The sequence below is a fragment of the Haemorhous mexicanus genome, chromosome 14 (genome assembly GCF_027477595.1).
Source record: "Haemorhous mexicanus isolate bHaeMex1 chromosome 14, bHaeMex1.pri, whole genome shotgun sequence".
NCBI classification, from domain to species: domain Eukaryota; kingdom Metazoa; phylum Chordata; class Aves; order Passeriformes; family Fringillidae; genus Haemorhous; species Haemorhous mexicanus.
In genome coordinates this window covers 4780406-4850139 of record NC_082354.1, presented here as the reverse complement: position 1 = coordinate 4850139, position 69734 = coordinate 4780406, and the positions used below count along the sequence as shown (strand labels likewise).

At 50.9% G+C, this 69734-nt stretch overlaps 2 protein-coding genes across 2 annotated transcripts; one reads left to right on the top strand and one right to left on the bottom strand.

The window, feature by feature from the left end:
- The first annotated feature begins 892 nt into the window (after nucleotides 1–892).
- On the top strand, nucleotides 893–3806 carry LOC132334011 (zona pellucida sperm-binding protein 3-like). Its single transcript, XM_059859679.1, has 9 exons — nucleotides 893–1270; nucleotides 1618–1736; nucleotides 1820–1923; nucleotides 2093–2270; nucleotides 2349–2469; nucleotides 2616–2707; nucleotides 2779–2924; nucleotides 3347–3466; nucleotides 3673–3806. Exons 1-9 carry the CDS (start codon nucleotides 893–895, stop codon nucleotides 3804–3806), a joined length of 1392 nt encoding a protein of 463 aa, XP_059715662.1.
- Nucleotides 3807–29964: 26158 nt separating this feature from the next.
- On the bottom strand, nucleotides 29965–69291 carry LOC132333925 (gamma-aminobutyric acid receptor subunit gamma-4). Its single transcript, XM_059859502.1, has 9 exons — nucleotides 69211–69291; nucleotides 63367–63515; nucleotides 63097–63164; nucleotides 43406–43626; nucleotides 42938–43020; nucleotides 41171–41308; nucleotides 39576–39728; nucleotides 36298–36500; nucleotides 29965–35216 (listed from the first exon to the last, which is right to left on the bottom strand). The coding sequence occupies exons 1-9, from the start codon at nucleotides 69264–69266 to the stop codon at nucleotides 34923–34925; spliced, it is 1365 nt and encodes a 454-aa protein (XP_059715485.1). The 5' UTR covers nucleotides 69267–69291; the 3' UTR covers nucleotides 29965–34922.
- Nucleotides 69292–69734: the final 443 nt, after the last annotated feature.

Genomic DNA, 69734 nt, shown 5'->3' with positions numbered 1-69734 from the left:
TGCAGGGGACAGCAGAAGAATTTCCACCAGGAATTCGGGCTGGGTTGGGCTGCTCATCCCCTGCAAGTGACCCGAGTGGGTCCCCTCATCCCAAACCCATCCCACAGATCCTGGAGGAGGCAGGTAAATGCTCCAGCCCCGTTTCCCGGTAAACAGCCCCACCAGGAATAAATCCCGAGGGCAAAATCCCTCCCAGCTCTCCCATCCCCGTGGATGGGGAATGGGAATTCTCCGTGAATGCCCACAGGGCACGGGGACGACTTGGCCGGGACACTCCTCAGTGTCCCCAGCTCCTCCTGCAGCTGCTCAGGGCCATTGTCACCCTCCTGTGCCCACCAGTGGCGGTGCCAATCAGCGCAATTAACACCCGCAGGCTAATTAATCTCTGGATGCCGCCTGCCGGTCCCTGACCGGCTCTGCCCCTCTGCTTTCCATGCAAATGAATTCGGTATGGTGCCCTCATTAGCCAGGCGCAATTCCAGGGAAATCGGGCACGGGCCGATCCCAAAGCGCCGGGGTGGGGTTGGCCCATCCCCAGTTGTGAATGCACCGCCTGCATTTTGGGGAATTCCTGGGATTGTCCGAGAGAGCCTCGCTGGCCAAAATCGGCTTAGGGCGCGAGGGGGACGCGGGTGACATTGGTGCCACCGCAGCCGAGCAGAACATGGGACAAACGGGACAATGCCCGGCTGCAGGGGGAGGGAACCACCCTCGGGAGGGATGGACCCAGCTGGATCCCGTTATCCCGAGTGGAATCCCCAGCTGGATCGCGTTATCCCGAGTGGAATGCCCAGCTGGATCCCGTTATCCCGGCGGGGAAAGCCCCCGGGCTGCTCCCATAAAAAGCTCCCGAGCAGCCCCTTTGCCATGCGCTGCTTTTCCTGGGGCCAAGATGGGGTTTGGGAGCCGCTTTGGGGTCGCTCTGCTCTGCTGGGTGTTGGCTTTGGCCGCATCCTCCGATCCCTGGGGTTTTCCCTCGCGGAATTCCGGGATGTGGCGGCTGCGGGGTGACTCCCCCAGGTCGCAGCCCTGGGCGCGGGTGGATCTGTCGCAGCTGCGGGCGCTGTCCCCGCGCCCCGCGGTGGCCGTGCGCTGCCAGGAGGGGCAGCTGGCGGTCACCGTGCGCAGGGACCTCTTTGGCACCGGGCGCCCGGTGCGGGCAGCGGAGCTGAGCCTGGGCACGGCCTCCTGCCCGCCCCTGTCCCCAAACCCTGCCCAGGCCTTTGTTACCTTCGTGGCCGCGCTGCACGAGTGTGGCAGCACCCTGCAGGTGAGTGGCACCGGGGTCAGCCCTGGAGGTGCCCTGGTGCAGGTGCTGGCCGGTTTGGGGTGAGGAGTGCCCGGAGCTGGGGTGGATTTTGGGGTGTGGATATCTTGGATGAGGCCCACACTTAGGAATTGATGGGATAATAATGGGTCCTGAGGTGCTGTGCCCAAATCTGGAGGCTCTGTGACCTCCTTCAAGCTGGAGCCCTATTGGGATGGCAGCACAAGGCTCCGTGGTGTCCTGCAGGATTGGGAATGTGGCTTCTGTGTCATAGCACAGTTCCTGCTGGTGCTGAGTTCATTTTCCTGATTTTTTTTTTTTCCTCCCTCTCTCCCAAATCCTCCTTCCAGGTGACCCCGGACTCCCTGATCTACAGAACCACCCTGTTCTACAAACCCACCCGTTCTGGCAACCCCCTTATCGTGAGGGCCACCCCTGCCGAGGTCCCCATTGAGTGTCACTACCCCAGGTGAGTGGTGGCGGCTGTCCCTGCGCTGCCAGGGCCCTGAGGTGCCGGTGCCACCCCAGGCAATTCCCGTCGCTTCCCTTTAGGAGGAGCAACGTGAGCAGCGGTGCCGTGCATCCCACGTGGGCCCCGTTCCGCTCCACGGTGGCGGCAGAGGAGCGGCTCCGGTTCTCCCTGCGCCTCATGGACGGTGGGTGCAGCCCTGGTGGCCTCGTGTCCCTCAGCTCCTCCTTCCCAGTCGCTCCCGGGGACACCCTGGGAGCCCCAATGGAGCCAGATCCACCGCACGGGGGTTGCCGCGCGTTTAAGAGGTCCCACACTGCCCAAAGTGACCCCTTTCCCTGGGATCTGCATTCCAGACGGCTGGAACAGGGAGAGGCTCTCCAACGGCTTCCAGCTTGGGGACAGCCTCCGGTTCCAGGCCGATGTCACCTCGGAGGGCCACGTTCCCCTGCGGCTCTTCGTGGACCAGTGCGTGGCCACCGCCAGCCCCGACCGGAGCTCGTCCCCCCGCTACGCCTTCATCGACCTGGGCGGGTAAGGCCGGGCTCGGGGCTGCCTGGGGATCCCCACTCCTCGGGAGGATCCCGCTGATTCCCCCCTGCCCTTCTCCAGGTGCCTGGTGGACAGCAGGGCAGAGGACACCGCCTCAGCCTTCATGGCCCCGCGGCCCCGGCCGGAGTCGCTGCGGTTCCTGGTGGATGCCTTTAAATTCGCCGGAGATGCTGGGAATTTGGTGAGGGGTTGTTGCCATCCCTCCTCCTTTCTCGGTTTATCCATGGAAAAAAAAAAAAAAAGCCGTAAAGTCTCCAAGATTAATTTGACTTGTAGGGGATGAGCCAAGCTTGTTTAACTTGAATTTTCCTTGCCTTCCCCTGCCAGCTCTACATCAGCTGCCACCTGCGGGTGTCCCCGGCGGGTGAAGCCCCGAATTCCCGGAATAAAGCCTGTTCCTTCAGCAGAGCCAGCGGGCTGTGAGTGTCCCTGCCGCGGGGAGGGGACCGTCCCCAGCCCGCAGCAGGGCTCACAGGTGACTCTGTTCCAGGTGGGCACCTCTGGAGGGCACCGCGGCTATCTGCAGCTGTTGTGACACCGGCAGCTGTCCCTCTCCCGGAGGAGATTCCCGGGAATTCCATGCTCCGGCCGTACGGACGGGCAGGCGCCTGAGGAGGGACAGCCCCGGCCAGAGAGGTGTGTCCCCAAGGTGTCCCCAGGGCCCCTCGGGCTGGGGCAGAGGGGTTTTGGTACGGTTTAAGGGCAATCCTGGCTCCTCTCTGGTGTGCCCTTAGGGGAAGGGGTTTAAATGGCAAGAAGGGGTTATTGGGAAAAAATTCAGTGTAGGTGGGAAGGTCCTGGCACCGTCGTTCATCCCTGGCGGTGTCCCAGGCCAGGCTCGAGCCACCTGGGATAGTGGGAGGTGTCCCTGCCCATGGCACTGGATGGGCTTTGAGGCCCCTTCCATCCCAAACCATTCCATGATTCTATACCGACTGTGTCCTTGAATTTAAAACACCTGGGATTCTGCTCTTCTGGTGTCTTTCTTCCTGCTTTGGGCTGGAATTTGGGAATTACAGGAATTCCCTCTCCTGGGTACTCATTCCTAATTTTTCTAGGTGGGCCCTCAGGGCCAACTGAGGCTGATGTCTCCGTGGGACCCCTCCTAATCCTGGAGCCTGCTCAGGGATTCATGAGCCCCTCTGGAAGTCCAGGATCAGCTGGGAACACTCCCCAAGGTAGGGTGGGGATCACTGTGGGGTCTTTGTGGAGCTGTGTCTCCAGGCCTCACCCAGGGGTTGCTCCCACTGTGAGTTCCCAGGGATTTCACAAAGGGTTTTTCTGGAACAATCCCCCAGAGCTGCCCTGTGGGATCCTTCCCGAAGATTGGCTGGAGGCTGGGAAGCCAATGACTGAGTGCTGAGAGGGTTTTGTCCCTTCCCAGGTGCTGCTGGTGGAATTCCTGTGGTGATCCAGGGGCTCCTGCTGACAGCAGCCACGCTGCTGAGCCTGACATCCCTGGGAATGCTCCTGTGGATGTGCCAGAAAAGGCTCTGTCCTCTGGGAATGTCTCAATGATCCCAATAAAGAGAAGAAGCATTTGTCACCTCCTGGTGTTCTCTGTGGGGTGGGAGGTGCCCCAGGTGGCTTTGGGTGGGAATCCATCCTCTGGGAAAGAGGTGTGGGATTTGGGATGTGGAGCTGCTGCCACCTGGAAGGGATTCCCAAACTTCCAAGCACTTGGGTTTGGGAGTACAGGTGGATTTTCCAAAGGTTGTGTCCATGGAAAGGAATCCCAAGAAAGGTCTGACTCCTGTTTTAGGGGTTTATTGGTGTCCTGAGGTTTTAAATTATTTCCTGATTTTGGAATTCCTGTTTTCCCTTCCTTATCCAGTTGGATGCAGGAATGATCCACAATCCCTTGAAGGATGTAAGGGCAGCTGGAATTCTGGGATTTTGGTTGGTTTTAGTGCCGAGTTTGGCTTCTCTACAGGGGAGAACTTGGAGGAACCTCAGGGATGGGAAAGGGCTGGAGGTGCTTCTGTTTTGCAGGGTCTGGATGGGAATGAATCCCATTGTTTTTATGGAATATGAGAGCTCTGGGAGGAGCACAGCAATGGGATTTGCATTCCTTGGGCCATGGTTGGAGCTGGGAAGGTCCCAAACCTGGAGATCCCATTCTGGGGCAGCTGTGGGTTCTGGGGATGTGTGTGGGCAGGAAAGGACAGCTTTACTTGGGATGGATGCCCTCTGCACTCCTCTCCCCCTGGTTTTTGTCTCCAGAGAGCTTCTGGGGACATCCTGGACTGTTGCTGCCAGTGCGATGACAAGCCTGGTTGGGTAAGCACAAAATCCTTTGGTGGTGTGGTCATGGTCCAGCCTCTGAGGCTGTCTCTGCTGCATGCAGGTGGAAGGCAGGACTGAGATTTGCACACCAAAATCTGCTGATTAGAACTCCATAAGCTAACCACCAGCTCAGATCCACCTGAGTGACCTCTGGCTCTTCTCCTGTGGCAAAATTGCCACAGTCAGTAGAGTGGCAGATTAAATTACTGGCATGGAATAAGATCTTCTTCAAGATTTTTTGAGGATTGAGTGTCCAAAAATTGGCATAATTGGAGTAAAGACAGAGGAACGGTTAAACTGCATGAGAGAGAAACTGAAAAATGGTGAAGAAAAGGGAATAATATGCACAATGTTGTAAATGTGTTTGGAAGCCGCGTGTCATTGTAAGGAATACAAAGAAAAGGAAATGAGAATGTTACAAGAGGAGTTTGAACAAAGAAAGTGACAAAAAGAGCTGTTATCTCTGTGAATAGAACAATTGCAGAAACAACTGGGGTGGGAGGGAGGAAAAAGAGTAGAGGACAAATTAGAATTTATGATCTGATCCTTTAGGTCCCATAAAGATCCATTAGTTAACTGCATCCCCAGAAGATTGGGATGGAGATATATGGAGGGGACCCTGTCTGGGAAGTTAGGGGTGAGAGTAGTGAAGAAGGTGAATTGTAGTTTAAGGTGGCCCCTCTCATTAAAATTCAAGTGTCACTTTGGCCCCGAGGGGGTAACCAAAGAAATACCACCCGAACCATTCAGTGGGACCTTCTTCAAGTGGATAATTTGCAAGGAAAATGTGTCCAGAAGGCTGGCAAGAGTGGAATTGGGTGTTTTTGGTGTGCCTCTGACTAGGGGAGGTGATATGAAACACAAGGTGAAGCAGAGGTGGCTTTTGGGGACATGGGGTGTTTTTTAACAAGGGAAGCAGATTCTAACAATCACATTCCATCACACACTGAGCAGCTCACTGTGCAAGGGAAAAAGTTTTTTACAGAAAGGGTGATAAAGTTCTGGAATGGCTGCCTGGGGAGGTGGTGGAGTTTAAACACACCCATCCCTGGGGGTGTTTAACACAGCCTGGATGTGGCACTGGGTGCCAGGTTTTAGGTGGGGTGTTGGGGCTGGGACTTGATGATCTCTGAGGTCTCTTCCAACCTGGTCATTCTGTGAATAGATCCTTGGGAGCAGACAAACAACTGTTCTCCCTGAATATTCACTGAGCAACTTTTAACCCTGTGTCAGCTCCCACAGATCCCCAGGCCTGGAAGGTGGAACCCCTGCTCTTTTAAAACTCTGTCCCATTATGAAAAGAGCCCAACCAAAAGACAACAGTGGAACTAAACACCACATTAAGGTTGGGTGGATACACCTGAGCCACTCACTAGAAGGGGTAACCAGTTTGGAGTCTCCCTGCTGAGACTTGTCCTGTTTCCCTTTCCAGGACCCACACTGGGTTATACCAAAATCCCAAACCCAGCCCTTTGACCCAGCTCTGGCTTATCCATCAAGAATCCTGGTGCATGGAGTGAAAGCCCCCAGGTCTTTTATTTGTATAAATCAATGTGGTAATGGTTGTAATCATGGCTAAGCCTGAGTGCACTGCAATGACAATCACTAAAAAGCAAGCTGTAATTGTACAAATTTAGAAATCCCACCCATTAACATGAATTTGGCAGAGGGAATGTAAGCACAGTATGTGAAGGACAACCCCACAAAAATGAAGTGGAAATTTACTTGCTTAGTTTTCAATGTGGCTCCTTTGAAAAGGGGAATAGATCTAAGCAGGCTGGTAGCTGTTCAATGAGTGTTACATAAGAGGAACACCCAGCAAGAGAAATAGTATCAGGCATAGTTTATCTTGGAGATATGATTTAATTTAAACTAGGATTGTTTATATCAAAAATCACCTTAACCCCCACAATGTATCCTACTACCTCTTGGACCTGTTGCAATCTTCACTCCAAAGATTTCTGAAATGGAGCCCAATGGTATTAAAAAGACAGGCCAGTAACAAGTGATCCTTAATCCATGATGAAGCCCCAGGCCTGTGGAACTGTCACTGCAGGTTAACATCTCTGCACTTAAACCTACCTGCTTATCATTCCTAAATACATCTGCCCAGGTGAGCCCTCACCTCCAAAATGAGCCAGGAGAGCTGTGACTGGCATCCCAGGAACAGGATTAGGAGGATTAAATAAACAGCATGGATGCTGGAGTTCTGGCAAATAAATTAAGCCTGGCAACAAGTGATTTGTGTGAGCAAGAACACCAGTTAAAATCTTCTTTGTTGGCATTAGGAACTGGTCAATGTCTTCTGGCTGGTGTGTTGTCTAAATAGCAAAGAATTATTGAAAAGGACCCCCACCTAACTGTGAATATTCTGGGTGATGCCAAGTGCAATGTTTCCATAGCTCCCAGCTGTATCCAAGCTCAGTTGCAGGTGCAATCCCCTACAGCAAAAAGGGAAGGTGATGAGGGCACCTTACCCACTGCATTTCAAAAGGTAATTTGGGTAAATACTTTCAACTCACAGAACTACTTAAAAATATTTATTTTAATTCAAAAAGCATTTCCTATCTTGGTGGTATCTACTAAATTTCACTTATGACTACACCAGAAGTAGAGCCACAGCTTATCTTAACTCTATGCAATGTTTAATGGTTGGACTTGGTGATTTTAAGGGTGTTTTCCAGCCTAAATGATTCTATAAACCCAATCATTGCATTGGGATTGAATCAGCATGGAATTGTACTCTGTTAGAGCCTGGAGTATGGGCCCAGCAAATGGGAACAAATGGCAAACTGTCACTGCTGCCACGTGTGTTGTGCAGAAACAACAAGGATTTATTTGTGAGTGTAATACTGTTAAGACCCAAGACATTTGTCTTGACACTGAACAAAATGTTTGTCATGTTGAAATACATCCCAGAGAGACCTCTGAGGCTGTACTTGGATGTGTTGGGAAATGGATGTGTTTGCATGAGAGCTCTTTGTGATTCTCTATAAATAGAGAGTATTCACAGTCCCTCAAATACCTGTATCTGTAATTTTGTTAAAGTTATGGGATGCAGCTTGAACTATTCAGCCACAGCTCACCATGTCACAGCAAGAGTGAAGAAAGGTGGAAAACATCACTGGGGAGAAAATCTCTTCAGGTGGTCACCAACAACCACCAGAGCTATGAATTAGATGTTGCACCTAATTTCAGTCTTGCTAATCATTGTAGTTTTGTGTTCATTGTTATACTTTTGTTTATATGTCCAATTACAGCTTATATCCAAGTATAATAGCTGTGAGTGGATGTGTGGGTATTAAGGGATCAGCAAATCTGACATATTATCTCATTTACCAGCCTATTACCCACTCAGCAAATTAGCTTCCAGCTCAGATCTGCCTCAGTGATCCCTGCCTCTTCTGCTGCAACACAGGGGGTGACATTCATTGAGTGGAAGTTGCACTGTGGGGTTTTAACTCATCTTTTCTCCTGTTCTGCTCCATTTCCCCCCCTTGCTGAGACTCTCCATCCTCTGCTGGTTCATCTCACTTTCCAGCCTGCCATGAGTGGGGTGGGGTGGGTTTGTGTTCAGTGGCTTTGGGGTCAGTGTTAGCTCACATCTAGCTGAGAGGGGACACTGAGACATGCCCAGCACTGAACCAGAGCAGGAATTGGCATTGCACTCGTTCTACCTGGCACCTTCTAGGTCTGGAGTGGGGGGAACAGGAGGGATGGGCTGTGAGGTGGGGAGCCCCCTCCAGATGTGCTGGAGGTAGGGATGCTGTGGTTGTTGCTGTTTGCATCTGGGTTAGGGCATGAGCTGGCAGGGCAGAGCACCAAAGAGAACTCAGACCCACTTGACTGTCCAGACTGGGTGTGCTTAATGTATTTGCATCCAAATTTCTACAAACTCTTTACAGAAGAACAACCCTGATCCCATAAAAGTAATGAACTTTAAGTCCCTCAGTCCTTCTGGTGCCATTGAAGACTTCTACCTGTGTTGCAGGTTCAAAGAAAAGCTGCCATTCTGGGGCTTAAAAGTGGCATCTAAGGGACAGTCATGAAACATTTAGGGACAAACCCAAGGTTTAAACAGCTGCAAAGACAGCCAAGGGCTGGGAGCTGAGTGCTGCTGCCTGTGTGTGCAGAGCAGCATTGGATTAGACAGTGGCCTGGCTTTTTGCTCTCTGATGATATCAGATGCCTTCTTGGCCCACTGCATCACCTGGAGAAAACCAGCTGAACAAATGGAGATGTGCAGGTGATCTGCAGTTCAGGGACTTGTTTTCTCTTTCATGGGCTTTGGCATTTATATTGTTTTGTTTTTCACTGCTGAGCTCTGAGGGGATTTGGATATTTGACTCTCCCCAGCCTGCTGGCCTTGGCAGGAAGGTTTTAACTTCTCAGCACTGAATAAGGTAACTGTGAGAGGGTGAATGCTTCAGCCAGCTCGGACAGGAGCTGATTTATTCCTCAATAGAGCCATTGAGGAGCTGGAAATGGGATGTGATTTGTACTCAGGGCCGGTGCTGGCTTGCTGGGATGAATTCTGTTCAAACCATCACCTGTGAGTGCAGCCTTTGCATCCACTGGGATCGCACTGCTGCTCCCCCATTTTCTTCTCCCTGCCCACACAGGATTAGCCAGCCCAGATATAATCTCTTCATCCCTCCTGAACCGCTGAGAAATCTTGTGCCAGCTGTTTTTGAGAGGGGAAAAAAAGAAAAGAAAGGAAAAAAAAAGGAAAAAGCAGCTCTTTTCCGATTTACAAAACTTAGAGAGGAGGAGGGAGGAAGCAGGGAGAATAATTGGGCAATTCCCAGCATCCTCGATGGCAGCTCTTAGGCAATTCCGGGGGCTCAGCAGCACCCTTATCGCAGCAGGTCTGGGAGATTAGCAGTCTGCTCAGCTGGCAATTAGAGCTGGGAATGGGAAGCTGCCACTTAGCCCTGACTTTGGAGCGGCTCTTTGCACTTCTGCAAGCCCGGCCCTGGAGGCAGGATTATTGTGAGCTGCCTTTGCCGCGCTGGGAGAGAGCCTTGAGGGCAGGGTGCCTGCCAGGGAATGAAGGCTCTGCTCTGCTTTCTTTCCGAGTTTTTCTGTCACACTGGAAAGCATAAGCTGCTCCCTGGTCCCCTGTTTCATCCTGCTCTAACTTTCCCTCCATCTTTCTTTGCAACATTGGGAAACTTTGCTTGCTGGTGCCATCTGTGAATGAATGCACCAGTGCTGTATGTTTATGTGCCAGCTTCATTTGCACAGGAAAAATGCAGAAATGAGAGAGAGATTTGTCTCTACCTGGGCCATGGACCTCCTGAGATTCTGCTCAGGTCAGCAGGGTGCATTTTTGGGCGTCTGTGCTGCTGCAGAGGTTAGTGGACCTTCCTACATCTTGTGCTGTGGTGCATGCCTGGTTTTTCCACACCCCACAGTACCTGAAAGATGAAATATCCTTTAGCCTCAGCTGCTTTGGTGACTGCTGCTGCTTTGTGCAGACACCTGGGAGGGCGGCAAGCCCTCATCTCTGGCCCCCACAGAGCTCTGTGGGCTCTGGTGCTGCCCCAAGGCAGTACAGGGACACTTGTCCAGCTCCTCTGGTGGTGTTCAGAGTCTCAGATAATGACAAGGTAAGGAAGGACTGGAACAGGGAGGCAAAGACAGGTCCCTGCTGGTGCCTTCAGCCCTGCTTGCATCCCCCAGGCACCAGAGGCTTGGCCAGACCAGGTTGCTAAGTCTGTGCTGAGGGTTGAGTAGGTCCCCTGCTCCTGGGGACAGCCAGCTGCTTCTCCATGGCTTTAGCCCTGCTGCTGGGAAGGGCTTGTTGGTTTTCCCAGCTTTTCAGAGATGGGGGCAACTGAGAGGTGTTTTAAAAGATTTTATTCCATTATCAGTCTTGATGAAGGGTGAGACATAAGAGATGTAAAACTCAATGCCATTCCATCAGAAGCCAACCTATTTCCTGGTTACAATACCTTAGAAATGTTTTTTAGCTGATTAGATTTGCCACACAATGCTGCTAATATTTCTAACACCAGTCACCTGTATTTTTACCCCATGTGGTCCTGCTACAATGCATCTTTCACAGTTCTAATCCTCTAAAATATCTGGTCTTTTGGCAAGGCCATATTTTGAAACTTGTTGCAACTTGTTTCTGGTTCAATTTCTCTCTCAACAACGTCATCTTTACTCCATGGCCTTCCTAAGCCAGCACCCCTTATCTCAGTGTTTACTTACATGAGTTCATAACGATGTAAACTTTCTATCAGATTTGAAAATTCCCTTCCAAATCCATTTCTCAGAGGCTGGGGCAGTGCCCACTGTGGCTGTGCTGGCCACAGGAGTGCTTGGCACCAGGGATGAAGTGGGTGCCACCAGGTGCCTCTCTCCTGCGGGCTCAGCAGGAACCTCTCGCTTTGGAATTAATTTCAGGATTTATTTTTTTTTCCCCCTTGCTGATTTATCTCTCGAGTTTTCTAGGCCAGCTGTCCTCCTTTATTATGCTCACGCTACCTATTTATCTCGCCTGTCCCCTCTCCTCCCCGCTTCCCTCCCCTTGCTGTGCTGGCCGTGGCTGAGCTCCTGCCCGCCAGCAAAAACAAGGCAGGCTGGCGGAGCAGCGTGACAGCTCCCGCTGGAGCCACATCATCCCGACAGCCGGGGCCGAGTCAGCAGAGTCCCCTCTGCTGTCCCCGCTGTCCCCCGGTGTGGCACAAAGGTGCCCCAGCCCCCTGGACAGCGCTCGCTGCGCTGCGCGGCCGGGGCGGGAGGGAGGCGGTGACATCCCCCCAGCTGTGTGCTGGGCTCAGGACAGCCCTGTCCCCACCCCCTGCTGCCACCCACCCTCCTCTGACACCCCCCGGGCAGAGCCAGGGCAGGGCTGGCCCCAGCAGCCACTGCAGAGCATCCTCTCTGGATGCCCCTGGTTGTGGTCACTGCGCCTCTGCACACGGCTGGGGTGGGGACAGAGCAACCTGTTTGCTCCAAACATTGATAATAATGATAATACAAACAGTAATAATAACATTCTGCAGTTCTGTGTTCTGTTCTGGGCCTTGTCTGTTCAGAGAGATGGGTGGGAGAGGGGGATGGAGGAGATGGAAGTCCTGGCCAAGAGTGGCTGTGGATACAAGGCAGGGCCCAGGGGCTGCTATATGGACAACCAACAGCAACAGTAAAAAACTCCAAAACAAACAAAAAAACCCTCCCCAAAAACCAATAAACCCCACCTAAAACAAAGCAAGAAAACAAACAAAAAAACCCCCAAAAGCCAAGCCAAAAAGCCCAACAACAAAAAAACCCCAAATCCAGCCAAAAAAAAAAAAAATGGAAAAACCAACCAAAAAAAAAAAACCAAAACCCTAAATCACTAAAATGTCAGTGTCTTGTAGCTGCAGGTATTGCAAACCCAGCCTTTGCAGCACCCTGCTTTAACTTAGCCCTTGCTTCCCTTCTGCTGCCCCCCACCTCTGTGCCCAGCCATGAACAAACCAGATGGAGCCTTCAGTCAGAGGAGGACAATGGAGGTAGGTGTAGGAAACCCTGCACCAAAATACCCTGTGTATAATTTTATTCCCTCTTATCCCACATGCCAGCTCTATCCCACAGCAGAGCTCTCATCTGAAATCAGGCATGCTGAGCAGAAATAGCCTGATGCTTCAGAGATGTGCCTTCAGAGCCTGCAGAGAAGCTAACCCTTCATTGCCCACAGCTGTAGGACACAGATGTGCCTCAGCCTGGCCTTTTCCAGATCCATGGTGTGCCTGTTTCGGAGCTTCTGGGGAGCTCCAGGCTGGCATGTGTACTCTGTGCCAAGACAGCAGCACACACAGGGGCCAGGGAAGGGCCAGAGGGCTGCTGGAGGTGAGATGTTGTAGCTCAGCTGAGCTACAAGCTCCAGGCCTCTAGGGCAGGGCTGTGCAAAGCCACAGCTCAGCCTCCAGATGTGCAGAACACCACCCAGCCCTCTGGCAAGGGGAGCAGGGAGGAAATTGAGATTGAGCTGTATTTTCCCAGTCACACTGACTCCTTCTCCATCATTCTGGCACTGTCAAACCATGTCACGATCCTCCTGACAGGATTATGGGGTAAAGGCAAGGAAAAGCAAGGAGTCAAATTTCTTTGAACCTCTGGAAGCAACAGGAGGGTGGCAGAGCCTTTGATGCCCTGCTCAGCTTAGCATGCAGAGATGTTCCAATGGCTCTGACTCAGCACAGCTGGAGAGCTTTGTGAGCCACATGTGGAGCATTCAGGGTGCCCCCATGGACAGCACAAAGGGCTCTGGGCAGTGTCTCACCTGCCTTGAGACTTAGAGAGGGACGGGAGGCTTAATCAGCATCAATCCCACTGGGGGGAAAAAAAAATCAACAAAAGCTGTTTGGCAAAGGCCCTGCTTGGTGGTTTGAAAGTGTGGATGCCTGCCTTGGATGGGTAGGGAGGGCATGGGAACTCCTGCAGCATTTGGAGATATGAGCTGTCCACCAGGAAAAGGACAGTCCAAGCCAAACTGATCTGGAGGGGAAGCCAACCTTGTTCTGCTGAGCTTAAATCTGCTGGGCTGGTAGAAGGAGAGAACAGGGTAGCTGTGCTCCTGCCTCCAAAATAAAAGTAAATTTGGGGTCTGGAGGAAGAGAGAAAGAGAGCTGGAGAGGCATTTCTGACAAGGAGTAACCTTAAGCTGAAGGAAGGTAGATTTAGATCAGATATTGGGAAGAAATTCTTCCCTGTGAGGGTGAGAAGGCCCTGGCAGAGGTTACCCAAAAAAACTGTGGCTGCCCCCGGATCCCTGGAAGTGCCCAAGGCCAGGTTGGATGGAGCTTGGAGCAACCTGGGATAGTGGAAAATGTCCCTGTCCATGGCAGGGAAGTTGGACCAAATGGTCTTTAAAGTTCCTTCCAACCCAAACCATTCTGTGATTCTCTAATCCATAGGTTAGGCTGGGCAATTGCAGTGATCCATTCCAGTGGGCAAATTATTCACTGTTCTTGTGGGACCTGATCTTATCTGGGATGCTACACAGGAGACATAAAAGCTCAGGAGAGAAAAGTCAATGGAAAGTGTCTCATGCAATGCAGAAAGCAGGACCTGCATCTTTTTGTTGATGGAAGAAGGTGCCTCCATCCCTGTCCTCAGGCTCTGATTCCATCTCCAGAAAATAGGCTGAGTGCACCAATGAAGACATCCTTTTTCAGGCCCCTTGCACATGATGACCTGGCAAAATTGCTATTTTTAAGTCAGCCAAATTTTGGAAAGAGAGATAGCAAATTTTATATTAGCAAGGGACTGCAGAGGCTGTGGGTGCCTGCACTGTTTGATGCTATTGTGCTGGGCTCAGGGCTGAAAGGGGCTGGTAACCTCCAGAAGGATTAGAGGCAACTTGGAAAGGAAAACCCTGAATTTGGATTAAAGATGTTTAAAAGTCTCTTGTATCAGCAAGCTCTTTTCTCAGGGAGAGATTAGGAGTGCAGCTTCTCTCGACAGCTCTGTTAATCTGGTCTCCATGGAAACAGGATGATGTTAGTGGTGACACACTCCCCTAAATGGCTTCTCAGCACCACTGCTAAGGGGGGAGACTGGCTTTGGTTTGTCACCCAGATCTGGTTAGTTTGTCCCCTGTCACTCCCTGACAGCTGCTGCTGGGGGGTTTTTTGCTGCTGGTTTTGTGCTGGTGGGACCTGCAGCAGTGCCCCCACGCTGCAGAGATTTTACTGGAGAATTCCCAGGCTCAAGCCTCCACACTGAGCCCAACCAGCCCAGAAAAAGCCCCAGACTCTCACACAATCCTGTTTTTGCTGGTGCTCCTGAACAGGGCAGGCTGGGGCTCTTTTGCAGATGTCTCCCACCCTCCCACACTGCGGGGTGACCGAGTGACCTCCTTATGGTGAGGGGAGGCCTCTGGGCACTGCTGCAGTGACCACTCCTGGACCCATACGTGGACAAGGCATTGAGCAAGAAGTTGGGAACTTGCCCATGTTTCAAAGCAAGCCCAGCCTTGCAATGCCCAGCCAGCAGTAACCACTGAGGCAGAGCTGTGCAGCTTTGCTCTGTGCCTGACTGTGCAGGGGACAGAAGAAAAGCCTGTCCCAGGGATTTGGCTCCAAATTGGACCTGCTAATGTGGCCATCCAGGCTGGGGGTGAAAGGGTGGGTGGCTTGTAAACGTTGCCTGCATCTTTCTAAATCCCTTTTCATCCTGAGTCACACGCAGAAGAGCGTGGGTGAGCGTGAGTAGGCAGAGGGAGAGGGGTGGTGGGGCTGCATGAATTTGGATATGCACATCAGCTATCAAACACAGTGCAAAATTGCTGTGAAAGCAATGAAAAAAGATAAATTTCGTGTCACAGTATTCAGATGATGAGCTACTGCTGCTACTGCTTTCTGTGTTAGTGGAGTTAAAGTGGGACTTGTTTGTTGAGATTAGCAAGGAGTCTTCTCTCTTCTCTTCTCTTCTCTTCTCTTCTCTTCTCTTCTCTTCTCTTCTCTTCTCTTCTCTTCTCTTCTCTTCTCTTCTCTTCTCTTCTCTTCTCTTCTCTTCTCTTCTCTTCTTTCTCTTCTCTTCTCTTCTCTTTCCTCTTTTCCTCTTTTCCTCTTTTCCTCTTTTCCTCTTCCCTCTTCCCTCTTCCCCTCCCCACTGCTCCACAGTTGCATTTCCCAGTGTATCTCAGCCAGGTGTGTGGGACTGCTGCTGCCTCAAGTCCTTTCAGATCAGTCATGGGTTTGGCTAAAGAAAGTTGAAACAAAGAAAACAAGACCTAGATGACCTTTATGTCTGTCTGACTCCAGCTCATGCTTCAAAAACATTTTATGCCATCAGCTAATTCCACCTAGAGCTGGAACTGTGTACTTAAAAACATCAGGAAGCTGGTGAATCGAAGCAGAGACTTTATCAGTGGTCCTGTTGGCCTCACTGTGAGCTCAGCCCTAAATGAGACCTCAGAGATTTTCATCCCAGAAACTCCACAGCAATCCCAGCTTCCCTGGCAGAGCAGCTCACTGGCTTTCCTGGGGCCACCTGGAATTGCACCAGAGCAAGTCCCTGGCTGTTCCCTGTAAATCCCATTGCCTTTTCAGCCTATGTGACAGTTTTCACAGAAAACAAGTCTAGTCCAAAGAGCCACTTCAGATTTAATTTATGAATGATGACTTGAATTAAAAACCCGCTCCAGCAGCCCAGCTAACACCAGGAAGCCTGTGAAAGCCCTGGTCTGGCTGTGAGAGGTGGCTCTGCACGCCTGCCCAGGGGCCCCTTTCCCAGCTAGAGAGCCCTGGGGAGGGGCCCTGCAGCCTCGTGGATCATTTGAAGAGTCACTCCATTCCATTCCAGGAAGCAGCTCCCGTGTGGGCTATACCTCAGCAGTCATAATTTGTCCCAGTTTATAAATAAGATGCTTTTGCTGGACTGCCAGGTCCCAGTGACATCTACAAGGCAAGCTGTGATCTCTGTGGCCTGTGAATCATCTCTGATAATGGAGATCCTGCTGCCTGACTCCTCCTTTTGTCAGCTGTACAGAGTTTGTGGGTGCACCCAGAGAGAGCTCCCTGGCACCACGGCAAAGGAAATGATTTCTTCCCTCTGGAGCAGAGCCCTGGTGGAGATCACCTGGGAGGGATGCTCTTATCAGAAAAAGGTGATACTGTTCACTTTGCTTTCCCTGAAGGGTATTCCTACCTCCCTGACACAGCCTGGGGAAGATTCAGCCTTTTCCTTCCTCTCACCTCACTTTCATGCCTTTTCCTAGCACCCAGGCCATGTTAAGTCTGAATTTTTCCCTCTCTTGGCCTTGGAACTGTTCAATGCCTGGCCCATGTGCAATACCCTCCAGCAATAAGGGGAAAACTCTGGGTCTCAGCAGCTACTTTGCTTCTCCCTCTGGAGCATCAGCATCCTGGCCTGTGTCCCTGGAATTGGTTCAGAGCCCAGATAAATCTGCTCTGTGCACCACTGTGCTCTTTACTGTGGTCACAGGAGTGCTGCCCTTTGTCAAAGTGAAGATGGCATCAAAAACTGTGGGAATTAGTAATTCCCACTAAAAATAGAGGGAATTAGGAATGGACATGAGCTACACCCTGGAGGGTGAGAGCCTTTGCTGGGAGCAGCCCTCAGGTGATGGTGATGGAGGCACTTGGTGGTGGGTGAAGTGTCTGGGGTGCTCTGCCTGCCTCCACCCGTCTGGCACAGCTGCCAGGGTGCTGTTTCCTCGCTCTGCATCTCCTTTGCACCAGGATAACAACACCTTCTGGGGGTGAGGGTGGATGTTCTCTGGCATTTGTCATCCCCTCGCCTGCGAGCGCCCTGGAGAGGCCTATAAATAAGTGAGGGGCTGTGATTCAGCAGCCACTGGAGGAGAAGCAGCTGCCACCATGTCCATACCATGATCAAAAGCCCCGAGCCTTTATTTGATTTGTGGTTTTGGATGACATTTGCAAGAGCCCCCTGCACAAGTGGAGCAGGGGAAGCCGACCTGCTGGGAGGATGCTGTGGAAGGAGCCCTGGGGTAACTCTGCAGCCCTGGGAGTGATTGCAGGCTCCAGCACAGCCTTGATGTGCACCTGCTCTCGTGTTTCTCTCCCCTCCTCTTTGCTCTGGTGGGTTTTTCTGATGCCTGTTATTGCTGGGCAGAGAGAGGCAGTAAAAGAAATTGTTCAGGCCAGGCTTGTGGAGAAACAAGCAGGTGTCTGGCTGTGTTATCAAGGTAACAACACTTTTGCATCTCAGTGATGGGACTAAAATGAGACTGAGTGATCAGAGCAGAAAGCACAACTGTGTTCACCTCGAGGCTCTGAGCAGCAAAATTGCAGCTTGGATTTAGGCTCAGGTTGCTGAGCTGAACTTTACTCATTTAATTCACCCAGTGCTTTGGGGGTTTATTGGCAGTCCTGGTTTCGTGGGGCTGTGTGGGGCTGCCCCTGCTGGGACATGCTGAGGTGAAGGTCCTTTCCTGTGTGTGCATGAACTTCTGGATGAAGCAGCTCTGTTTTCTGCAGGATTTCTGTGGTTGCCCTCTGCTAAAATAGCCTTGATGGAGGCTGTGGCTCTGTCTGTGTTTGGGAGGGAGGGTGTTTGTCTGTCCCTTGTGTCAGGGTGGGTTAAAATGGGCTGAGCAGGGCTGTCCATTTCCACACTGGTGTTTTGTGGCGAGGGCAATCAGTTGGCCCACGGGGTGGTGAGCAGTAACCACAGGAGCATGCCTGCCCTAGAAGATCCCACTGACTCCAGGTCAGAGCTGCACTGCTGGCTCAAAGCCACCTGAATGTCAGTTCTGTGACGTGCCTGCAGCTCAGTGAGTGACAACCCCCTCTGTGCCCTGGGTGTGAGTGTGGAAAGAGCCACAGAGGCACCACGGGCTTCTCCTGAAGCACAGCCAGGGTGGAGGGAAGATCCCTGAGCCAGCTCACCCTGCAGCTCTCCCTGTTTCTAATGAAGACTTGTCCTGATGGCCACTCAGCCCATTCTGCTTTCAAGTCAACAAATTAAAAATAAAAGAGAAAAGTAAAAAGCAAAGAGGAGGAGAAAAAGACAGAATGATATATTTTTGTTCACTCTCCCTCTCCTTCTTCATTCCTTTGAGCCATTTTTAACCCAAGCTAATTCAGCTGGAAATATTAATAACCCCATGAGGACGCCACCTCCTTGTAATGAAGTGTAAAGGTCACTTCTGCTCAAATCACACAACTCTTTCATTTTGTTCTCTGCAAGGAACAGTTCCTCTCTTTAATTATTCAGTTTGCTTTTATATTGCAGCCACTGCTCTCTCGTCTCCAATCTCTGACACTTCCCCATTACCCAAGTCCCCAGGAGGCTGGGCAGTGTCACCTGCTGGGTCACCCCCAGGGCCTGGATGTTGGGAGCAGCAGTTGGGACCTGCCTGGTGGGGGGAGAGAGGCTGGATGTGGAGAAGAAGAAGAGCTGACTCTTGGGTTTCAGTGTTGTTTCTTTGCTGGTGTGAGTTGGCTGGTGTTTCTTCAGGATGTGGGCATTGCAAAATATGTTCATTTTTGGGTGGAGCTGAACCCTCGTGCATGAGGTGCCAGTTGATGGGATGGATAGCAGAGGGGCTGGAGGGGGGTTGGGGCATTCCTGTCCTCCTGATTTACCTGGTGGGGTGGATGGAGGTGGGAGCTGTGGGATGGGAAGTGTGGTCACACCTCACAGAGGAAGGTAATTGCTTGTGAAGCCCTAAGGTGAAACAAAACCTCTCAAATCAGTGCAGTGTCCTCCATTCTCAGATGTCTCTTGGGCCATGATATCCACAGCCAGGGAGAAGAGAGGGAGAAATCAGCATCCTGCTGCAAATGTGAGCACTCCTGGGACAGCCCATGGGGGTCACCAGCACAGAAAAGGGCAATGATTTAGGGAAAGCTGTGCTCTAAGGGTGAATTTGGGGTCACATGGAGCTTCTCCCTGGACAGAGAGAGGGCTGGGGAACAGGGCAGTAGGACCACGCTGGTCAGCCTGGGGAAGGGAAGGCTCAAGGGAGACTGAAGGGGCTCCAAAGGAGCTTGAGAGGGAATTTGGACGAGGATTTTTAGTGATGGGACAAGGGGTAATGGCCTTAAACTGACAGAGGCCAGGTTTAGATTAGATTTGAGGAAGGAATTGTTCCCTGTGAGGGTGGGCAGGCCCTGGCAGAGGTTGTGCAGAGCAGCTGTGGCTGCCCCTGGATCCCTGGCAGCGTCCAAGGCCAGGTTGGATGGGGCTTGGAACAACCTGGTCTGGTGAAAAGTGTCCCTGCCCATGGCAGGGGGGTTGGACAAGATCATCTTTAAGGTCCCTCCCAACCCAAAAAATTCTGTGTTTCTAAGATTTCCGTGGCTGAGGTGATTATTGCACCAATTATTACTTCTTTATGTAACGTCATAAATAATTAATAACCATAATTAATTGCATGGACCCAAGAGAGCAGAAACAACTTTTGTGGTGGCTGTAACCCCTCCCTCCCTCCCTCCCTCGAGCACTGCTCACTGCAGGACCTCTCTGCAGTGTTTCATCTCCGTGAATGTTTAAATGACTGGAGCAATCTGGGGTTTCCTCTGTTTGCCCATGGGATCCTCCCTCCCCGCTCTGTTTCTGACACCACAGCAGCTGGGAATGCCCACAAACAAACACAGCTCCTCAGTAGCTGCAAGGAGTTAAGGTTTGTGTAACCATGGGAAGATCTGAGAGCTGAAAAGCCTTTCTCTGTGCACTGCATTAATCATTTACAAGGAGCCTGACTGATGATTTTTCCATGTGTGTGTGGCTGTTTCCTTTTTTCCCCCGTTGAGTCCAGCTGTTGCTGGCTATACATGGTGTGCTCAGCACCAACCAAACCATTGCCAAAGCCACCATGGCCTCTGAAAACTCCTGCTCATTATAAATTGTGAATATTTTACTAATAAGTTATAAAATGCCCTTTCATTTATAAGGTTTTTTTAAGGTTAAATTATTTAATTAAGAAATTATACTTAAATTATTTTAATTTTTCATTTAATAATTAATTACTCAAAGCTTGTAATGTGGAATTTTTGGTTTAATTACAAAAAATTGCTTAAACTTATGAAGAAGAAAGTGAAGAAGAAGGATTAGTTACTGCTTTAAAACTTTTATTTTAGTTTTATATACATTATTATATTCTAAAACTAAGATTTAGGTGTTTAATTTTTTTATATATAAGCTGTGAGTTTTATAGTATTTTACTAATAAGTAATAAAATGGTTTACTATTTTTAACAGGTTTTTTAAGGTTAAATTATTTAAGAAATGATACTTAAATTATCTTTATTTTTAATTTAATAATTAATTACCCAATGTTTGTAATGTAGACTTTTTTGTTTAATTACAAAAATTACTTTAACTTATGAAAAAGAAAGTGAAGAAGAAGGATTAGTTACTGCTTTAAAACTTTTGGTTTAGTTTTATATATATTACTATATTCTAAAACATTACACTTTGTGATATTACACACTTTTAATTAACTACACCCTTGTAATCGTAGTGTTATTAATTAATTTTCAAAGTTTTCTCTATGGTGTGAGGTTACATGTAGTGTTTTCTTGGGAGTTAGAGTTTGTTAGCATAGAAAGTCTAAAATTCTCAACACCCAGAACTCCATTCTCAACACCCAGAACTCCAAGATCACAGAACTGACAGGGCCATTTCCAAATTACAGCTGGCAAATGAAGCACAGAGCCCTCTAATCAGGAGCACAGCACTGATCAGCTCTTTGGCCAAGCATGGAGAAATCCTTTTTCCAAGCTGTGCCCATGCCAGGGGTTTTCCCTCTCACTGCCCCTCTTGGACATGCTTTGGTGTGAAACCCCCCTGAGATTCCCCTCATGGGGAGACCCCTCAAAAGTTCTGTGCCAGCACTGAGAGATGAACAGGACTTTTGGTTTTTTCAGTCTTCAGGTTGTTGTTTATATTTCTCTCATCAACAGTTCAGCACGCTGTCTGCACCCCAGACTTAGCACACAAAGAGAAAGGCACCAAAAGTCACAAGACACACAGGTTCAAGGTCTTTTAAAAGTCACAATTCACACAGGTTCAAGCCCAATTAACTCTTAGAACATATTATATTTCTGCCTTTCTACAATAAGGAATTATTTGTCTGTTCACACAACATCTGCACTGTGACTCTTCCTAACCAATCACCCTGTGCCACCAGCACTGCAGAAAATGGAGCAGATGAAGAACAAGAAGGAGAGAAGGAGATCAGACAACACCCAAAGTGCTCCATCTTGCTCCCATCTACCTCCAAACTAAAAACCCAAAACTCAAAGATTTTCACCCTCTGATAAACTACACCACAGTCCATGTCACACACTCGTAGATTCCAGTTGATCCCAAAGTCTTGTAAGCTTTCTCCATGGGTGAAGGTGAAAAGCAGTGTTCTCCTGGGGGTCAGGACTTCTCAGGACAGGCAGAGAAACATTCCCTGTGCCCTGGGCTCCAGCACTTTGGGAGCAATGGTGCCAGGGTAACTGCTGCCAGTTCCTGGACTTCTGGATCTCAGGCTGGGTCCTCCCTAGGGGCTCCTCTGTCTGGGGAGACCCTCCTGGAGTGGTCTTGTGTCAGCAAAGAGAGAGACTCACTGGATTTTTTCAGTCTTCAGGTTCTTGTTTATTGTTATCTTATCTAGAGTTTTGCACGCTGTCCACGCCAGGCTCAGCGTGCTGGAAAAGCACCACAAAATGCCCAACAATCTCTTGTTCCAAGGTATTTTAAGACTAAACTCTCCAATTAAGAGCTGACACCTAGATTATTTTCCCTTTTAACCCAATAACTGATCCCACAGAGCCCACAATGGGACTTTTCTGCCCAATTACAAAATGCCACCCAAACCCATGCAGAAGGAGGAAGAAGAAGGATGAAGAAGAAACCCAGGACCACACCCTGTGCCCTCCATCTTGCTTCCATCCACAACACACTAAAAATCCCAAACCCTCAATTTCTCACCCAGTGACACACCCATACTGCTCTCTGTAATCTATTTCACATTTTTGTGGGTTCCAGTCTGTCTTGAAGTCTGGGAAACTTTCTCCATGAGTGAGGGTCAGAGTCAGTGCTGCCCTAGGGGTCAGGGCACCCCAGAGCAGACACAGAAATATTCCCTGTGTGCCCTGGGTTTGCACACAATGGTATCATGGTTAAATCAAGCTACCAATTTCAGCTTTGAAGCTGTTTTCTCTGATCTTGCCTGAACAATGGGCAGCCATCCCTCCCACAACTGGCTCCAGAAGGAAACTGCTGTCCACAGTTTCTGTACCAGCATCATCCCTCCCTCCCTTCCCTCCCTTCTGTGGCCACTCATTAGCAGCAGGGGCACAGTTTGCTCTGTGTGCAGCCACAGTTGTAGCTTGGTTCCAGCTGACAGGCTTATATGACCTCATAGCTATAAAACCTGATCTTAAAACATTCATTTGAAAAGCTCACATGGACATAAAACCCAGAGTTCAGAAGCTACAACTTTTCAGACACAGGGGAGGGAAAAAATGGCTGTGAGGTTTTAGGTTAAAATGCAGAAACATTGGGCTGTGGTTTTGCAGATGTGATTTCCATGCTGCCACCATCAGTGGTGGGGACAGCTCAGCACCTCTACTGCCACCATCCTCCTTCCAAGCCCCTAAGCATGGCTCAAAGTAATGAGATTTAGGGGTGTGAGAAAATCCTGTAAGAGCTAAGGAAAGATAATCAGGGCTAGTGTGCTGACAATGAGGGAAGAGGCTGAAAGTGGCAGGGGGCTATGGACTGGGTGGTTGAAATTCCACTTTCCAGAGCCAACATTAAGGCAAATCAAGTCTTCTAGCTGAAGATGGGGCTGCTTTAATAATTAGAGAGAGGAGCTAAGACAAGGAGGAGTGCTCAGGTCTAGAGGCAGCAGTGCTGTGGGGGGTTGCTGTCCCAGACCTGTTTATTTGAGAGCATCTCTGCAGGTACCAGCAGGAACTGATCAGTGACCGTGAGTGCTGGAGCCTTCTGGCCCCAGCCAAAGGCACTGCAGTTAGGGGAAAAAAATGCCAGCTGTTTCTCCGGGCCTTCCTTAATCCCCCAGGTGCCTGGAGCAGGCTGTCCTGCCCTGTGGTGGATGGTGTGTGCTGCTCAGGGCCGGCCCTCACCTGGGAGCAGGCACTGGGCTGTCCGTAGCCCGGGGAACAGATGGCTCCCCTGACAAATGCACCCTTTCCCGCACTTCCCTGCTCCTTTCCTCTGCAAACTGAGGCCTTAAAAAGGATTGATGGTGCTAACAACAACCTCATCTAGGAGGACTTTGGAGGGATTAATGAGGAGTCGCTGGGGAAAGGTTTAATGGTGCAAAGAGATCAGCAGTCTCAAGCCAGTTTATTAATCAGCTAAGGCCATTACCACTTAAAGGCTCAGCCTGGGGGGAGGAGGAGGAGGAGGTGAGGGGTGGCAGTGATCCATCTCTGCAGAGAAACACGCCAGAGAAAGTGAGGCGATCCCTGGAATCCAGTGCACAAACTCACTGGTCTTCATTTGGTGTGGACTGGGAAGCAGTCCTTTTTAGCAAGGAAATGCAAAGAGGGAAGGGAATGATGGCCTTGCCTCATTTACTCTTGATAACTGCACCCAGCTCATGCTCTCGTGGCTGCAGCAGCTCCTGAGCAAGCCCAGGGGCTTCCAGCCAGCTGTGTCTCCAGCAGTGGCTGCCACACACCCCTAGAGCTTGTGCTGTGGCCTGGGCAGTAGAGGACCACTGTTGTGAGAGGAAATTTATTTCTAACACCTTGTCCAGAGATGATTTTTCTGCCCTGGAGCGTGAAAACTGAGGTTCTTATTATTTTTATCACAGCGAGTCAAAGTGCAGAAGCTATTCTTATTCATATAAATGTCTAATCCTACTCTGATTCCTTCTGAGCTGTTGCATTTGCCTTGATTACTTTTTCCAGTTTTAGCTAAGATAAAATTTGCAGCAGAATAATCTGCCCATGCAATAAGCCTTCCCTGAGATGAGGAGATGGGGGTCCTGCCAGGGACCCTCTCCCACTTCAGGCTGCAGGAAGAGCTTGGCTGTGTCCTGGCTGCCCTGGATTGTATGGGGGAAAAGCCAAGTGCCTCAGTCTGTTTCTTTCCTCTTCACCTGAGACCCCTTGGGGGTCGTCTGTAGCAGGATGTCTGAATGCAGCATGGCTATAATGTCATTTTCTGGGGCCCAGTGAGGGACAACTGTAGGATTGCTGGGGAAGGAGACAATTTTCACCTGTCTCCATGCAGTGGGACTGTGTAGGGCCAGGCTGGGTCTGGGAAGTGTTACAGCCAGCTGCTGTGGGTGGCTGGGGGTCAGGAGGCTTTTTAATTGCTTGAAAGTGAGGTCCTTGTGCTTTATCCTCACAGAGGCTGTTTTAGGCCACCAACAAAGAACCTGATCTTCTGAGGAGAGCTCTGGCTTTGCTCTAGAATCTGATCACAGTGAGAAGTTGTTTCTGTTCCGATACATTTTTAGGTGGCTGAAAATCCATATTATTTTTGGAATTTTTTTTCTTTCTTTTTTTTATTTATTTTCCCCTCTCTGTGCTTGTTCCATCCAAAGTCATGAACTACATGTGAGGTCAGGTGGCCTACCTGAGTAAAAACCACTTCTGCTTTTGGAGTAAAAGCTCTTCTAAAGTCACATCCTGCTTTTCTTCCTTCTTCCTGCAAACTCATGTATCAGCCAAAGGGATTTCTGCTCCCTTGGGACACTGCTACTGGAGAGCCTGGACCTCTGGCTGGCCTGAGATGGTAAAAGCCAGCATGGTCCCTAAACTCCAGAGCTCCAGCATGCCAGGTCTCTCCTCCTGGCTTGGTATTTTCAAGAGTCAGCAGAAAAACCAACGCCCCTGGAGAGGAGCTGGGACAGTCAGCAGGTGAAAGAGGTCTTGGTGTCAAAAAGTGGTTTTGTGTGTGGATGTGGCTTAGGGAACAAACAGGGTGAGCAGCCTCCTGTGTGTTTTGGATGGTTTTTGCTCATCACTTAACACAGATTTTCCAGTTTGCAAGGGCAGCAGCCTCAGTGTAGGGAGTCACAGAGCAGAAAGGAGGTGGCAGACACCAGGGATGAGCTGAGCTCATGGCGTTCCCTTCCCAGCCCTCACTTCTCTTCATCCCTCTTTTCACAGGTGGGATGGTGCATGTGGACTCAGTTTCCTGCACTTTTGGATTCCAAGAGTTCCAAGCCAGCTATTTTTCATTACATTTCACTAACTTTCATTAGTTAAAGCTTTCTGTTGCTTTAGCTAATGAAAGGTGGGGATGGCTTCAACCTGCCAATAGATACATATACACTGGTAGTGAATTTGAATTCAGGTCCTAAACACTGTAGGAATGTTGGCCACCTATAGGTTCACAAGGAATGGTGACCCTATCACCCCTAAACCCAGCAACATTTATTAATGGCTTAGCTGAAGTCTCTGGAGCAAACATTTCAGTCCCTTCAGCCAGGGAGAAGTGGGTTACTTTGGGAATATCAATGCAGATCAAACAGAAAGTATCTCAAGGACAAATGCATTTGTTCTGAAAATTTGGCCAAAGAAATCAGAAATGGTTCTTTAAAATACAGCAGCCTAGAGCAAGTTTTTATCTTTCTTTTTGAGCAGTGAAAGTTGATGATCAAGCTATAATTTGAAATGTGTGGTAGGATACAGCAAAACCAATGCCACTGAAATTGCCTTGCAGTTTGAACACACTGATCTGAGGATTTGACAAAAACATTTTCTTTGTTCTACAGACATGAGACCATTTTCCTCCCTTTTATGTGTAGCACCCCTGGATTGTTCTGCACTGATCACAACTGCTCTGGTGTTCTCTTTGATGAATCCATTTGGGGTTTTTTTGTTGGTTTGGTGTTCATTTTTTGGGAATGGTGGGTGGGTAAGATCTTATTGGGCATGGTGGGAAAGGGACAGTTAATTTATGTCATGGATTAACTGGGCATAACTGGGCCATCAGTCTCAGCAGAGCATGTACAAGGTGTCTGAAGTAGAGACACAAAGATCCAATTGCTGCTTTCTTCCTTTTCTGATGTGAAATGAAAGCCCAGAAAAAGCAGGAATGACACCTTCTGGTTCCAGGCTTCATGGAGCAATCCTGGGGCAATCAGCAATGCTGCAAAGGGAGAGGGGAAGGAGGGAAGATGATGACTCACAAGAAGTTTCCCTGTCTGTTATGATTTTGCTTCGTCGTTTTGTGTTCTCTGGATGACTTGGAGAGAGACGCTGTTCCCTCATCTCTAATTTGCTGCCAGATGAATATATTGAGAGGCAGGATATTGAGAAGTCATGGGAAACTAATGAGAAATGCCTGAATGAGCTCAGCATGTTCTTCCACTCGGCTGTTAGGCTTTAATATCCCAGTGGTGCTGGGCAGAGGGGGTACAGGGGCTGTGCAGCTCCTTTTGCTCTTTGGTCCAGGGCCAAAATGGGACAAGGAATAATGGTTTTAAACTCAAAGATGGTGAGTTCAGACTAGACACAAGGAAAAATTTTTTTTTTTTATAATGAGAGTGGTGAAAAGCTGGCATAGGCTGCTCAGGTAGAAGCCCCATCTCTGAGAACATCCATGGTCAGGTTCTAAAGCTCTGAGCAGCCTGATGTAGATGAACATTTCCCTGCTCATTGCAGGGAGGTTGGATTAGATTGAATTGAATTGAAAGACTCCTCCTAACCCAAACTACTCTTCAGTTCTGTGTTTCTACCTTTTCAGCCAATGTGTGATTTTCCTCAGACATTCAGTCACCTAGAATTGTTATTGTACCTGTTACTTTGAGGTGTGACAGTGCTGGCTGACTAAAAATACTTACTACAGCTTTTCCTTCTCACACATTGCCTTGATTTCCTTCCCTGAGCTCCTGATCTCTCTTAGCTGCTGGGGGGGGGCTGGCTGTGGCAGAAGTTGAAGGATGTTCCTCGTGGAATGTCCTCATGGCAAGGCCCACAGCAGATACTGAGCATTTTCAAGGTGCTGACTGTAAACTCTTGGGCAGAGATTCTCTGTCTTTTCAGCCTGGTGGGGTTCTGCTGCTATATCCATATTCTTTGAGGGTCCTGGGAATTTCTGTGGCTAGAATGGGAGGAGACTATAGGCCCCTTTCTGCCTTAAAATGTGTTTCAGAGCTGCCTGATCCTGGCCCAGCAGTCAATATGGCAAGGGACTTTTTCCTTTGTGATGGGCACAGCTGAGAGCGTGGCTGCCAGCAGGCCTGGACTGCATGATCTTCAAAACCAGATTGCAGGGTGAAGGACTGAATTGCTGCCATGGGTATTTTTTGACCAGACCTAGAGCTGTTTCTCCAGGAAGAGTGATCTATACCAGGAAACTGGTACTCCAGTCCCAGATGGGCAGCTCTGCCTTCAGCTCATCTCTGATTCAGGTAGTGTTTTACCCTGAGGAGGTGAAAACACCCTGAGAAGCAGAATAATGTGAGGGAGACATCTGTGTTTCACCACACATTTGGCAAGGGGAGGTGGCAGCAAAAGTTCCCGAGGAGGTTTGTCAGGGTCAGTAACACTCCAGAGATGCAAATCAGCCCAATGGCAGCCTGGCAGTGACTCAACCTTTCCCTACAGCCTGTTTTTGCCCATGTGTGTGATACAGCCTGCTGCAAAGACGGGTTTCATTTTTACAGACTTATCACCTGCCTTGGGCCTTCCATGCAGCAGAATGATGAGAGGCAGGAACCTTATGGCAGCTGAATAAAAGTCATACCCAGGAGCTGTGAAAATGTCCCTGCCTTGTTTTTCCAAGGAGTCCATGAAAGAGCATGGTGACACCTCCTGTCCACAGTGTCTGCTTTTTCTTGGGGCTCATCAGACATCCATGGCACGTGCATCATCCCAAAACCTCACCCAGGGGCACCCAGCACACACCCCCTGTGGGTTTCACACCCCCTGTGGGTTTCACACCCCCTGTGGGTTTCACTCCCCGTGTAACTTGTGTTGATGAGATGGGTCCGTGCCTCCTGAGCCCAGGAAAGGGTGGTGTGCACACAGGAGAGGGGCTGCAGAGCCATCCAGCAGCCAGGCTGGGGCCCTTCCCTCAAAGATGGCCCTGCCATCTGATTTCCAAGCTGTCTGCCTTGTATGCTGTGCCTTGTGAAGGAGGCAGTCAAGAGCCTTGAGTTCTCTTAGATAAATGGCTCAGCTCAGAGCACTGTGGCTTGATGTTCCTGAAGCTGCTAATCCTAATTAACAGGCTTTTTCTGAGTCCCTTTTATACCACTCCAGCAGCCCAAGTGGGCTTTAAAGGGAATGGAAATTACCCCATGGAGCGCTCTCCCTGGAGATGTTGCTATGCCGACCTGCTCAGAGCAGCTATTGAGGCTTCCTAGCTCTCCTCCATCCTGCATTGTTCTGACTCTCACAGAGGCTCAGATGGTGCCAGAAGTGTGGCTGGGACAGAGAGGGCCCAGACTCTATGATTTACTTTTTCTGGAAGATGGGGGTAGAAGGGGAAAAAAACAAGTAGAGACGGGTAAAATCGTGTCAAGCATCAACAACAACATAAAACCAACCTGAAAGACCTCAGAGTCCTTCTGAGAGAAAATTGAGTCAATTTTTTCATGCACAATCCTTTAAAAAAAAAAAAAAATAGGAGAAATCTTTTTTTTTTCCCTTTTTTTTTTTTTTATTGGAGGTCTGCAGGCAATGGTGCATTTCCCCTGGGTTCCTGGGTTTCCTCACTCACTCTGATGTCAACAGTGGGAGCAAGGTGTGTTCTACCCCTGCCCTTCACAGCAGGTGCCTCCTGCCCTTCATGGGCTGCCAGAGGCTGTGTTGGATGATGGGGCCATTTCTCCATGAAGGGAGGCAGCTCCCATCCCATCCCATCCCATCCCATCCCATCCCATCCCATCCCATCCCATCCCATCCCATCCCATCCCATCCCATCCCATCCCATCCCATCCCATCCCATCCCATCCCATCCCATCCCATCCCATCCCATCCCATCCCATCCCATCCCATCCCATCCCATCCCATCCCATCCCATGCAGGCAGGAGTGTTTGTGTCTCCCCATTAACCCTGAGGCACACAGTTAAGAACATTTTTGGCCACTCTCATTCTCCTTAAATTCAGTCTTCCCAAGGCCTACAGATCTGAGGCATTAAGAGGAAGACAAATTATAATGAATGTATATTAGGAATATAAAAAGTAACGACTTAATATAACTCTCTCTTCTGCCCTTCCCTCCCCCTTCATGACCTCATATTTTTAACATTTTGGGAACTGCTAAATCCTGGAGGGATGCACAGAGTGCCAGGGAGAGGTGGAGGTGCTCCATTTGTGTGCTGGTGGCCTCTGCCCCAGGGCACTCAGAAAGCAGCACCTTCCCTCCCTGTGCCTCACTGGTAAATAACAACGCCTCCCCTGGCACCCAAAAGTGGGGAAGAAAGGGGGATGAAAGGATTAAAAGGTTAAAGTGCCACAGATGTGGCTGTGTGGGCCCAGGGACAGGAGGGTGGCTGTTGAGCGAGGTCTCCTCCAGAGCTGGGGTTGTCCTTTGGGTTGTGATTGCTCCAAAAGTTACCAGCATGAATGGAAATACAGAAAGGCTGAAATAAACTCCACCAAATATTGCTGCCAAACCCCCTCCACCCCAAGACACTGGGGGGAACATCAGATATTTTATTTACAATGGCAACAGAGTGAGGGGGACAAGCAAGGCCTTCTCCTGCTTTACAAATAATGTCTTTGAATGGCTGAGACTGCTCCTGAGCAATGCTGACTTGAAGCAACTTCTGCCTTTCTTAAAGCAAAACAACAAGCCCAAAAATATCCACCACCCATCAAAAATACCAGTGACAATTTCCCCTGCTTTCCAACAAAATAGTTTTCTCTGGACATAAATAAATTAACCAGCTCCAGTAACCCCATCAGGAGGGGGCCAGGGGACAATTTTTACCCCTCTTGCAAGGTGTAGATAGACAGTGGTAAGGATGGGCAGTGTATAATGTTGTTTATTATGTATAATAAGAAGCATCCAGAAATCTCAGTTAAGGACCAAGCCCCAGAGTGCCAGCCCCTGTACAAACACACAGTAACAGAATCCCTGTCCTGAAGAGCATACAGGCTAAAAATGGTTCCTTATGTGGCACAGTTTGGAGGGGAAGAATAGGAATTGGAGGGAGAGAAATGAAAAATCAACCTTCTTCCTGATTTCCTTTTATATTCCAAACAAAGGCCACAAGACATGAATGCTGAGATCATAATTTCCAGTCCCCATCATTAGATACGAGGATAGCAGAGTGACAGAATCACAGAATCATTTAGGCTGGAAAAGACCTTTTATGATCATTGTGTCCAGATGTAAATCTAACACTGCCAAGAGCTCCATTAAACCATCTCCCCAAGTGCCACATCTCCACATCTTTTAAACATCTCTAGGGACAGTGACTCCACCACTTCCCTGGGCAGCCTGTTCCACAGCCTGACCACCCTTCCAAGGAAGAATTTTTCCCCAGTATCCAGCCTAGACCTGCCCTGGCACAACTAGAGCATGTTTTCTCTTATCCTGTTTCTTGTTATCTGGGAGAAGCGACTGACCCATCCCTCCTCACACCCTCCTGCCAGGGAGCTGTAGAGAGCAGTGAGGTCTCCCCTGAGCCTCCTTTTCTCCAGCCTGAGCCACACTCCAGCTCCCTCAGCTTCCCCTGTCCTGGGTTGCCAAGCAAATTGTATCTATTTGCCATCTGAATGGCAGCTGTCTCCTGTTCAGTGGGCAGTTTTCCTTATCTCTCCCACACCCACTCCTCCCTCCAGGAGAGACACCTGCTGATAACAGGCTATTGGATGTCCCTGCATGGCTGATAAGAGCTACAGCATCCCACTGGGAGATGGGAGCCCAGGGGGAGGAGCCAAGCATTCCTACCTGGATATAATCTGGAGATTCTGGAACACCAGCTCAGCTTCTGCACTGGATTTCCCAGAGGAACAGCAGCTGCCTCTTCCCCTGGACCTTCAGAGGCAGACTGCACCTTTCTCCAGGATCCCTGCTCCAGCAGAACCAGCCCTGGCACTGCAGGAGGGCTGAGCCACAATTCCAGTGGGACTGCTGCCAGCCCCCTGACCCACAGGGTGTCAGGCTGTGCTCTGACTCTGCCAGGGTTGGTTTAGTTCACTGCATTGTTTATTTTAGCTTTTTTATTTTCTTCCCTATCAATGAACTGTTACTCCTGCTCCCATATTTTTGCCTGAGAGCCCCTTAATTTAAAATTTATAGCAGTTTGGAGGGAGGGGGTTTACATTTTCCATTTCAGGAGGGGCTCCTGCCTTCCTTAGCAGACACCTGGCTTTCCAAACCAAGACATCCCCTCATCAGGCTTGTGCTCCAGACCTTTCCAAAACTGACCTGAGGAGCTGAGGAGTGGCCTCACCATGCCCAGCACAGAGGGACAGGTCACTGCCCTGGTCCTGCTGCCCTGGGGTGTGTCTGTCTTCACCACAGCAGGGGGATGTGCAGGGGTGGGAATGGGACTGGCTGCTCCCTGGGAAGGGGAGGGAAGGTGAGGGAAGCCCACTTGGCTGTGAGGCTGACAGCTCCTCCACCAAATTCCTGGGAAGGGGAGAATGGTGAAACCTCCCTGAGAGGAGGAGGCAGCACAGCCACTCAGGTGTTTGAAGCAACCTGAGAGCTTTACAGCAGCCCTGGTGCCTCTGTCCTCCCTGCCCAGAGCAGCACAGCTCAGCCCCATGGGTTTGGTCTGTGTCTAATGCCAGCCTAGGAGGGCACAGAGAGAGAGACTCCCAGGGCCATGCAGAGCAGGGCAACTCACAGCTACTGGATTTCTCTGTGCCCTGGGTCCCCTCCTGATAGCTGGAAAAAAACATTCCATAAGGAAACTGGAGCATTGCAAAGTAATTCCAAAAGAATGGCAGATTTTTCTTTTTGGCTTTTCTTAGCTTTTCTTTTTTTTTCCTTTTTTTTTTTTTTTTTGATACTATAGAAAATTAAAAACATGATTGAATTTGTGCATGCCTTTATTTATTGTGCTATGGATGATGGGCACAGACTTCCCTAAGCCAAAAAGCCCCCTCCCTCCTCCTTCCCCAGCCTTAGTAATCAGCTTCCTTGTGCTCCAGCCCACGCTAGACTATTTTCCTCTGTCAAATCCTCCATCATTGGTTCAATTACCTAGGTGTGTGTTGGCTTTATCTTTTTTTGGTGAAATCTTACAATCTTTCAAATCTACTTTGTCCTCTTAGGTTTTTGTACACCCCATTTCTCTCCTGTCTGATTTTGTAACAGGTCTAATTTCAACAAGTTGCTGCTCTCAGGGCTCAGGTCTGTTCTCCTGTGCCTGTGACAATCATATGTGCTCACCAAGAGCTTCGAAGCTACAGCAAATTGCAGCTGCTCGGGCTCCATGGCACAGGGCTGCTAATTTTTCCCTTCCCCACTTTGCTCCCTGTGCTCAGTGCAGCCTCCAGTGCCTGCACACCGTTCAAGCCACCATTCTGTTGAGGAGGGATCTGGCACAGACCCTGGTTTGCCACCGGGGCGTCCCCTCCCACACAGCCCCGACAGCTGCCTGCCCAAATGCGAGGACGCGCTTCACTCACAGCCTGGCGTGCCAGCCAGTTTCAATCTGGGATGCTCTTTCCTTTTGGCTCCCCAAAGAGATCACAGGACCCTCTTTAATCCAGCTCCCTGTCGGTGTAGGGCTGAGTCATAGGAGGTTTTTCTGTTGCTACATCTAATAACGCTTTGCTACTGGGAGCAGAACATCAGCCAGCTTGGCTGGGAGTCGGCACTGTCACCCAGCAGCTTCCCTTGTCTGCAAGTTGTTTTGATTCTTTTCTTAGACTTCTCCCTCTCTGTGTCTTTCTCTCTAAAACATTAATTTCCTCTAATTAGAGCCTCCTTAACAATTCTTTTTTTCCCCCCTCTCCTCAGTTAATTTCCTCTAATTAGAACCTCCTTAATAATTCTTTTGCTAAATCAATTTCCTCAGTTAGAACCGCCCGCCACAATTTCTTTCCTCCCTTTCAAAAGCTGTCGGAGTAGCTAAGCACATTATGCTTCTGAGTAACCTTTATCTCTTCCTTGGTATTTTAAAAGAACTGTAACAGGTTAGACAGGCACAATTTCCCCTTTCAGAGCTCTGCTGGTCTGACCCCATTAGGTTATACTTAGCTGAGTGTTGTACTATTGTATACTTAATAAGATGCTCTAGCTGTTCATCTGGAACCCAGGTAAGGCTGCATTTGTGAATGAATTAAACATGACACTTCATTATTCAGATCAGATTTAACAGTGTCAAAATCTGTCTTAAAACCAGACCAAATTGCTCTCCAAGAATATATAAAACCTCCTGCCCCTGTTAGCTGTCCTGGGAGCCAGTCTTTCCTAACTTTTCCTCTACAGCCATGCCGGCTTTCTTCTCCTGACAAGCCTTTTAAGTCCTAATTTTTTTCCTAAAACATGCTGTTTTTAAAAAAAGATTCTTTTTGTTTCTAATTTACACAGTAAGTAACTATTAACAGCCCACTGCTTTTCACAATCATGCTGTGGGCCACATCAGCAGCTGGTGTAGATGGGGAGGCAGCCAGTTGACACATTATGGACCTCGGGCCTGGGTTTCCTCTTCTTTATTATGCAGTTTCTCCCCAGCTGAAACTGTGTAATGCATTTCTCCGTCTCTTTAGGATGGGACCATCTCACTACGCTTGTCCTTCTTAAAATCCATCAAGGACAACTCACTCCACTTCCTGATTTTATGAGGAAACAGGCCAAGTGATGATGGCAACGGGCAGGGGTCATCCAGTTAGAGAGAAAACTCTTGTTTTATGCAATTATGAAAAAAAAAATAAAGGAGGGAACACATCTGAGCTGCAGGAATGCACTGGGAGCTGCGTGTTCCCTTTCCTGTACCCCTTCCTCAGGTTGGCACCGACCACCCAGCACAGATCTGATGGCATCAGCGAGTGTCACGGCGGGGGACAGCAGTGCCCCTCTGTGACTCACAGCCCATGTGAGACAGCCCAACGAGAACTACCTCACTACAGGCTCAGGAGGCTTCTTCTGGCCCTTCTCACAAGGACTTCCCCCCTCTTTTGGCTATGCCCAGCTGCAAAGCCTGCTCTGAGTCCTGGTCACACAGCAGAAATGTCACTGTGGGCCCTGGAGAGCCTGCTCCAGCAAGGCAGGTGGGCCCTTCCAGCTTGGAAGTGCTTTTCATCACCGTGGGGTGGGAATCAGCAGCGCCTCAGTGGGAGGGTGTCCTGGAGTGATCCGTGAGGAATGCTTCAGAGATGCTCTGCGGGGAGCTGGGGGAGGCTTGCAGCAACTCCATCCTCGTCAGTGCCACCATCAGATGTCTGGGCAGGCCCAAAACGTTTCAGCCAAGCCCAGCTACTGTGGGAGAGCTGCACTGCTGTCCTTGTCCACACTGTTTCCTTCTGACTTTTCCGAGCTTCTGGCCCCCCACAAAGTCTGTTCTGGTGGAAGTGGTGTAGAAGTCGAAAGATGTATTTGATTTCCTTTGCAGTCTTAATAACTATGCAGGAAACTCCATTTGCCATCGTTTGCCTTGAAATTCTGGAGTAGGATTGGATGGAAAAATGAAATGCATTAAGGGGTTTTTTTTGACAAAATCCCTAATGCTTGAGATGGGAATAGGATGTTTTTGGGTAATCTTACAAGGAGTACAATGCTGGTGGTGTTGGAGAGAGGGCTGTCTGGGGAAGGGTAGATTCTCTAAAAAGATATGTTAGAAGGCTAAAAAAAAAAAGCTGTTTGGTTCTTCTCAGAAGAGATGAGAGAGCAGGAAGAGGGAATCACCAGGTCGGGTTGCTCAGACTGACAGCTGACTACAACAGGAGAGATGCTGTTCTCTATGCTCCTCGAGAAGCCCCTCTTGCTGGTGCCCTGCCCATTCCAGCTGAGGACAAAGAAGGGCTAGAGATAGAGATAGGCAATCCAGTAGACGATGTTGAAGAGCAGGAAGGCGGTGGGGAAGAAGACGCGGGAGTAGGAGTCCAGGCGGGAGATGTGGATGCGGACCCGCCCCTCCCGCCACATCCCCGTCTGACAGTCCTCGATGCAGCAGAAGAACCTCTCACACTCCTTCCCCTCCAGGCACGGGGAGCCGGGCTCGTCATCCTCATCCTCCTCTATCTCCGGGGGCCAGTGCATGATGTGGTTGATGTTGATGGCGGTGTAGGTTGGCATCACCTGTGCGCCGGCAGGTGGCTGTGAGGGGGACAGGCAGGCAGGTTAAACGGGAGGAAAAGGCAGCAAAATGTGCTCTGGACACCAACCCCCGCCCAGCTGGCAATAGATCAGATCGTGCTGGGTGCAGTTCAGCGGAGGGGGATGACTGATCATCCCCAGTCTCTGCACCTGGTTGTGAATCACCTCGTTTGGGGAGCTGGCAGCTCCCTGCATGACTGTGAGTGTTCTCCCTGGCACCCCAGGGCACAGCCCTACTCAGCAAAAGCCTGATTGCACTGATTGCCCATCTGTGCCAATAACAGTCACTGCAGGAACACGACCTGTTCGATCTCTTCTGGCCTCTTCCCTCCTTTCCCTGAGCTCAGCTGTCTCTGAAGACACAGCACACAGCCCAGATGTGTCTGCTGGTTGCTGCCTGTTACTGGAGAAAAGCTGGGGAAAGGCTGTGTGTGGCTCCTCCTGGCCCACCATGAGCCTCATGGGAGAGCTCTGTCCACGCTGGGATATGAGGGTGGGGGATACCAGGGGTATGGGGGATGTGCTGGGAAATGAGCCTGGCCCAGAAGCGATATGTCTTTTTCTGTTTCAGCTCTGCCCCAGGTCAGAGGCCTCTTTCAGTTCATGTGCCAGAAGTACCTGCCATGAGCTAGGGCAGATCTCATGATAGTGGATGAGGATGAAGAAAATGATGGCCACCATGGGCTGACTATCCTCACACTCAGGAGAAGACAAAAAGAAAAGTCAGTTTCTGCATCTCTGTGACCTGAGATACCTCTGCAACCCAGAGATCAAACTGATACAGGTGTCTTAGAGTGTCATTTACAGTCTGTCATGTGAGTCATTCTAAACTGTTCTGATAAGCTCTCCAGCAATTCTGAAGAGAGCACAGGGTACCTGGCTCTGACAGGGGCTTCTTTGTTTTAAGGGAGCCTCAGCTGCTTTTCCTGGTTGTGTCTCACCTCTCAGACCCAGCACACAGAGGGGTTTGAAGACTGGGTGAACTCAGTATGGGTCAGGCACCAATGCAGGCTCAGGAAGGACATTTTTAAACAGCTTGGGGCTGTGACAGCATCCACCTCTGCTGGCCCCTCTGACCTACCAGCCTGGCTTTCCTGTGGCTGTGCTCCAGTGGTTTCTTGTTTCCCACCAGGTAGTTGAGCGTGGCATACTCCATGAGAGCGGCGAAGACGAAGATGAAGCACACGGAGACAAAGAGGTCCATGGCTGTGATGTAGGAAACACGGGGCAGGTGCTTGCGGGAGATGGTGCTCAGGGTGGTCATGGTGAGCACAGTCGTGATACCTGAGAGAGAGGACAGCTGGCTAAGTACTGACATGGAGTACATCTGTCCTCGACATGCATCCACCCCTCAGAACACCCCCACTTCCCCTCTGCTATGCTTGTCTGGTCCCATTTTGGCTCTGCTTAGCCAGAACTCTGGTCTTGAGGAACCCTCTGACAATGCTCTGTGAAAAAGAATGATGTTCAAAGCTCAGGTATCACGCAGACCATCAGTGTGGACTGGTAAATGAGCAGGAAACTCAGACTCTGCATGAGGCCGGGCTGGTCAGGCAGGGCTTGCCCTCACTTCCTGAACTCCATGTGCCTCAGCACAGCTTCTAGAAGGGTCCACAATCTTCCCAGGCACAGCGGGGAGGCTGACAGGTCTGTAGTTCCTGGGGTCTTCCTTTCTACCCTTTGGAAAAATGGGTGTGATATTTCCTTTTTCTGGTCACTACCATGACTTTTCAAGTGTCACGGAGAGTGGCTTGGAAACCACATCAGCCATGCACAGGGATGTATCTTGTCAGGTCCCATAGACTTATGGATGTTCAGGTTCTTTAGATGTCTCAAAGCTGATCTTCTCTTGCAGTGAGAGGGACTTTGCTGCCCCAATCCCTGTCTTGCAGTCCACCCACTGTGAAATGTGGGGAGAGATGCTGCCAGTGAAGACTGAGGCAAAAAAAGTACCTCAGCCTCCTTTTCATCCGTTTTTACCAGTTTGCCAGTTGTATTCAACTTGCTTTGACCTTCCTTTTCTGGCTGACAAACCTGGAGAAGCCCATGTTAGTATCCTCTGCATCCCTAACCCCATCCCTACACAGCTGGGAGTGTTCCTGTACTTCTTCCAGGATACCTGGCCCTGCTTCCACTGCCTGTGCATTTCCTTCTCACCCTTTAGTCTGACCAGAAGCTCTTGATACATCCATGCTGGTCTCTTGTCTTCCTTTCCTGATTTCTTACACCTGGGGATTGAGAGCCCTTGTGTTCTTTGGAAAATGTCCTGAAAATTCTGCCAGTGCTGTTCTGCTCCCTGCTCATCAGGCTGCCCTGCAGTGGATACCAGCCACAAGGTTCCCTTTATTGCCTTGGTCCGATTCCATAAATTTCCAATCTGCTCCTGGCTATTCTTCAGAGACAGCTCGTCACAATCTATCCATTCCTTGATGCAGAGGGCAAGTGTGTAGGAGGTGATAAGGAATTTCTTTTGACATGAGTGGGGCTTGGAATCGTTTTTGCAGGAGCAGCAGTGCTCACATTTCTGCTTCCAGAGATGAAGTGTCAGGAGCCAACAAAAGAATCAGCTACAGGAGTTGGTCCTGTGATCTCAACCACTGATTTCAGGATGTGGGGAAGAAGCAGGAAGCCCACCTGTTCCTCCTTCTCTAGCATCCACCTACATCCACCTGCCACCCTTTCCTGAGGTCACCTCAGTGGCTCTGGGGGTGAGCATGGCAAAAGATTTTCATGTTTTCCTGCCGTACTTGCATTAGCAGATGTGATGTGACTTCCCATGTTTTTGAAGTGCCAGTGGAACTGGTCCATCACACATCTCCCTAATGTAGGCTGGCAGGCTCAAAATGTGCTGGGATCATTTGTGTTAAGCACAACAGGGGCTGTGGAGAGAATACATCACTCTTCATGGGCTGTAGTCCCTTCCCATAGAGAGGGGCCCCTCTCCTGGTGAAACCTGCCTTTGATTTTGAGACAGTCACCAGAGCTGTGCACATTTTCCTCTTGCTGTTCACTCCTTTAGCAGCCACAGACTACGGCACACCCTCACCTTCATTGGAAATGACACCCTCCTCCTCCTCCTCCCTCCAGGAGCACCAAACTAATTAACTTTGAGAGGGAGGTGGGGAGACATGGCCATCATGGATGGGCTCTGAATAGCTGATGGCCCCTCCTCTCCTCTCCATCCCCACAGAGACCTGCAGGCAGGGCTGGGAATGCTGCCTCCAATTAAAGGCAAAGTCAGCGGGGCTGATAGGAAGGACAGCACTGGGAATCACAGCTTGCTGCAAAATGCAGATACAGCCAAAAAGTACTAAAGACTGCAAAGAAGTCCCCAGCACCCATCAGAGCAGCATTCAATCAACAGAAGCTTTTCTCCTGCCTCAAGGAGCCACTGCAGTTTGCTGAGAAAATCCAAACAACAGGCAGAGCTGTTGTCACTCTCTGGGCCCTGTGGGCTGACTGACAGACAAAGGTTGTACCTGCAGGGCTTCCAGCTCCTGCCAGAGCCTGGGGCCCTGTGGATGCAGCCAAGCAACTCTGCCCATTACCCTACAACCCTCCTGTCAGCAGCCCTGCACAGAAGCCTTGAGAAGTTGTGAAGAAATGTGGAAAATGTGCAAGTGACAGGAGCCCTTTGGGCAGCACTGCAGTGGCACAGCTCAGCCTCTTTCTCTCCCTTTTGGTGCATGAGAATATCCCACTGTCAGCTTGGAAAAGTGTTGCAATGTATTTGCAAGGGTTAGGCCACAGTGTGCACCAGCCAACCCACTTCTAAATTTGTTATCAAAGCCTCAAGAATTCGTCAAGACTATTAGAACATAAATTGAGCTAAATTAAGAAAGAAGAGGCTGAGAAACCGAATACCAAGACCACAAGAACTAGATAACAGAAGACTGTAAAACACCTAGACTGTAACCAATCATATACTCCAAGAAATACAAACAGAAAGCGAGTGAACAAGACAAAAGCACCAATCAAAAAGTGTGTACTTAGTCGTTTATAAAATCCATAAATATATGTATAATGTAAACAATAAACAGCTTCAACTTAATCATATTAATCAATTGTTCAAAAGTCCAAGATTTCCCACAGAAAAGGCTGTGCTTGGGTTTCAGGTGAAGCCATGAGAGTGAGGCACTCTCCTGAGGTAATCCAGCAGCCCAAGGCAGCACAGCTGGAGATTTGGTTGAGCTGTGGAGTGTTACACGCAGGAAGCTGAAGGAGTGGAATATTCTCTGGTAAGCTCAGAAATGCCAGAAAATGGCAAAGTGCTTCAGGAGGTTTTGTAGTCCAACACTGCCAGTCTGCTTGCCTGGCAGAGTTTGACAAGCATCAGACATGCATCATCCTGTCTCTTACCCAGAGATGTCCTGGCTGGTGTAGAGTCTCTCTTGATCCAGAAGGAAACCCAGGAAAGAACAACAGTCAGGATGCAGGGAATGTAGGTCTGAATGGCAAAGTAACCCATACGTCTGCTTAGGTCAAAAGAAACTGTCATCACCATGTACTCCCCTAGGAAAGAGCAACAGACATTGGCATCACAACATGAGGCTTCCTAAAGCAGAAAAATCAGCAAAGTTTCAGAATTTGGAGTTTCTGATGAGGCTTTTTGTTGCTTTAAGTGCCTGTCCACCTGGTTTTGTAGCTGCCCAAATTGTTAACTTCACGTGGCTGGCTGAGCAGGTTTGGTGACTCTCTGGTTTTGTTGCTAGTGGATTCTGTGGCTCCATGGCTGGCTCTGTAGCTGCCCTGCTTGATGTCTTTGTGACTAATTGAAGAGCTGACTTTGTGGTTGCCCAACTGGCTGTTTGCCTGGCTGTACATATGGCCACCAGGCTGCATTCATACTGGCCTGGCTAAGGACACTGGAAAGCACACAGTCTGGAAAAGTTTCAGGGAAGGAACTGCAGGCAGCATTTATCTTCAGCTGATTGCTGCAAGGGTTTCTTTTCTATAGAAGCTCTTTGGCTGTAACAGGCTGCATGGCCTGCCTTGCTAACGAACTACCTGAGCTGTGACAAAGGAGGTGTCCTTCAATCACTTCCACTGAGAGTCTGGTTCTGCCTCTGGAAAAGGCATGTGGTGCTCTACATCCTAATTGCTCATTTGGCAACTTACAGTGGTGGCTCTTCCTTTTTTCAGAGGCTCACAGTCAGTATTGGAAGAAAGCCACCTGACAACTCTGGGGTTAAGATGGAGCTCGCAAGCAATTACCAAAAAAAGAGAATTACAAACATCAGAGGGCCACTGGTGCATTCAAGACACTTTCACTTCTTGTCCCAGTTTGTGCTGCCTTTCTACCCTGGCTGCCACTGTTGAGAGCAGCAGCTTCCTGCAGAGTGGGAGAAGCACTGCTCCTGGCTGTTTCAGAGGGCTGAAAAGTATGAGCTCACCCCACCTTCAGGAATCCAGAGGCTTTCCTCAGTTGGCTGTGGGAAGGAAAGGGGATGTGAGCTATTATGAGGAGGAGGAGGAGCTGAAGGGCTTCCATTATTTAGTTTCTTCACACATGCAGCCTTGTCCCAGTCTCTTAAAGCACAGTTCAGGTGTTCATCAGCCTGACAGGAGTTTACAGAAGGAAAGATCGAGCCTGCAAGTTCTGATTTCTCCAGCCCCGTTCCAATCATAAGCATCACCCAGAGATTACACAGTGTGCACACACTGCAACAAGAGCAGATTTAAGCTCCCTCTCCTCTCCCTCCTGACCCCTCAATTAGGAGGGATAGCTTCATTCACACCAGCATTGTCACCCCACAGTTCACAGATGTTAGTGGTTCTGGCCTCTCCTCGCACCCTTCATCCCTATCACTTCTGCTCCCTCTAGCCAAGCTCCATCCCTTCATTTTTAGCTTTTTCCTCTGACCATGCTGTTGTAACCTCCCTTCCCCACTGCTCTGCCTCCCACCAAAGCACAGCACAGTGGTGCTCCTGTGGGCTGCCTCCCCTTGCCTCACCTGCCCCAGTCCTGAGGACTTCTGAGGTGTTCCTCAGCCCCGTGAAGTCAAACTGGTAGAGCCTCCAGGTGCGCTGGTCAGACACCTCGATGGAGTAGCGTCTCCAGCGATAGACGATCTCCTCCCGAGGGTATCCATCTGGGAAAATCCATCAGAGCAACAGAATGCCACCTACCCCCACCCTGGGCACCCCCATGGCTGCAGAAGCACGGGCATCTCACCAGAGCTGCTCTGCAAACAGCAGCCCTTCAGCAGGTGTTTTGGTGCCTTTTGTTTAGATTCCCTGAGGTATTCCCACATGGAATGGGAGTAGGGACAGCATCTCCCCTTGTGGGCTGCTTCTGATCCTGGGGATGGGGAAGGCACTGCCAGAAACAAGGCACTGCCAGAAACAGAGAGCCTTTCTAAGGACTGCACTGCTGGGAGTGAGATGTGGGTTGGTCCAAGAGGACTCTTCTGGTTTGAGGAAGAACTCGTTTGAGGCTGGCAGAGCAATGGAACAGTGTGCTCAGGGAGGTTGTGGAGTCTCCCTCCCATGATTGTGGAGTCAAAACTCTGGATTCAAAACCCCACCTGGCTGCATTGCTGTGTAACCTGCTCCAGGTGATGCTGCCTGCCAGTGGGACTGTCCTAGAAGATCTCCAAAGGCTCCTTCCAGCCCCAACTCTTCTGTGATTCTGTGACTCCACCAGCCTGAAATCTTTAAGGGTTTTATCTCCCTGGGGCAGCTGGCACCTCATGACTGCCATCCCAGCCATGAGTACATCAGGAATACAAAGCTGCCAGCATGGCTCTGGCTGCTCTGTGTGCCCCTTGTACCTTTGCCCTGGGAACTGATCTATGGAAAGATCTATAGAAAGCTGATCTATGGAAAAGAAGGGATGCACTCTCCATGGAGAAGAAAACCTGGCCCTGCAGGCTGCAGCACAGCTTCTCCTGCCCCTCTGGCTTTCTTGATAAAGAAACAAGCCTGCTGTAAAGCTGGGACCTGGGAGGGAGTCCCTAGGAGGAGGTTGGAGTAAGAGCTTGGCAGCTAACTAAGAGTGTGTTTCTAATTATCAAGCATGTACGGTATGCACCACTAATTAGCAAAGATGAGGGGTGGTGGGGGATGAAGGGATGAGATCTCCTCAGCATGCTGCCTCCTTCTGAAGCACCTCAGAGCTCTGAGCTGCATCTCTTCAGTGGCAGGGGAAGCAGGAGAACCCGAGCTCAGATGATTAAATCAGATTTCCCACCCACGCATGAGGACAGGGATCTCTTGGTGCAGAAAGGCTCCCTGCAAAATTACCAGAGGAGATGTGAAACATCAGAAGCTTTCTCTGCTGAAGAGTCTGGATGAGTAGTGCCTGGGAGGAGAGGTCTGAGTAACCCTCCTTTGGAGCAGAACGTTTCCAGACCTCACTCAAGAGAGTGGGAGAAGGGGGAAGATGCAAGGCAGGATGGGTGCCATTTGTCCACCAGAATATATCCATGTTCTATCTGGAGTGACCAGAAGGTCAGTGAAATAATCTCCTCCCACCATCCACCCAAATTAAGGAGAAATTCAGAGATGTTGTGAATCTGTTCTTGGTGACCTCTGCTAGCCCAGGAGTGGAAGGATGCTTCAGACCGTGAAGGGCCAGAATGGGCCAGAAAGGGTGCCATAGAAATTAGGTGAAAAAATGTAGCTAAAAGGGAGGGTGGGTTCTTTTCCCCAGAAAAGAAACTTCCACTGAGGCTTCTCTGCTCTCCTTCTAAAGCTATCTTTGAAATATGTATACTCACAACTGGAAAAAACCAAAGGGCAGGAGTGAGTGTCCATTGGGAAATTCTGCAGCTGGAGCAGACATTCAGCCTCAATTGTCAGCCTGAGACAGGGGGAGAGAGAGACAGAGATTTTGAGCTGGTGAAGATGGTTTGATTCCAACACCTAAATGTGACAGAGGCATTCTCACTTCCTTGAGAACTAATTTGCTGAAGATCAGTCTGTTTGCAGGAACATTCCAAACCAAAAATACATGTTTGGATATTTTCAAGGTGAGGAAAAACATGTAAGTTTCACCTTCAAAAAGCCCTTCTGTTTAGTCAACTTTTCAGCTCCTTTTACAAAAGTGAGAAGTTATGGGAACAAAGAACCAAATGTTTATTAACAGAACAAAACTGGAAAAGCTGGACTGATCAAGACAACATTTTAAAGGATTTTAGTTTAGGGAACCATCTCTTTGTCATCAGACCAGAGCCTGCTGGATGTACCTGAGAGTGTAGAGCACTTTTCCATCATTCCAGATGCGGAGGAGCTGATTGGGAGTGGTTATCCAGTGGGAATCAGCCCGTTTGGAGTTCCTGAAGAAGGTGTCAGGGATCCAGATGCGGCTCACCATGTTGGTGTTCAGTGTCAGAGCCTTCAGCGTGCTGTTGAACCGCAGGCGCCGGTCGTACCACGTCTGGGCAAAGAAGATGTCAATGGTGTATTCCTGGGAAGGACAGGGAAGAATGGGATGTTCTCAGAGGGATTCAGGCCAAGCAGAGCCTGCTCCTCTGGTCTGCAGGCAGGCACAGCCAGAACATTTATTTTCTCAGTCTGGGAGCAGGTGTTGGTGGCCACTGACATCTTTCCAGGCTCACCAGCAGCTCACAGCCAGGACATCCATGGTGCAGCCTCACATTTCTCTTCACAGAGAAAAGCCAGGCACAATTCTTCCCAAGAATATTTCTGGGATTCACATTCTCTGAACCTCAGAGAAAGGAAAAACAATTCTTATCTCAATTGCTGTGCCTGTATTTGTGCCAAAGTAGAATGCAATGTGGAGATTGTTTACCCAGAGTGATGGGGTTTTGTTTCCTTGGCCTGTCAGGGCCAGGTGTGTGTGTGTGTGTCAGGACTGTCAGGTGACAGTCATGAGATTCTGTGCAGTGTGTGCAGGGTTGAGTGCTTGGCAGATCCAGTTCTAGATGTATGGAATAATACAGTATAATAAAGTAATTAATTAGCCCTCACAGCATTGCTATACCATGGCACACTTAGGAAGAGCCAAAGACTCTGTGTTCACTGCTGGGCTGAGCCTGGCCCTCGCCTGGAAAACCAGGACCATACAAACAAGACCCTGGGCTTCCTCCTGGCAGACAGCTCAATACTCCTTTTCAGCACAGGCATGGAGGGGCAGTGTGGATGTTGGCTGAATCCAGCCTTAAGTTCAGCTGCCCCTTTCAATCACAGGCAGGGAAAGCTGCTCCCCAGCTGAGCAGAGAAGGCAAGCAGACAGCTCTTTCTGTTATTTACTGGGGTACAGCCCAGCCCTGTTCCACACACCTAATTTGTACACAGAGCAACAGAAGTGCTGTGCATGAATCTAGTGGCAATCCACCCCTTGCTACAGGATTTATACTGCAAAGGGTTCATCTGATAACTCAGAGCACTCTGGGTCCTTGGGTGGATGCCCCTTGCTGGAGATTGGAAAAGAAAGCTGGGCCTGCATGGTCCCAGCTCTGGGTGAAACCAGTTAAAAATCCTGAGTCTTTCACTGACAGAAAAGAGATTTTCCACTATAATAAGGACCTCCAGTTTTGGTAAGAGAGTGTGTTCTAGCTTTGGATAGCTGGCAGATCTGAGAGGCAGCTCCTGCCTGGATTGGACTGGCAGTAGCCCACACCATTAGCCCACCACTCTGCTGCTCACTGCTGCAACTGAGTTTGCTCCTTAAACTCTTTTTCAGCCTGCCTGAGAAGGTGCTAATTAATGCCATGCAGGAACAAGTCTGGCACTCGGCAGCTGTCTGAACCAGACCCCAGATCCAGCCCCACCAGTGCAGGCTACAGTCAGTCACCTGCTCCTCGGAGCTCCTGATGTGACTTTTGGTCCCTTTCACTGCCGTTGAACCCGCACGACCCCCACAGCCTCCCTCTCTTTTGTGTGCCGAGATGAAGAAAGTCTGACTTTGCCATCCCTCCCTCTCACTCTCCTCCTCCCTCTATTGATTTATCTCGGTGGAATTTTTATGACTGCAGCACATCCTCCCCTGGCTGCTGGTTCAGAGCCGGCTCCTCCAGCCGTGCTGCTGGAATAGCTGCAGCACTCCCTGGGACAGCGTGTCCTGCGGGGGGCGGCCAGGGCAGGGCACAGCACGGGCCAGGCTCCATCCTCCTCCCCCGGCAGCCAGCAGAGAGGAGTGCTGGGTCCCCGACATGTCCCTAGCACAGGAATGAGATGGTGAGGGAAGAGATTTTGCTATCAGGCAGCCGAGTCGCTCTCCGGGCTGATGCTTCACCCTGGTTAGACACAGGGATGAGCAAAGGGGACAGGGATGTCCAAGGGGGGAGAATGGGGACAGGTGCAGCACATTCAGAGGGTGGCTTTGCCTCCACAGCTCATTCAAAGCAGACCCAGAGTTAAGGAGAGCAGCAGGTGCACAGGCAGGGCCACTGCCCAGAGCCAGGGGCTGGGGCAGCCCATCCCAGCAGCTGAATGTGCTGGATCTGATAGGAAATGCAGGGCACCCCCAGCGAGGGGAGGAATGATGCATCTGACTCCATGGATAGCAGAAGGCTAATTAATTATTTTATTATACTATATTATTCTATACTATATTACACTGAATCTGCACAAGCACCCAACTCAACTCAACTGCCCAGAACCTGGTGACTGCCTGCTGACCCACAGCTGCACACACACTTGGCCCTGACAGGCCAAGGAAACAAAACCCCATCCCTCTAGGTAAACAATCTCCACATTGCATTCTACTTTGGCACAACACAGGCACAGCAAATGAGATAAAAATTGTTTTTTCTTTCTCTGAGGTTCCTCGCTGTGATTCCCAGGAAGATCCTTGGGAAGTTGTGCCTGGCTTTTCTCTGTGAAGAGAATTGTGGCCACAGGATCACACTGGGTACTGCTTGGCTATTGGGTATGTGGTGGTGGAGACATAAAAATGTGAAATAAAAGCAGCATTGGCACAGCGTTGGGGCCAAAATAGCACAATATTTGACATATTCTCCCCCATCACTGCACGCTCTGTTTGAGTTCATGTGAGTTTACATAGCTCCTCCTAAGTAATATCTCTGGTGTAGGAGAAAGCAACCAAAACTGCACTGATAAATTAATGTTTGATGTCACTATCAGTGTTTAACTCCCAACTGGAGGCACTGGTGACATCTCACTTCTGGGCTGGCTGCTTGGTTGTGTCCTGCCCTAAAGTTCAGCCCTCAAGTCTGGGATAATCAATGCTAACACTCTGGAAGAGTGGGGGGTCAGCTATCCCAAGGACTTAGCATTTGTTGTCAAGCCCAGATTTTCAGAAGGGATCAGCATTAAAGAGCTCCTCCTGTGCCATTCATAGCCAGCCTCTGCCAAAGGTGTGGTGCACAAGTCATTCAGCTCTTGTAAAGAATCTGAGCTGTTATTGTCACTGTCCTGTGGTTTGATCTCATTTCAGTGGCTATTATTAGCACAGATACTCACGAGGCAGAACTTAGGAGCTGAGCTGGCTCCCTTGCCTCCCTGTGGGGAGCCCATTGGGAGTTTTTGGCATTTACAAATGTATTTTCTTTCAGAATTATCTGAGGCAAGATTTATACAAAAGTGCTCTGGCCTTTGGGAGGACTTTTACCCTTCCAACTTCCTCCCCCGTGCTGCTGAGTGAGTGAGCACTGTGTGGCCCCACTGGGGTTAAACCACAACAGCTCCTGAAGAATTCAGCACCCATTCCCACCAGGAACCCCCAGTGATGCTGAGGAGCCTTGTTCTGCACTGGTCAGCTGTGGGATGGTGCTCAGACCCCTCTCTGGGCATTACTGAGATCCCACTTGGCTGCAGGCATCTGCCAAGGCGATGAAAACAGGAGCTGCTTGGCCATGGGTTTCCTACAGCTTTTAGAGGGGGGCAGGGACTGCTGGAGGGGGATCTCAACATGAAGCAGTCCAGGTTTTGTTCTGGAAATACCTCTGGAAATAGCTCTTACTCTTCCTGACCTTGGGAGAGTCCACTGATCAAAGCTGAGGAGCTGGAGTGTGGCAGGATGAGCTCAGCCCCTAAAACTCAGGGCACTGTCTCTCCATCTCCTGCAGCCCTGTAGTTTTTCTCTGCCCCTGACACTCAGCCATCAGAGAGAGAATTCTCAATGCCTCGATTTCCCCATGTGGAAAAGGGTTATTGTAAAATACGCCCCCACCATTACTGCACCATCTGCTGTGCAGCACATGGAGGTTGGTAGCTCCTCTGAGAAGGCACAGGCATTTTTATTGGTTTTAACAGAAGGAGCCAACGAAGGAAGGAGGAATTGCTTTAACAGTTTGGCCACACCATTTGGATCACACGTGGGGTAGCACACACATGTTGGCATGCATGCAATATTACATCAAATTTCAGTCCTGGAATAATGAATCCAACTCCCCATGAGGCAAACCCAGGGGGCTGCCTGCCCTCAATGCTGTCACATGAATTTATCCTGGGCTAAGGGATGCCCTGCAGCCTCTGCTGGCTGAGTGTGCTCCAGCCCAGCCTTCCAGCGTGTCCCTGCTGGCCCTGGGGCACTGCCATCACCTGGCACTGCTGCACCCCCCTGATCAGCCCTGGCTTTCCTCATGTGGGCAGCACAGATGCTGGTGGAAACACAATTCCAGAGAATGGCATGGCCTGAAAACATTTGATGGAAAGAATGGTGTTCGGTAAGAGAACGTTTGTGAGAAATAAAAGGAGGGGGAGCTGATGGGGGTATTTCACATTGGAAGAAAAAAATAACAACAGAAAGATTTTATTGTGCTCTTAAAGCCTTTCAGTTTTCAAAAGCTATGACTTTGCTGTGTGAAAAGTAATTTCTAAGAAAACCCCAAACATTTTCAATCCAAAACAAAAGAGATTTGTTCAGAAATCAGCCTGTCCCCAGCACAGGAGAGATGGGAGCTGGCCTCGTGTGCTACCCTGAGACCTGCTCCTTGGGTTATCTCTGCTGCTCTGCCCTCACAGATGGGGAATCAGCCCATATTCCCAGGCAGATTTGGCTTTAGGAACTCTGGCTTTAGGAACTGGACCAAGTTCCACCCTGGGTTCAGAGCAATGTAATTTAGGGCGACTGAGTTTCAGAACAACAGCTTAAACTCACAGGGTTTGCATGACAGGATTTGAAGTGAACAGTGTGTGTTTTGAGGTTACCTTACACACCAAATAAACACAGCTGGGCTCTGCCAAAGCATCCTTTCCAAATGGCTTTTATCAAGTTTGTGTCTTCAGTTCAGCTGACCCCTCTCAGGAGTGCAATTAGTGGGAATCAGAGGGGCTGGGACCCTGTGGTTCCTCTGTTCCATTTATGAGCTGCTTTTTCTGTGTTAAGAGCTCAGCTTTCTGCTAAATGCCAAAGAGAGGAGCAAGGCCATGAGACGAACATGTGGTAGAAGGCCTCCTAAATTAGGATAAAATGAAGTATTTAAATGTGGTTTTTGCAAGAAAAGCTCTGAACAGAGGGCTCAGAGACCTGGAAACACCTTCTTCAATTTTCCTCTGCTGGAGAGACAGTTTAGTCTCTTCCAACTCAGAATACTCTGTGAAAAACCCTAAATAACAGTGGGGCTGAGAGATTAATCTCCTAGACAGTCACTTTCTAGCTTTCATTGTTCTGATATTTGCTTTTACTCACAGAGCTCCCTTCCCTCTTCACCTCCAAGCAAATCCCTCTGAGCTGCAGTCCAATAAAGCAGGCTGCTTTCCTGGGAAGCAGGGACAGCATTTCAGGTGCTCTGACGTGGCTGTGATGTGGCCACGCTGCCAATCACACAGCCAAGCAAAGCAAATGTCACAGGCATCTCAGGGATGCTGCAATTCAGGGAATTCTCAGAAGCTCTTTCTTGGGGGAGACCCAGGAATGGGGTGGGTGTTTTTCAAGGGCTGGTAGGGCACTCTGGGCTCACCATGTCCAGCCCTGCCCAGGTGAGCATCTTCCTCTCCAAGACACCCCAAGCACTCTTCCAGCCTGCAAACATCTCACACAAATCCTGGATTGCACCACACATGTGTCTCCATGTCCCAGGGAGATGGGATTCAACAATTTTCAACAATATTCAACAATTTCAACAATAGTAAAAAGTCTGGAGATGCCTTCAGGACTAAATAAATAACCCAAATAAGATAACTGCATTTTAGAATAATCTTGACATCTGAATGCACCCCTTGTTGTCCCTACAGCTGTGGTGGGCAGGAATGTGCTGCTGGGCATGACATGTGTGAGCAGCCAGCAGAGGGGACAGGTACCAACAGCACCTGCTGTGCCCAGCCCTGACCACTTCAGGGACTGGCTGGGCAGTGCCAGGCCTCTCCCAGCTCTCCCATTAGTACTGTGGGACACCTCACTTGTGGCCACCTCCATGGCCCTGCTCTGGGTGAGATCTGTCTCTCCAACACAATGACCAAAAGAACGTGAATATAAGTTTAATTCCACCTCCAAGGTCCTCTACCCTTGAAATCAAACCCCAGAGAGATTTCTGGACGTGGTGCTGGAGTGACTGGGGGAGCTCTCAAGGACAGCAGGAGCAGAGCTGTGATATCTGTGCTTTCAAGGTGACACACTGAACTTCCCATCTGTTTCACTTCTGCAGCAGCACCGGCAGTGCTGTCCTTGCCTGAATGTCTTTTGCCTCTGTCCAGGGAATCTCAGTTGAAACAGAGCTCTTTTTATAATACAAACGTGCTATTAAAAACCATCTCCATGTCCTGTGCTCGTGCCAGGAGCTGTCAAACAAGTCATGCTATAAATGCTGCTCTGTTGAGTGCAAACTCCCCCAGTCACGGCTTGCTCACCCCTGAGCTGGCAGATGGGAACTGGACAGGGCTTTCAAACCTGTGCTGCCTTCTGAGAGCCCCATCTGCCTGGTCCCTGCACCTCTGCTCCTTCCTGCTGCCATAGCTGTGCAGGTGGGGACATCTGAAAGGCAGGTTTTACACTCCTGACAGCCAACCACCCCAAATCCTTCCTTCAGAGGTATTCCCTCATGCCCTGCAGTGATGCTACCTCCTCCCGGGCAGCCCCAGGGTGCCCATCCCTCTTTCCATGGGAACAAAGGCTGGCACAGGGAGCCTCTCCCTGTGAGCCCCAGGGGCACAAGACCTACAGGTGTGTGTTTTAGCATCTGTGAGCAGCCATCACCCAGAGGACTGAGGAAAGTCCTTGAGGCCAGACATGACATCAGCCAGACTCTGCTCTGCAGAAGCACAAGTCTGTCTGCACTGTCCCTGACGAGGTTATCCCTGAAAAGGCAGAGATGTGGACACGGCATGCTCTATGCAGATGGGGCAGAATTGATTAAAGGGGAAGGTACTGAACACTTAAATATTATGCAAAGCACCTCAGGGAAGGAGCCACCTCCTTTTAGCTTGATTTTTTTTCCTCCACTCTCAGGAGAGGACCTGCCCTGGGTGCAAAGTCACGTGGAAGCACCTCTGATGTAAATGAAGATGCAGCCCAGTTTCCACAATCTCTGCAAAATACCTGGGGCAGAGCAAAGCCAGCTTTGTCCAAAGTCTTGTCTTCATGTCACACCTCACTGCTAAATGCTTAACTGCTCCCTACAATGTTAAAGAAACTTTGAGCAGGAGAAGAAAGCAGGTGGGAAAAGAGAAGAGGTGAGGATGGAAGATGTGAGGGCAAAACAGCAGAGATAACATAGGATAATTGGAGGAGGATATTTTGCACTTTGGGCAGGTGCTATTGTTCATCTGTCCTTCTGGCTCATGGGGTGTTTGAGGAGACAAAAGGAAATTTCCTTGGGACGGGCTGGAAGACAAACCTTCTCACTGCATACAATTAACTCCCTGGGACTGCTCCCCCAGAACAGCTTGCCGAGATTCAGATGAGAAGCTGGAATTTCTTTAATTGCATTTCCCATTCCCGTGCCACCCATTGTGACTAAAATGAAACCCTGGGATGGGCAGTGCAGAACTGCCCAGGAGTGGGGGAGCAGCTGCTGCAGCCCTGCTCTGGGAGAACCACTCACTCCCACCAAGCACTGAGCTCTGGCAAACCATCTCTGCTGGCAGCACGTCCAGAGGGTGGAGGATGCAGCAGAGCCCAGGCCTGGGCTGGGGAAGCACAGTGCACCCAAGTCCCTGGGATGCCACCCATGCTATGGAAATGCCTGCACTGGCCAGGAGAAAAACCACCTGTACAAATCCCTGTCTGATTCTCACCCTCAGGGTAAAAAAAGGAGATTAAAAACATCTGAGAAAGTTCTGGTTTCACAAAAGGGGAGCAGTTTGTGCCCTCTGCAGAGATCCTCACTGCTGACCCTGTTCTCTCCCGGCCCCAGGTGAAGGAGGAGATGGGAAAGTGTACTCTGCTTCACCAGCTCTTTCAAGGAAATCTGCTTCATGTTGTCTCTCGTGCCCCCTTGCTGTGCTTACCATCTCTCTCTTCCTGCCCTGCCAGTTCCTTGATATTCCTTTTCTCTGCCTCATTTTGTTTTTCCTTTTGCAGTTCTTTTCAAGCCACCACACAATCACAGCCCAGCCCTAATGAGATTTCAAGGGAGCACCAGGCTGTGGAAAGCAGCTGGGAGAAACTAATCAGGTTACAAAAAAAGAACAATTTCTCTCTGCCTCCCCTGTTGGGCACTGGGAGGGCAAAGCAGCAGGAGGGCACTTGCAGAAGGGTTACCAGGCCAGCTGATTCCCCTCTCCAAGCACAAATCCACACTTCAGGCCGAGTGGGGAGGCCATCTGGCAGTCAGGTCACCAGCCCTGGGCAAGGAGGACCTGCTGAGCTCTGCTCCTGAGGGCTGCTCACTTCCCATGGCACCTGGTGGGTGCACACCACCCTCCTCAGGAAGGAGGGATTGATATTCCCAGCCTTTTTTTTCCAGCTCCCAACTGTTTTGTACAGCCTCTGCCTGCTGTAGATGCCTCCTTTGAGACTCAACCACTTGACCTTCCCCAGCTCCCCTCAATGACTTCAGAATATCTTTGGGAAGTGGTGAAAAAGACAAAGGCTCTGTTTTCTACACAGCAGTGTAAGAAATAATCTGGCAGGTCTTGTATATTCCAGAATCATACACAGAAAGAAACCAAACCATTTGGGATCTTTGGCTTAGTCCAAAGTTCTCAGGAGCTGGACAGCACATCTTTAACAGCTCCTTACCAAATTCCAGCACCTGGACTCGGCTTTGCCTTTTTGTGAGAGCAGCAATAGTGAGTTATTTTCATCTTACTGATCCAGAGAGAGGAACCAGGGTCCATTGTGCCTTCTCACAAGCTACAGACTAAGGCTGCAATCCCTGGACATGCCAGGTCATGGAAGGAAATGGTTTATCCTGAATGTTACAGGTCTCTCTGCCTTCAGCTTTCCTTTTCAAGAACCAAACGAAGATCACCCAGTTATCATCTTAACTTCATCTCATGGCTGTAGGAACAACTCCCTGAAGCTTTTCCCTCTCCTCTACCCTGCTGCTCTGCTTCCTCTCCGTGCCTTCACAACACCGCTGAGGTGGCTCTGGGTGACTGTGGAGGAGAATGACAGACTAAGGGCCACAGTCTGCTGTGGGAGGCATCACAGGTGGCAAATTTGGAGGGAGAGAGAAGCTGATTGAGGGGAACTGTCAGAAACAAAGCTTCCAGCATTTGGAGAATCCCCACTCTGACCTCCCCTGTTCCCCAGCCACATGGAGACAAGGTGTTCCCCCACCCACACTCCCAAGTGTTTTGGTTCACACCTCCCACGGGCATCTGCCTGGGGGGAGCCTTTACCACCACCTGCAATTCCCCTGTTGAACAGAGCTGATCAGATGGCTGGAGCCATTCCTGGTCAGGGAACAGACACACAAATTCCAACTGCAGGCCAGGCAACAAACACACAAATGCTCCCCACCAAGTTCTCTGGAGTGGAGATGGACACACAAGGCTCATGCCAGGGTCTCCAGCCATCATGCCCCTTTATTACCCCACTCACAGTGCCCCAAGCAGCCAGCAGGATCCCTCTGGGGCTTTGCAAAGCTGGGAACTGGGAGTTGCTGGGGCAGTGCTGGTGTGAAATGCCTGCAGTGTCCACCTGCCCACTCCCTGACCACACCTCAGCCAGCTGGAGCCACTGAGACACCGAGGCAATCTGAAAAGATGGGAGGAGCAGCAAAGCCCCAGGAGGGCTCACGCTGGCTTCCCGCTTCCAATCTGTACCACAGGCAATTAAACCCTTCCTGTGCATGGAGATGGGATGCAATAATCAGAATATTCTGCTTTTAGCACCGAGGCATGAAGAGGTCCTTGAAGCATATTGATTGTGGTCACCCACAACCACTGAATTCTGAGAAATGGTCTCCATTTTGTGACACATTTATAGCAGGCAGATTTCACAACAGCCTTTTAAGGGAAATGGTAGGATGGCTTCATCTGGGAATGCAGGAAATAAATAGAACTGATTTCTACTGGAAAAAAAAAAAAAAAAGGTGTTTTGCTCAAAATAAATGAAAATTGTCAAACCCTAAAATGAATTACCTCAACAGTTATAATTTCATTCAAAAACTTCTTTTTCTTCAGTAAGCTAACAAAATATTTCGTTTTACCCTTATCTACTTGATGCACTTCACTTTGACGTTTATTTCCAAATATTCATTTTCTTGCTTTACTTATGCAGGACAGAATTTATCACCATATGAAGAGCAAATCAAAACAATCTGATGAAACTAAATGTAAATGTTTTGATTGTCCCTGAACCCATTTCTCCTTGGAAATGCTGAAGAATTCTGGCTATTTGTCCCAAGTGGGAGGAGAGAATGAGCCTGTCTCTCATATGATGCTGCTGTTTGCCCTAGACCAGAAACCTTGGCCTCAAACCTTGGCCTCTGACCAGCTCTTGGGCTTGATTCTCACACACCTGAAATATCCCATCCTCTCCTGAAGAGGTTTCTAAGGCCTTCAGTTCAGATAAATCAACTCTGCCTAGAAATCAATCAGCCCACCGAGTGACAACTGTTGGTACAGCTCACAGTCCATATATCTTTCAGATTTGACACAGCAGCGCTCTCCCTTTGACTTGGAAGAATCAATTTAATGAGGGTCAGAGCACAGATCAGTGGCTGGATCACACACAGCCTCCTGCCCTGTCCACGAGCACAGCCTGGGGATCTGCAGGGCAGCTCCTTTGGGTGACTGAGGTGGGACCAGTGCTTTGCATCCCCTGCAGTGCAGAGGGCAAGGCTGTGTGCCCACCGTGCAGCAATGCAGCCTCTGCACCACAGCAGAGCCTCTCCAATGGCCTGCCAAGCTGAGAGCCAGCAGCCAGGGTGCCAGGGCAGGGACACTCCCTGGGGGTCACTGCAAAAGTGACCTCTAGCAAGCAGGAAGCCCCATTGCTGGCAGAAACATCTGGAAAGGGGGTCTGGGTGCAGCTGCTGTGACCCCGGACTGTAGGAAAGGTTTCCTAAGGGTGAGGAGGCTTTTCAGCCTTTGCTTTCCTTCTTCCCCTCTGAATCTGTTACATCACTATTGGAGAATGTTCAGTTTCCCCTGAATGTTAAAGAGACCGTCTTTCTGGTATTTAATCTGGTGAGCTTCCCCTATACAGTCTGCAGCTTCTCTAGAATGAGGGCTGAGATTCCTGGAGGGGCTGATGAGACCCCTGACCCAGGAGTAAGACCCAGGCGTGGAAAATCCTGAGTGGTGTGGGAAATGGGAGGATTTGGGCCAAATCCTGAAGGAATTCTCTGACCCCATGGTCATTATGCTCTCAGGTCAGCCACAGCGAGCACAGCAGCCCCTCGGGTGCCACTGGAGCATCCTTCCCAGGCTGCCTGCGAAGGTTCAGGGCCAGCAAATCCCTTCTGCATTCAGCCCGGCTGAAGAAATGCGAGTTTTCTCCAGAGGCTGGCACGGAATGAATGAGGGATTGAGTCATTCCTGCCAGCAGAAGGGCGGAAATGGGATCCGTGAAGGAATTTACAAGAGCCGATTACTTCATTATGGATGTTGATTTATCCCGTGCTGCCCCAGGGCCAGAGGCTGCCCCGGCTGTGGCTGCGGGAGGGAGGCACCTGTGTGCCAGCACTGATGCTGCGGTTTAGGAAACCTTTAAGTACAGCCACATTCCCCATTTAGCACCAGGCTGCGAGCACAGATGTTAATTAACTTTAGGGCTTTGCTCTCCAGAAATGTCTCCGAGGAAAAGCTCCTTCCCTGCCCCCAGGAGGCCACTGTCCAGATTTTCAGGTTTTATTTAGCTCCAAATTTCGGATGCAAACCTCCAGCTTTTCACTCGTCTTCCCTGATAACAGACTCCTTGAGTTTTCTGTAAATAAAATACCAACATGGATGTCACACAGAAAATATCTGGAGGGGATTAGTGTATGTTCTGGATAATAAAAGGAGCTGGCTGAATTATTCATAGTGAATAAATCAGCTCTTTTCCATTTTGGAAGCAAACTTTGACAATTCTGGAAGCTCTTGGGATATGTTTAGGATGGGAGCAACTTATTTATTTCATTAGACCTTTTGTTGCAGCCCGTGGTTTGTCCCACACAAGTCACATGTGGTTGGTGACATTCCTCAGTGGCCTGAGGGGGGGTTTTGCAGGGAGAGACAAACTTTTCACGAGGAGAGCTGCTGTCCTTCTGTACCTGACCTCGCTGCTGTGTGAACACCAGCATGAGGGACACTGACTGCTCCTGAACATCAGGGAATTAGGAGATGTGAGCCCTCTCCAAGCACACGAGGGTTTGTGAAGATGCAATAAATGCAGCGCAGCAGCACAGCTCTGAGCCATCACTCAGGCACGGAAAACAACAGCCAGAAAAAGCTTGGGAGCTGTTAGTGAACAACACCACCTCCCAACACTTTACATTTCTGTGAGCCACATCATTATCAGGGACCAAAACCCAGGCTAGCCCATGAGGGTGTCCTGCAGAACCCCAGCAGGTTTATGCTGATGGCCAACTCTGCTGCACGCCGTGCAGTCCTTGGCAGAGCACTGCAGTGTGCTTTAGGCACTGCCATCCACCCTAAAGTGGGTGCATCTGGGCTGCTGCCTCCCAGACAGACAATTTGTGAAGGATTTTTAAGTCCTTTCAGTTGAGAAGTGCTGTGCAACTGCTGGAACCTATTATTATCAGGGAAGGAGGGGGGAGGTAGCAAATTTCCTTTACCTATAGGCTTATCTTGTGCTCCAGAGCAACACAGTGGAGCATTTTAAACAGCGTGCCATTTTCAATTCATTTCCTTCCTACTTATTCCAAAGCAGCCAAAGCTAAGTATAATCAAGACTTAAGTGTTCCTCACAGCCACACAATTATGACTGGTCTTGGTTTCCCTGCCTTTTAGGGAGAAGGGAAGGAATTAACCCAAGCCTTGCAGCGGGACAGCGGGGCTGTCACCCGGGGCTGCTTTAACAGAGCAACTTTTTGGGATGTGGCTCAGCTTCCCCAGCCTCCAGCGGCCCCAGGGCTCTCTGCAAGGCTGGCTTAGCTCCTGCAGAGCCCTGCTCCCCTCTCGGGGCTCTCTGCTCCTGCTGCCGGGGGAGCTCAGCCGTTCCCAAGCAGCGGCTGCCCCGCTGCTCTCTCTGATCGGGCGGGGATCGCCATCCGGAGCTCCGAGGGCAGCAGCAATCCTCGGAGAAGGGCTCTGCAGACACCCACTGCCTCCCTGGCCCGCTCGGCCACCTCCCCACGAGCCAGGATGAAGTGGCCGAGGTCCCCAAGCTGTCCCTGTGGCATCAGCCCCTTCCTAAGCACCAGCCCTTGTCAGCTTTAACTTTGAAAGCCAAGCCTCCCTCCCTGCCTCCTCGGGATTTACATGAAAGGAGTCAGTGGGGGGTTCTCTTCATTCATGCTGGGCTTATACTTCTAAATTATAAAGTGTGTCAAATGAGGATTTAATTTATATTTAACAAGACAATGTTTGTAAATTAATTATTCATCAGCTGATAACGAATAAACTTTTCCCTCTTCCCTCCCTCCTCCTTTTTCACAGCATCTCCAGAAATGCACCCTACTTGCAAATCTATTAAATGCTTTCTACAGTACTCCAGATGTGGGAAAACATGTTCTTCACCCTCAGTTTTGTGAGTGTGCTGCACGGCAACTAATGTAGAAAAGCAGAGCATTATGAATTTAATAGAATCTTCCTAGAGAGGCAAGGGGGGAAAAGCCAACGCTTGTATTTGGACATATCACCTTCTTCAGGTTCCAGCCCCCCACTCACAGGCAGAGATAAGAAAACAATTTGCTGTAACAATGGAGATAGGAGCTCAGAAACCCCACTGGAAATCACAGGCACTTCCAAGGCAGCAGAACCTGGCCCCTGGTGAATGATGGAGGCCAATTTTGCTCTTTCCATCTTTATTATCGTTTAGTAATGAGATTGAGGTGGTGTACAACACCAGCAGAAGAGCTGTCAATCTCTTTTGCTACAAAATTTGGCACACAAGGGCATCTCCTCCTCACACACGGCCAACAGAGGTGTCCTCAGCACCCAAACCAGCCCTTGGTGCAGTGCCTCTGATCCCACACACCTGAAGCAGGTAACCAAGGATGACTGGAATGCCTCCATTCACCTTTGCCAGAAGGTCACCACAGTGTCTGGGCCATGCTCTCAGTCTGGCTCCTCGAGCCTCACTCCTGGTATTGTGTAAGAAAGGAAGAAAAGGACATTCAGCTCTGGCCTCTGGGAGAAGCTCTGGGCAAGACTTGCTCCATCCCCAGGCTCAGAAGAGAAGCACTTCAGCCCCTCTCACTCATGCTGTCCCTCGTGGACACGTCAGGAACGTCCTCAGGACTGAAAGACGCTCAGCCCCAGTAGCTGGCTCCTGCTTTACTTTCATTTCCTGAGAGTTAAGCATCCCTAAAGGAAGGTGATCCAGAGCTCTGGGTGCCCTTGGCACCAGTTAAAGCTATTAATCTATAGCAATAAAACCATTACAAAACACACCCAGGAGCAAATCCCTCCAGCAAACAACCAGTCAGCGAAAAATTTGAACCCAGAGTCTCCTCCCTGGCACCTCTTCCCACAAACATGCTCAGAGAATGAAGGCTGGTCTTTGCATCAGGCTGAGCTTCTGATAAGCCAGGGGCACCTCAGCACTGTGTCAATGGGGATCTAAGTGGGCATCCAGCTCCAGACACAGCTTGGGAAGCTGCAGCAGCACGGATGATAACTCATTTGGCTCCAGGGGCTGCTGGGCACTGCTCAGTGGCAGCCAGAGCTCTGGAGGGGCCCGTGGCCCAGTGCATCCTTCCCCTGATAGTGTAAACACAGCTTCCCACCACCCTGAGAAGTGCTGAGTGCTCCAATCCCACCCAGAGATTCATTGGGGTGGAAATCCCAGTCCATGCAGTGATTGGAGTAAAGAGCTGGGGTCCCACTTTTCCCCCTGTCCCACCTCCTGTCCTTGAACCATCTCCTAGCTCTGCTCTGGTCACTGCCACGTTTTCCTTGGAGAGCACAGAGGGACCTTTCCCTCAGAAAGAGGGAATACAATCTGAATAGCGTATTCTGAATATTTTTCAGAATAAAATCTGCTCAGCCACCTAAACTGGAGACAAGACTGCCATTCTGGTGTACAAAAGATATCAGGAAATCACTTTACATTTCTTCCTGCTCCAAAGCTGCCCACCTTCTGCTGACTCCTGAATGTTAATGTTATTTATGACAAGTGATTGATGAGGGAATGCAGAATTCACACCCAGCACAGGGCATTTTCAAATCACCTATTCATTTTTAAGGACCGGAATCAGTTTTGTATCCTGACATGATTTATCATTTGGAGGCTGGGCAGTGGCAATGCAGGACCAGCTTCCAATCCCTGACAGAGCACCAGCAGGATGAAGACAGCAGTGAGACATTAACCCTTTGAGGGTGAGCAGGGCATCACAGGAGACCAGGATTTAAACCAGGTAAGTTGGAGCCTTCTACTCCAGCAGCATGTCAGGCCATCCTGTAGCCTCCAGCTGCAGATTTATAGGCCACAGTGGTCCAGGCTAACAGCCACAGCTGCTGTATCTCTCAAAAGCAGAACTTGGTTTTTTGTCCTCTACTCTGCCTATGTGAGAGAGAAATATTTACATAAGGCACTGTCACGGCAATGCACGTAAGAGAGATCAATGGGACATTTCCCCTCCAGTGGCCCTTCCAGCCTACACAAGCCTCTCTGTCTGTGGCACAGTGAAATGTCACCATGGGCTCAAGAGAGATCTAGCTCTGAGACAAATTCTAGCTCCCTTCCCTTGGAAATGTGCATTTCCTCAGGTTGTGCATGGGGAAAAGGCAAGATGAGGCACGTGGGATGGGCCTGCCCCTGGGAGAGGACACAGCTTCTGAGGTTGGGAGAAGCTGTACCAGGAGGGGCAGGGTGGGAATGACATGTCCCCAGCAAAGACCATCTATCATGTGCTTGATGCCAGCCTGCCAGGGTCTGGCACGACCCACAGAATGACTTAATTCACTGCATCAGCATGGAAAAGCAAACAAACACCAAACAACTGGGTGAAGCAGCCAAGTCTAGAGGTGACACTGGCAGCTTTGTCACTGCCCTTTCCTCTTGCTCCAGGAGGCCATGGAGCAGGATTCAGCCTCACCCAAGGGCAGGGGGAAATATACAGGGTACAGATAGCAGAAATCTGAGGCTTTGAGACCTGGGTCAAGCTGCCCTCAGTACCTTTAATATCACCTCAATCTTGTGGGAAAAGGCTTCACAGTTCAAGGGCATCACAGGTTCAAGCTTAAGAGGTTACCTGAGGGAACAAGGAAGGAGAGATATCCCTGGAGATGTCATATGGAGGTGTCTCAAGATCACAGGTGACTGCTGGGACCCCGTGGGGACCCCTGGACTGGCAGCACCAAGGCACTTCAGAAGGACAGCACAGCCAGTTGTGACTGATACAACAAAACCCCTCAAAATTGTCCCCCCACTGAGCAGTTTCCTCCCTGCCTGAGCAGCTCCTGGCCATTCCCACAAGGAGCAATCCCCTCCTCAGCTGGGGAGGCTGCAGAGGGGGGCATCAGCCCCATGGCAGCAGTTTCCCCAGCACAGCCCTGCAGATGCCAGCAGTTCCAAGTGCCAGCCCCCCCAGGGGTCCTGTGCATTTGTGGAGCCCCATTTCACAAAGAGAAAAAGCTTCTTCTGACTCTGAGAAAGAGCTGAACACATGGGCTGAGCTCTGCCATGTGATTCCCTGGTCTCTAGTAAGGGCTGAGTTCACACAACAGCTTTTCCCCTTGATGGGGGTGGCTGTTGTCACTGCCTGGCATCTTGTTTTCCCCAAAATACCAGAGATACTGAATGTGCCTGAAGCTGCTGTACCTGCAGCCTTTTTTGGCTGGTGCTAGCCCAGCAGATCCAAAATCCTGCGAGCCTGGGATGGACGTACGTACGTTCTCACATCCCCATCACCATGGCATACGCTGTGTTTCTTAGGAAACCAGCCTAGCAGCAGCATCCCTGTTTAGGAGGAGAGATGAACTCTGGATGCAGAGTGGATTTTAGAAACCACTCTCTGCTGCTAGCACCTGCCTGGCTCTGCAGTGCTCCCATGGCAGTGAGGGCTGGAAAAGAGTGGTGGGAACAGATGCGAGGGAAAGGGAAGGATGAGGATGTGCTCTGGGCTTTGTGTGGGTTTCTTTGGCACATCCTTGGGCAGTGCAAAGCAGGTAGAGCAGCCAGCTGTAACATGACCCTGGTGCTCTACCTGCAGGCTCTCCTGGAGGGGTGAGCACACCCAGCCCCTGCACTGCTGCTCTTGAGCCACCTTGGCCTCACGCCCCCATGGGCTGCAGGGGCTCGTGGCGGGGTGTCAGAACCCAGGACATCCCTCTGGCTGTCCTGGAGGGCTCGAGCCCCTTTCAGGGGGCTCAGAGACCTTGGCACAGAGCCCAAGACCCCCGTGACTTTGATTATGACCCATGGAAAAAATGACTGACCTTATATGAGGATCTGCAAGCCACGAAAGTTTAAGCAGAATAACAGTTTGTCACGGGGTGAAAAATAGATTTTTGGGGTTTTTAGAATTGGGGTTCAGGAGGCAAGATGAAGGAACATGGGCATGTCCAGCTTTTCTCCTTCTTCTTCTTGGCCTCCATCTTCTGCTGTGATGGTGGCACTTTTGGGTTGGTTTAGAGTAGAAGCTCACTGTCTAACATAGGTGATAGGTATTGGGAAGGTATGGTAAATAATGCACACGTAGTTTTTAGTATAAAAAGATAACACTGCCCCGAGGTGGTCAGAGTGCCTCTGTCTGACCTGCTGGACAGACCTTGGCAGGCCAGAGACAGAATGTTAGAGATAAGAAACAATAAACAACCTTGAGAACGAGACCAGAAGAGTTCTGGCTCCTTCTTTCACTGCCAGGCTGGGAAAAGAGAATTTCTAACCCATCTTGGGGTCACTGTGACCAGCAGAAGTCCCAAGAGCAGGGGGTGACACCCAAACAGCTCAGGCTGTGGTTCTGCTCCTCGAGCTGGGCATGCTGGAGCAATGCAAAGAAATTCTGAGCCTCGAGGCTGTCCCTGCTGGGCCTCCTGATGGTGCCCTCATCGTGTGAGCTGGTGCCCAGCAGTGCCCATCTGGTGGCTCGTGAGCAGGAGCTGCCAGGGGCACATCCTCGGTGGTGGCCAGCCAGAAGGGCTGCTTCAAAACGCTCCTTGGAGTGGAACTGGTACCTCAGCTACTGTACCATCCCTCCATCCCCAGAGGGGTTTGTTCCTTGGAAATGTTGTACTTTGGAAGGTAAAAATAACTTGCCTATCCTGGGAACTTGGTTGATTTTTTTTTTTTTTTTGTTGGAGGGGGCTGGTTTTGTTCCCGCTCTGTTTTGCTTTGGGAAAAATAAAAAAAGCCAAATTGTCCTGGCTATATCTTGCTTTTGTCCCCTCGACCTCACTGCCCAGTGGGCTGGAGAAGTCTTTCAAAACCTGACAGCAGTCAGGTTTGTTCCTTGCTAGAAAAGGGAAAAAAGATGACTTTGCAGGGAAAATAATAATAATAATAAAGGAAGTTTCCTGTGAAAATTAAATAGCCAACAGTTGCTCTCCTGATCAAAGAGTGTCTCTGTTAAGTGTTTTCACAGCTCTTGGTACAGCTGGGTCCTGAGCCATAAGGAGGAATTGTCACAGTCCTGGTGGCTTCTCTCTAAGGTGCTACACTATGAAGAAGAACCACTGGAGCTGAGGTCCCCCTGCTTTCTCCTTGCCCAGCACCAAAGGCCAGGCCTGGGCACCCAAGTTTCACACTGCCATGGAAACCATCTCCAGGTACCTCTCTCAGTCCTCCTGGAACACACTGCCCTGCTTCCACCTTGCCCTAAATATCTTGGTGCCCACATACTTCCCAGGGAGGAGAGGGCAAAGCCACCAGACAGAAGTGTCTGCCACCCCCTGCCAGCAGAGACCAAAGAGGGCATCACCCACAGTGGAAGGGCTGTGAGCTCCCCGAGGCCACTCCAGAACCTTGCTCCTCACCAGGGGTGGTGCTCAGGCCTCTCCAGCTCCAGCTCCCAGCAGGCCAGAGCACCTCTCACCAAGGGAAAGGAAACCTCTCATGTCAACACCACCTTCACAGCACATCTAGCCAGCATGACACAAGCTGCCCCAGTGCTGGGCCAGCCCTGCCATGGGGAGGGGACGCCGAGCCCTGCAGGCACATGAGCAATCACCATCCCTGGTGCTCAGGTCTTTCCAGCTCCAGCTCCAATAGGTCAGAGCACCCTCACCAAGGGAAAGAAAACCTCCTCTCATGTCAACACCACCTTCACACTGCCGTGAGGAGGGGACACCGTGCCCTGCAGGCAACATGAGCTATCACCATCGATGGTGCTTGGGTCTTTCCAGCTCCAGCTCCAATAGGTCAGAGCACCTCTCACCAAGGGAAAGGAAACCTCCCCTCGTGCCAACACCACCTTCATACCATGTCTGGGCAGCAGGACACAACCTGCTCAGCGCTGGGCCAGCCCTGCAGGGAGGGGACGCCGTGCCCTGCAGGCACACAAGCACTCACCATCTGGATGACAGACACGGGCCCGATGCTGTTCACGTAGATATCCACATCAATGAAGGTGGGCTTGACTGGAAAGACAAGAAAACAGGCACCATCAGCTGGGGCCAGGAGCAGTGGCAGGGGGATGAAGGCACGGGGAACATCTGAGATGAGCGTGGCTCTACCACAACAAAAATCCCAGCTGCAGCAGGCACCAAAGCATGGAAAACACAAGACATGGCCAGGTCAGGTCACCCCCTGTGGCCTCATGGAGCTTCAGGAGACACTTACTGCCAATGTCAGGCCTCAGCTTGTTGTCATAGTTCTTGAGCAGCGAGTTGAGGATCTGCGTGGCATCGGTCTCCTGTGCCTTGGGCGTTAGGACCCAGGTTTTATTGATGCTGAGGTAATCATAATCGTATTCCTCTGTGCTCTCACACCTGGAGAGGAGAGACAGAGGGCAGGGATGTGGCTGTGGCAGCTCTCTGGCATTCCCTGGGAGCGGGGCACGGCTATGTTCCAGAGATACCAAAGGAGGAGGATGCAGTGCAGCTAAAAGGCAGAGCATGAGGAGCTCAGGGATCTTCTCTCAGCCACACTGCTAGGAAGACACAACTCAGGTGGCACCTCTGCTCACTTCAGGGTCACCAGACATGCAGGGGCCATGCCACTACTGGGAAAGACTAGCATGGAGTGCTTCACCTCCTCCGTAGCTCCCTTTGGAGGCACACTGCTCATCCCCGAGGTGTGGGAGGCAGTCCCTGCTTTCCTGCTCATCCCACCCAGCAGCTCCTGCTGGCAGAGCTGCCTGTTCACCTCAAATACCTCCCCTACTCTGCCTGCTGCTGACACCTGAAGCAGGTTTCCTCTGAGGGAAGAGACAGTGACAAAACAGTGGTTTTGGGGAGCAAGACATTTTCAATAAATGCATTTCAGAGAAAAGAGTTCCTAATCTACCAAGCAGGCACCCTGCACGTCTGGCATGCCAGGAAGCCAGCCATCTGCCCTGCACAGATCCCTGGAAATTAAAGCCTTATGCAAACTCCTCTGCCTGCAGGCCAAGACCTGCCACAACCCATTCCCTGCACTCACCAACCCTTCCTCCCCAGCCTGTGGCGTGAGCTCCCATTTAAGGATGTCCCATCTTCCCAATCTCCCAGTTCCCAGCCAGGCAAGGAAAGCTCATATCCATCTTCCTTTGGACACCATCCACTTAGCAACAGCTTCTCTCACTGCCTTTTAAACCTGCCCTCTCTAAACCTTCCACACTCCTCCCTTCTCCTAGAGGAGTTTCCCTAAACCGTCTAATTAGATTAGGTCCACATGGTCACCCGGGAAATTGTAACCACCTGCCTCTGCTCTGGGCAGCTCATCCACAGGGCTGTCCCTAGAATGCCACAGCCATACGTGGGAGAGGATGCTCCCACTGCCAGCACAGCCCCCTCCACGTCTGCCGTGGCAGCGTGTCACCTGCTCCAGCGACAGGGAGGGTCTCTCCGCGGGAGCTGTCACCGCGTTGACACTTCCCAGCTGGAACCTCGCAGCTCCGAGGTGCAACCAGGCACCACGGGGCTGTTAAAAATAGCTTAGAAACGGTTGTAAAATAGTTGATGGATGGTTGAGCCTGTACTGTTAGTTTGGTTATTATATTGTGAAAGGGGTTAAAAGGGCAGTTATAAGAAATGCAGTACTCAAGGTACCACAGCACATTTCAGTAAAGTGCACCATGAGCCAGCCTGGACAGAACTGAAATGGCCAATCGAGTGCCTTAAACCTTCATGCAAATGGAGGATCCAAAAGGAAACCAATCCAAAGGGACAGAAAACAGGATCAAAAGGGGCTGCTGACCCACTGAATCCGTGCTGCTCCATCGGGACCATCGCTGCTGAGCAGCCCCAGCGCCGGCGCTGCAGCGTCCTCGAGGGAACGCTCCTGCCCGGCCCGGGCTCCCGTGCTTTAGGCCTTTCTTTTTATTGTAATAAATGCTGAAATCACTTTAGCCCCGGGAGCCTGCTCTCGTTTTTAACAGATCCCCATCTTCCTCCAGCCCCTGGGGAGGCACAGCCTGGCCGATGCGCTGGGAGGGGGCGAAAAAGCATTCAATTGACACATTCCGGCCGATTTGTCAGATGCTCTTCTTCCAAAACCGCAAAAGCCAAAACTCACTTTCACAATCGCTTTAAAACTCTTCGCATCCCCGCAGCTCTGGGGCGCCGGGAGGTGTCCCCAGCCCAGGGCCGGGCAGCGCGCAGCTGGCTGCCTGCCGCCGCGCATTAGGTGTTGCTACATCAGCGCATTGTTTCCCGTCTGATTGCGCTGCACTTCCTAACCACGCTTAAGGAGTGTTGAGCAGCGCTGGCAGGATGCTCTTCCCCATCCAAGCGGCGCTCTGGCCGGACTCTCGCCGTGGCGTTGGCTCCCGAAGGCGGGCGGGCAGGGAGCTGCGAGCAGCCAGCAGCTGCAGGCGACACGGGGCACACTGCCAGCCCACCCCAGAGTGGCACAGGGCTCGCATCGGGGGCTGGCCCCGCTCCTGCCGAGAACATGTGCCCGCAGCGCAGCTCAGGGCGAGGGAAAGCATTCGGAAATGCAATCCGAAGTGCTTTTCCTTCTGCCGGAGCTTTGGGTGATGGAGGCTGCCCCCTGCAAAGCGGGAGCAGCTACACCGAAACGTTTTCTCTGTGTTCCCTTGACCTTACTTGAAGTCACCTGCCAGCACTGAAATCTGCCCTGCCAAAAATCCTGGTCCTCTGAGAAATTGTAAGTCTCCAGCAGAAACTGAAACATCCCTTTGGGGGCTGAGCAAACCCTGTCTGAGCTTGCCCTGCTCTCAGACTTCTGGTTTCCCCCATTTAGTGTCACTGATTAACACACCGAGGCTTGGGGTAGCATTTCCAGGGAGTCACATCCCTATTACAGATGCAGGGACACTACCAAAAATATGCTTTTTGCTAATGCAGCTAATCCCAGTCGACTAAACCATACTAAGCCATCTTAGCATAAGCAAGCCAGCTTTTGCTGGAGAAAATATGTTTTTTCTGAGTGCCTGTGCACACACAGACATGCATCAGCCCTTGCTGGTCAAGAGTGTAACTCTCATGCCACCCTATTGCAAGCCACTGCCTCTTCCCTGGTTTCTCTTCTTGGTGGCCCCACTTTAAACTGAGAAGGGAAGAGCCCAGGATCTATTGCAGAGAAGAGGTGTTAAGGTGACACGTGCATCCCCCCTCCAGCTGCTAATGGAAATGTCACACTGCAGACCTGAGAGATCCCCAACGTGCTGTGAACACTGCCTGGCCTGGCAGCTCTGTCTCCAGGCACAAAGCAGCTGGCTTGGTGACAGGGGACAGCCACTTCTCATATGTCTCTGTGCAGCCAGGGGGAAAGGCAGAGCTGTGTTTCCTCACCTCTGCGTGCTGAGATGCCAGAACACCCTCCTCAGAGCAGGGCCATGGGGCTGGGACACAGCCACAGTGTGGGCAGGAGGTGGGCAGGAGGTGACAGCAGGGCAGAACTGGGGGCATTGCAAGGAAATCCCTGGTCCTGACAGAGGAGTTGGGGCCATGGCAGCTCCTGCTGGAGCCCTGGGCAGGAGGCTGGCACGGCAGGGAGGTGTCCTTTCGGATGTGCTCACATGTATGGATGAGGTTGGACAATTCTCCCTGGGCAGCCCGTGGCATCACAGCAGGACAGAGCTGTGCCTCACTCCCTAATTGCCTCTTACTCAAGCAGACACCTGTTTGGCTGAGGCTTCCAAACACACACTGCTGGGGAAAGTCACCTGAAGAGCTGTGCCTGGCTCCCTCCCCCCGTGCCCAAGCTGTCTGCCAAGGTGTTCCCTTGGCAGGATGAGGAGAAGAACAACAAGAACCACGAGCCCTTGAAGAAACTTCTGCTCCTTGCCTGCTGGGGCAGCTGGTGGTGCTTGGCTGGGCTGCACACCCACTGTTACTGCTGCTGGTGGCCCTGAGGCAGGAACTCCCAGCACAGATGCAGATCCCCAGGCTGTATCCAGCCCTGCTGCAAGCACAGCTGAAAGCCTTCCCTGCCCCCAAGGAAAAGAGAGCAGCAAAATCAAACAACAACGTTTCCCTTGGTCAAAAAGCACTGTGGTCAGTTCTAATTCCCACATGCTAATGTGTCCTTAGTCACCCATCCCAGTGACTCCTAGGGTTGTAGGCACAGGGGTGTCCAGGCAGATAACTCTGAATTAGAAGCAGGCAGAGGATTTAAGGATGGGGGGCTCCAACTGCCCCTGACCCATCTCCCATCTCTTCCTACCTCTGACAACGCACTCCATGAAGCCCCAGTGGTCCAACCTGCACAGTTTGAACCACCTGCCAAGCCCAGCACCTGGGATCCTGCCTTCAGGGCTCAGAGTTGGCTGCCCTGGTCCCAGCTGAGGCAGTACCCTGGGAAAGGCTGGTGAAAGAGCCTCTGTGCTGGGGGCACCCTCTGGGGAGTGCTGAATCACCTGGCAAAAAGCATCTGGCGCACTCCAGTGCCAGGGGAAGGGTCTTGCTGCTTGTACCAGGAGAAGAGATCACATACTCTGTTCACATGAATAGAGCTCCTCACCCCAGCACTCACCATGAGGAACAGGGAAGATGAGATTCACCCTCCACAACTACACCCAGGAAAAATGCAGCAAATGCAGAGCAAGACCCTGATATAACTTGCTCTTTCTTCTCCTCTCGCAGGATTCCTCTCCCACCCCATTATGCCCACCCCCCAAGCCTCCACAGCCACTGCTCCTGGCAAAGCAGGGCTCAGGGTAGAGGCAGACTTGAGGCACTGGGCAGAAGAGAGGCTGGGCCAGCTGTGGGGCGAACATTCCTGCTCAAGGGTATGTGAATACATGATTTACTTGCTCCTCCGTGTGATCCTGCAGCTCACAACTCACCCTCTGGAGATGCAGGGCTCATGGCAGTGCTCTGCAGGGATGGTGGGGCACAGGAACCGGGAGCACCACGGATCCATCCCCCCTCAGCCCTCCAGTGCCCCCTGGCACCTGCACGGATCTCCTCCCGGGAGGTTTGGTGCCAGGGCACAGCAGAGGATGGGTGTCAGGGCTCGAGCAGTGGGGCAGCTCTTGTTCCTCGACCCTGGGAAGGCCAAACCACGCAGGACCATGGCAGGGATGGAGTTTGTGCCCACCCCCGGGGTAGGGAAGCATTGGCAGGGCAGACCATTAGTAGCAGGATTCATGCTCCCTGTCCCTGGCTGCATCTGTAATGGGATTTGATCGGCTTTAAGGCGGCTTATTCTGCCAATTAGCTTCAGCCAGTAAAATCCCTCTTCCCCCAAGCCCTGGGGGTAACAATCTGCTGACAACATGTTCTTTCCCCATCTAGCCATTAAACTCATCAGCAGGGCTAGGAATCGTAAAAAAAAAAAAAAGAAAAAAAAGAAAAAAAAAGAAAAAAAATGAAAAAGAAACTTGAAACCCCTTGTGCGTGGGCCCTTTCATCGCTGTTTACAGAAAAGCGCTACGAAGGGCTGGCCCTGGGAGAGCACTGCCACCTGCCCGCCCCTGCCTCCGCTCGCCTCCTCGGGGGCACCGGGCTGGCACCGGGCTGGCCCCGGGCACCCAGAGCCGCGACCTGCGGCCAACCTGTAGAGCAGGGCAGGGCAGGAGCCCACGCTGCCCTCCGCTGCCAGGCTGCACACCCTGCGGGGGCTTCGGGGTCCCGGGATGGAGTGCGAGGAAGGGGACCCAAGCTCCTTCCCAGCCAGCCCGACTCCACGTGGAAATGCCCCGGTGGTGGATGGAGCTCCCGGAGGTGCCCAGCTCGCTCCGGTCCTGCTCCGGGCACCCCCGAAGGGGCTCGGCCCCGGCAGGATTAGCCAGCGGGGTGATGGCAGGGTGGAAACCGGGCTGTCCTCTCCATTCCGGCATGCGGAGCGGGAGCCCGGGGTGCGGAGGACATGCGGGCACTCGGTGCTGCCGCGACGGGACCCGCTGGAAGGAGCAGCCGGGGGCACGGAGGTGCCAAATCCCCGCTGGAGCCGGACTGGCGAGCGTGGCGAGAGGCGCTGCGACTCCAACCCCCTCCCCTCCCATTGCCCCGACGGGTAAACTGAGGCGAGGAGGGGGCGTCCCGGTCGGCGGGGGTGGTGGGGGGGGGGACTCACCTGGCGCGCAGGACCGGCCCGAGGGCCAGGCAGAGCAGCAGCACCGTCCGGGGCATCTCTGCGAGGCGAGCGGCGGCCCCGGGGGGCGGCGGCGGCCGTGCGGGGCTCAGCGCGGGGCCGGGCCGGGGGCGGCGACGGGGCCCCCCCGCTGCCCGCTGCGCCGCGCTCCGGCCCCGCCGCCGCCCCCCCGCGCTCCGCGCCGCCGGCCGCGCACCGCAAAGTTGGGCATCTCTTCTCCGGTCCGCGGCGGGGAGGGGCTGGCGGCGGCTCCTGCCTCCCCGCGCAGGGGCCGGCCTCCCCCGCAGCCCCGGGGCTGAGCGCCGCCGGGGGGGCGCGCCGAGAGGCACCCGCGCATCTGCCGGAGCCGCGCTGCCGGGGAGCGAGCATCGTCAGCTGGTGCGAGCAGCGCTCGCTCCCCCTCTGCGTAACAAGGCGTTTGATTTCTCTTAATACTCGCCTTTTTTTTTTTTTTTTTTCCCTTTCCCATGTATAACAGTTAGGGTGTTTGGCTAAAAAAAGAAAGA

What these genes read in the sequence shown, in the direction of transcription:
- LOC132334011 (XM_059859679.1), top strand. Translation starts at nt 893, where the DNA reads ATGGGGTTTGGGAGCCGCTTTGGGGTCGCTCTGCTCTGCTGGGTGTTG. An exon ending in AGTGTGGCAGCACCCTGCAG is followed by an intron (nt 1,271 to 1,617) that starts GTGAGTGGCACC and finishes TCCTCCTTCCAG; the next exon opens with GTGACCCCGGACTCCCTGAT. An exon ending in CTCCCTGCGCCTCATGGACG is followed by an intron (nt 1,924 to 2,092) that starts GTGGGTGCAGCC and finishes TCTGCATTCCAG; the next exon opens with ACGGCTGGAACAGGGAGAGG.
- LOC132333925 (XM_059859502.1), bottom strand. Translation starts at nt 69,266, where the DNA reads ATGCCCCGGACGGTGCTGCTGCTCTGCCTGGCCCTCGGGCCGGTCCTG. An exon ending in GGGCCGGTCCTGCGCGCCAG is followed by an intron (nt 63,516 to 69,210) that starts GTGAGTCCCCCC and finishes TCTCCTCTCCAG; the next exon opens with GTGTGAGAGCACAGAGGAAT. An exon ending in GCTGAGGCCTGACATTGGCA is followed by an intron (nt 63,165 to 63,366) that starts GTAAGTGTCTCC and finishes TTGTCTTTCCAG; the next exon opens with TCAAGCCCACCTTCATTGAT.